The sequence below is a fragment of the Pleurodeles waltl genome, chromosome 3_1, assembly GCF_031143425.1.
Source record: "Pleurodeles waltl isolate 20211129_DDA chromosome 3_1, aPleWal1.hap1.20221129, whole genome shotgun sequence".
Classification (NCBI taxonomy): domain Eukaryota; kingdom Metazoa; phylum Chordata; class Amphibia; order Caudata; family Salamandridae; genus Pleurodeles; species Pleurodeles waltl.
The window spans coordinates 729,614,397-729,686,485 of NC_090440.1; positions in this window are offsets into that span (position 1 = coordinate 729,614,397).

Below are 72,089 nucleotides of genomic sequence, written 5' to 3' on the forward strand. Positions count from 1 at the left end.
TAGCAGATTAATTCAAACAGTCTATGAATGGCATCAGCATCTGGATGAAACATAACTGTCCAAAATGGAATGCTGTGAAAACGGAGATCCTGGTATTCGGGGCTGAAAAACTTAACTCTCTCAATTGTGACTCACAGGCCAGTCATACCACCAGTACTTGTTTTTTTTATCATCAGGATTTAAAGAACATTTTTACTTTAATCCCACCAGAAGTTTGAGTTGCAGTAGTGAAGTGATGAGTCCCACGAAGAAGTTTAGATAAAACAATCCTTTATTTAAAGGTTACACCTATAACATTTAGAGTAATAAAAAGGGGCACAGAGGGAAGACAAGACGTGCACCTTAGTCCGTTGATGCCATGTGGAATGACATGACTTCAACAAGCTATGTCAGAGAATTCCACATGACCCAACAACACTCCAAGCCACATCACAACATCTCCCCCCTTTCTTTAATTCAACATTGTTCTCAATAAACAAATGCACTAAAACAACACTATTAACATAAACAAAAGAAACCTACTAAAATTGAAACAAAATTATCTTAAGAACAACACCTAATAAACTGTGCATCCTCTAAGCACAACATAACAACCTACTGAATAAAGAATAGACATATATTACTTTCACGACAAACTGTAATCATGAAACTTAACAGGTCTGCGGCGTTCCCGCTTATTCTTTTCCTCAATAGTTTTGTGTACATTCTTTCTCACACTTTCAGAGGAATGGCAAGAATCAACTTCATCTTCATTGAATTGGTTAGACAACTTTTGATTACTACCAAATTTATTTCTAGAATGAACACCGGGATCTAAAGCCAAACGTGTGACACCCCACCAATTCCCATCAGCCAGCTTAGCAGCATTTTTACGTACTTCTAAAATTTGCTGGGAATCTCTAAATTTTGACAAGCCTTTTCTGACTAACAAGGGATCTCTAACCCTAACCCAATCTCCAACCTGGAGATCACGATTTGTTTTTTTTAACAGTATTGCCTCCAACCTTTTCTTTCCCATTACATCAGAATTGTCTTTTGCTACTTGCCACCCCTTCTTAAGATCACACCCCTCATGAAATAAATCAATTATCCAAGAAGGACACAATTCTGTAGTTGCAATTCTCCCTCTCATTAACTCAAAAGGAGTCTTACCGGTAGCAACATGAGGTGTAGTGCGATGCGACCAGATCAATTCTTTAATAGCTTGTCCTACAGGCATATTGTTCCTAAGAGTTGCTTGTATACACTCCACAAGTACCCGATTGAAGCTTTCGACAACACCATTACTCTGGGGACTATAGAGAGGGGTTCTGATGTGTTTAATGCCACATTTGTGCAGAAATTCACACATTTCTGCAGATACAAACTGTACCCCATTATCAGTCATTATTTGTTCGGGCAAACCTTCCCGGCTAGAAACTTCTTTCAGACATTTAATAACACTCTGAGTGGTGGGGACTCTGATAGGCAAAACCTCAACCCACCTGGAAAGATGATCCACTATAACCATGAAATACCTCATGTCTGGCGGCAATACATAATATGGTACAAGAAAATCTAAACCAATTTTCTGCCATGCACGAGCTGGCGATGGAACAAATAAATCAGACATTCCTTGGGTAACAAGGACCTTGTCACTAACACAACATCTAGGACAATTTTTAACCAACTCCTCAATTTCCTTGTCCATACTGGGCCACCAGAAATTTGATCTTAATTTCCTTTTGGTAATAGTGGCACCAAGATGTCCTACATGTGCTTTCAAAATCAAATCCTTCCTGAGACACTCTGGAGGAATAAGTTTGTCACATCTAATGAGCATATCACCTTCAACGGATAATTCTTCCGATACTTTCCAATAAGGTTGTAATTCAGGCGGAAGAGTTCTTTCTTTTGGACACCCAACCTTAACATATTGCATAACTTCGCACAACCACCTGTCATTTTGCAATGACTTGACCCAAACATTTTCATCCAAAGTTTCAGTGATACACGCTATTAAGCATTCCTCTACTTCAGTCTCCCAATCATGTTCTTCTTCATCTGATATGGGAAGACGGGATAAACAATCTGCTCTACTGTTTTTTCCTCCAGGAATATACTCGACAGAAAAGTTGAACTCTAATAATTTAGCAGACAAACGAGCAATTCGAGCAGTGGAGCGTTTAATTTTCTTACCAGATAAAATTTCCACCAGGGGACGGTGATCAGTTTTTAAAACAAAGTGTCTACCCCAAAGATACTGTTTAAATTTCTCAGCACTCCATGCACAAGCAAGAAGTTCTTTTTCAATAACAGAATACTTCTGTTCAACCTCCCGCAAAGTCCTAGAAGCAAACCCAACAGTGCTTTCCTTGCCTCCGTCAGAAACTTGTGTCAAGACAGCACCTAATCCATACTCACATGCATCCACTGTTATAATAGTTTTTCTTTCATCAGAAAAAGGTTGTAACACAGGAGAATTGACAATTTGTTGCTTGACCAGGTCAAAAGCATCATTACACTCTTTAGACCAATGAAACACTTGTTTCTTTTTAAGAATGGCTCGAAAACACTCAGGGGGTCATTCTGACCATGGCGGTAATTACCGCCATGGCGGAGGTCGGCGGTAGCACCGCCAACAGGCTGGCGGTGCACCGCTGGGCATTCTGACCGCGGCGGTTCAGCCGCGGCCAGAAACGGAAAGTCGGCGGTGTACCGCCGACTTTCCGCTGCCCGTCTGAATCCTCCATGGCGGCGGAGCGCGCTCCGCCGCCATGGGGATTCTGACACCCCCTACCGCCATCCTGTTCATGGCGGCTCTCCCGCCATGAACAGGATGGTGGTAGGGGGTGCCGCGGGGCCCCTGGGGGCCCCTGCCGTGCCCATGCCAATGGCATGGGCACGGCAGGGGCCCCCGTAAGAGGGCCCCAAAAAGTATTTCAGTGTCTGCCCAGCAGACACTGAAATACGCGACAGGTGCAACTGCACCCGTCGCACCTACCCACTCCGCCGGCTCAATTCTGAGCCGGCATCCTAGTGGGAAGGTTGATTTGCCCTGGGCTGGCGGGCGGTCTTTTGGCGGCCGCCCGCCAGCCCAGGGCAAATGTCAGAATCACCGCTGCGGTCTTTCGACCGCGGTGCGGTGTTCTGACGGCGGTACCTTGGCGTACGGCCTCCGCCATCCGCCAAGGTCAGAATGACCCCCTCAGTGGTCTTGGCAAAGTCTTTTAAAAACTTTGCATAAAATTCACATAAACCTAAAAAAGAAAGAAGCTGCTCCTTGGTTTTAGGCGCAGGGGCTTCTAGAATGCTTTTCACTAACTTGGGCCTTGGTTTAACCCCCTGTTCCGATAAAACATGACCCAAATACTCAATCTCCTGTGTCTTGAAAAGACATTTGTCTCCTCTCAAAGTGACTCCTCTGTCTTCCAAAGTTTTCAAGACTTTTTCCACAACCCTGTCATGTTCCAATTCTGTGTCCGCAAAAATCAAGATATCATCCTGAAATATAACAACATTGGAATTATTAGGAAACATGTCAGTCATTAATCTTTGAAAGACAGCCGCAGCTGACGCCAAACCAAAAGGTAATCTACAAAATTGGAAAGTACCATCAGGTGTCACAAAAGCAGTGAGATAGCGTGAGTCAACATCAAGTTCAACCTGATGGTACGCCGATTTAAGATCTAACTTCGTAAACCAACTGGCTGAACCCGCTTTAGCTATGAGATCGTCTATTCTGGGCAACGGGAAACTATCAACCCAAATTGCTTCATTAAGGCTTCTTAAGTCCACGCACATCCTAAGGTCTCCAGAGCTTTTCTTCGCTAAGACAATGGGAGACAACCATAGAGTTGCCTCAATCTCCTCTATAATTCCCTATTTGCATATGTCCCTTAATAGATTGGACAATTCTGCTCTCACACTAAAAGGAACATTCCTCAATTTATGCTTGACCGGGGTTACTCCTTGTTTCAACCTAATCGTGTGTGTATAGTTTGTAATTTTACCTAACTTGTCCTGGAACAAACGTTTGAATTTTTGTTGCCAAAAATGTTTTGAATCATGTAAAGTGTTAATACAATTGGTGTTGCTACGGTCAATCGAGACAGGTTTCTCCCTTCCTGGTTTAATAACTAATTTAAAGTCCGCTTGATGAATTAAACCCAAAACATTAATGCCTTTCCTTGCTACATACACCTTGCCATGGAGCGTCTTACCAAAAACAGACAAGGAGGTCCAAAAGTACCCAACTAAATCAATCTTGCTCCCCTCAAAGGCTAATGTGGTGACATCAGGAGGAATAAGGGTCTTATCACTCCAAAACTCATTGAACTTTTCTAATGAAACAATGGTAATGCGTGCACCAGTATCCACTAATAATTTGACAGCCACACCACCCACCAGTACTTCAATATCAGGATCTAATATCGTTTTACTAATATAGGAATTATTGTCTTTGACAACTAACACAAACTCATTATCATCCTTTTGTACACTTTCCTTATCTCCATCCAGTACACAACGAATATTACTTCTTTTTCCACCTCTGCATACACGTGAGAAATGACCCAGCTTATTGCAGTTCCTGCATTGTTGATTAGCTGCCGGACAATTCCTGAAAGATGAAACATGATTCAAAGAACCACATCTATAACACATAGTTTTATAGTTGGCTTTGAAAGGCAGAGTATTCCTAGAAGGTGGTGTACAATCTTGTTTTTTCTCAATCCGTAGCAGTTTTTTGTGATCAAAATTTTGCGTATTCATCACCGCACCTGAAATGGAAACATTTGACATAGACAACTCCAATTGTTTAGCATCTTCCAACAAACATTCAATACTTTTAGCTATATCAATAGCCTTGTCTAACGAAGGATCTTTACACGTGAAATTTTTTTCCTGAATCCTTTAGAAAAACACCTTGCTACCAGTTGGTCACGTATAAGTTGCGAGGTAAAATTTTCAAATTCACACTTGGCAGCCAGTACTTTTAACGCAGTAATGAAAGAATCCACACTCTCATTTGGATTTTGTGCCCTTGTAAAAAATTTGTACCTATGTACAACCACATTCTTAGTCTTAGTGAAATGTCTGTCAAGTTGCGCAAGCGCCAACTCGAACTCATCTAATTCCTCTTCCTCACGTAATTCATAAACTGGAAGATGATCAAAGATGTTCTGTCCTTCCACTCCTAAATAATAGTACATTAAACTTTTTTTTCTTTCTGGCCTGAACTTATGACCGTCTATAGCTCCTAAAAACGCCTTGAATGAACGTAACCATAATTTCCATTCTAAGGGAGGATCACCGGGATCTTGCAAAAAAGGTGATGGTGGTAACACATTCTGCATCCTCCCTAACCAGTTTTTCAAAACAACAAGAAAAAACAAAAAGGTAAAGAGAGAAAGAGAAAAATAAATAAATAAATAAATAAATAAACAAAAGTATGTTAATAACAATAATAAAAACTTGTGTATATAAATATATGAATGTTCAAGTCCATTGAAAGATGGCTGATTATTAGTGCTTCCAAAGAAACCATCTTCAATGTTGATAAAAAGAGACTACAAAAGTAGTCCATCTTCTATGTCAATAGTAGGCAAAAAAATAAATAATAGTCCTTCTTTTATATCCGGTGAACAGCAAACCCAGGAAGAGCTAGAGAAAGTCAGCGTAGATGCAGTGGCAGCGATCAGAAAGGCAGACCAAACAGCAGTCTCCAAGCTTGACGCACTGACGATACTATCAGGTGAGAACCGACACCGTAATGAACACGTTAAGATGCTCGCGTCTTCAACGCGAGGACGCAAGCTGACACTGGTGCCTCGCGCTGTATGAACACGCGTCTTGGCTCGCGCTGTGCCTCGCGCAGTGTACACGCGTCTTCGCTCGTGCTGGAAATGCCGTTGAACTAACAGTAATTTCCTTAATGCCCTCTGTGCCCCCAGATACCTTCAGGATAAAACGGAAAACGAAGAATGATCCCGGGAACTCCGTAAAGTCTGTTTTATTTTTTTTTCTTTCCGAAAACGGTCACCCGAAGAAAGTATCCCAGGAACACTGCAACGTCCGACACAATCGGAAACGGGCTCGTCAGAAACTCGTCGCCAATCTTGAAGTGATGAGTCCCACGAAGAAGTTTAGATAAAACAATCCTTTATTTAAAGGTTACGCCTATAACATTTAGAGTAATAAAAAGGGGCACAGAGGGAAGACAAGACATGCACCTTAGTCCGTTGATGCCATGTGGAATGCCATGACTTCAACAAGCTATGTCAGAGAATTCCACATGACCCAACAGCATTCCAAGCCACATCACAACAAGTAGTCATCTCCTTGATAACATCTCACTTAGCCTACTGCAGTGCTTTATACCTTAGTATCACTAAGTTCTCCCTGAATTAGCTCCAGGTTATTCAGAATGTGCCTAAACATCTTTCGATGAGGGATGGCATTAGCTCACTTCATTGGCTGCCAGTTAGAAAGCGAGTACTCCATAAAGCCTTTTGCATGGTCTTCCTTACTCTCCATCATCAAGGACCTGCGCATCTTAGAACATCCTTCCAGTGGTATACTCCTAATAGACTTCGCATGTCATCCTTTTACAGGAGGGTGACTGTCCCCAGGTTTTGTAAAACCAGATGAGGTGGCCGCTCCTTCTCTGTTGTGGCAGCTAAATTGTGGAATACTACGCCTGTGCACATCGCTTCCCTGGAGCCCTTCTCCATGTTTTGCAAGCATCTCAGAACCTGGCCCTTCTCTCTCCCATAAGTTTTGCTCTTGGTCTTTCAGTTGGTGTTCATTAGTATGAACCAGCACTTTGGCACCATTGGGTTTTGTGCACTCTATAAATTCATTTCATTCCAGTCCTTAGAGATCAACAAAAGAGATTAACTAATACAGTGAATAACAAATTATTTTAACAAATTATTTAAAGACATATTGGTAAAATCATACAAATTATTTACAAGGAAATCTCCAATTCCACCTTCATCTCCTTGAGTAACTAAACTAAACTTAGCTCCAAAGAAGAAGTATATCTTTGAATTTCATAGATGGCCACACCTGCATATCTCTTCTGAACAACTGAATCAATGTTCAGTAAAAAAGCAGCATCTGCTATTCACAGCTGCATTGGCAGACAGGGGTATGACCCCCGCCGTGTGAAGCTGCATGTGCCTCCTGGTAGCCTTCAGCAAAAGGAAGCTGATACTGTTCTGTTTGCAGTGGCATCATGAAACTTGAGGGAGTCCCTCTGCAAAGTACTTAGAGGGGGGGCCCTCTGGACTTAATTGGGAGCTCTCAGGCCTGGGTAAAGTGCTCAGGGGGCCCTCTATAGCTCGGGGCCCGCCGCACCCTGGGAGTTGCTGGGGCCTTTGTTACGCCACTGTCTGTATGGTCCCTGTATCAAGTCTCTGGGACAAAGTCATCCGTTTGTTTTCACACTCTTTTGTTTGTTTATATAATATGTTTTTTCACTGAGCCTTTAAAAATAAACAATTAGCAGAAAAGGCATTGTCACCCTTTTACTTATTTATGTTCCGTGTAGCCATGATTCATATGTTATCTTAAGTTTAAAGCAGACTTTTTTTTAGAATGTTGTAATGAATTATGAGATGAATAAATGTGCATTTATTATCAAAAAGGTGGATACCTAAAATGTCCTACTTCAAAGCAACCCAACCAGTAATCAAACAAATGTTTTACCACACCTACTGTCAAATTTCTTTGACCTATCTCCAAATGACACTGTTGATCTTGTCTGTAAATCCTGCCCTTCAGACTCAATTTATAATGTATTACCCTTACAGCGAGCAAAATCAATTATCTCAACATTGGCAGAAGACATTTGCTAAGGTATTATTCATGCCTTTTTTCAATGAGGAACATACCTGTGTAACTAAAAAGAGGTAATCATGACTCCACTCCAGAACAAAAGCTGGTGCAGACACAGTTTACTTGTGAATTACAGATCTATTTCTCTGATGCCATTTTTGGCCAAATTCACTGAATCCTTTGTCTCCTCCTGCCAACTGACACCTTTCTCATACACAGTCCACCTGCCATCATACTTCCAATCCGGCTTCAGGTCAAACTGCAGCACAGAATTGGCAGTCCTAAACTATAGGCAATTTTGCTTAATACTTGTGGGAATGGTCATGGTGCCACACTGAAGTATACAAAAATACAAAAAGTAATGCAAGGAATGCTTAAATTAATGTCAGCCTCTGGTGATTACTCCAAGTCGAATCCCAGTCCTCAGTTTGGACCCAGGAATTTGCAAATCAGTCTTGACACTGCAGCAGTAGGACAGTCCAGCCTGAACTCCCAGGCCAGGTCTTCCCTGAACCAGAACAAAGGCAACCCAAGACCTGTTGGTATACTTCAAAGGTCATGGCACATCATGAAATTTCTTTAGCACAACTTGGCACTGACCTTGACATTCATGGAAAAGCCCATGCTTGCATAAAAAATTAAACAGGAAACAGTGAGCCAGATTAGATCGATTCACTTCCAAAATATACTAAAGTCATGCATAGAGTTCCACAAGGCTTGCTAATATCACCAATACTTTTCATCATGTAAGTACTATCTCTAGCAGATGTGTTCTCAGATGACACTTAGATTCTAATTGAACTGCACCAATAATGTTTGATTCTTTAGCCATTGGCCATTTCTTGGTTGCCCCTAAACACAAAATGAAAAAACACTTCCGCTTGCTAAATACAGAGAGAATAGAAATCCTAACATTTGGTGTAACACAAATCCTTCAGAACTTCATTTCATTTGACAATAGAACTGGAGTCTCCTCATGCTCCTGCCAAATCGGAGAAGAAATGTGGGCCAAATATGTTCTGTTCAAGCTCAAAATACCACCAGTAAGGTACATTTTCTTTATGCAACTTATCTGAAGTCTGTTCCATGCTAGGCTTAGCACAAAAGATTCTCCTCATTCAAGGCATAATATTATCCAAATTATTCTACTGCTCATCAATCTTCATTAATGCTCCACATAAGATCCTGATTAAACTACAAATGGGCCAAACAGAGCAATACGAATCATCTTGTTCTGAAAAGAACATGAACACATCTCTTCCTATCGAACCAAACTAACATGGCTTACCAGTAGTGAACAAATAAAAATAAAAACTTAGTGCATCATTTGGAAAGCTGCACACAGCTACTCCAAATACCTCTCTGACCAATTTCAAAATGTCAAAGAGAAGTCTGCGAGTCATCAAAAGATTTTATCCCTCCACAGTAAAATAGAGAAGGAACATTTTGGAGGGAAACAACTCTCCTCAGCGGGCAGCAAAGTATGGAATTCTAACCCTCCCATCTACAAAAATGTCTAATCAATCAAGATCTTCAATGGCTGAATACTCACTTAATAAATTACATTGAATAACTTTAAATCTCCTGTCTTACTCCTTAGAATTGGAAATCTTGTTCTTCTGCATCCTTCCCACAGTGATATGTAAGCCTATATCATTTTACCCCTTTTCTTCTTTGAAGTACCTTCTTTATCTATAATAGACTCTCTCTCTCTCTTCCTATCCCTCAATCTTGGATTCAGTATTGAAATTAAAAAAAGTTGATCTGCAAATTGCAATTATATTTATTAAATGCATTATCAAATGAAAATGAAGTCTAGTTTCCGAGTTAGTAAAGGGACCCTTAAAAATGAAACTCAACTATCAAGTTTTAAATTATGAAATGAACATATTATCAATGGAAGCTGTTTACGCACCAGTCGAGGAAGGCTACCATGTCAGGACTAATGTCAGCAAGTGGAAATTAATACCCAAACTTCTCTAAATGGACAGAATTCGAATCTTAATACAGCATGTATTAAAGAGATTGTGGTCAGAATTAAATTGTTAACTCACAAGAATGCCTTTTTCATTGTCATACAAAGGTTAAATTGTGTTGAAACATGGTGTGTTCCTACTATTAGTGATGTTTAATACTGGGTGTTTTGCGCAAATAACCCATGTGTCTAAAATTCTTGGCACCTGCAACGTAGTGAGAAATCTTAGTCCCCACCCAATAATCTGTTAAAATGATTGAATGAATAATTTTGTATATTGTCCTCAATTAATGTACCACATTCATCATTTGTATATACATTTTGTTAATGACAATTAGTTTCAAATGGCAATGTCTCAAATGCATGTATACAACTTGCTCCCAAGTATGGACTCATTGTGTTATATATGACTATCTCATATGCATTATTGTCTCTCACCCCATCAATAGGTACATTAAAAGTGTATCATAGGATCCTTAATTGCTGATACAACATGTTATGTGTATTTGTAAAAGCACACTCTCACCCAGGAGGGTATCCTGGTGCTGGTGCAGAGATAATCTGGCCTAGGGTTGGTGAGTGGATCTACTTGAAGATACCGATCTTCAGCTTATTGTAGAACATAAGAACTGAAAAAGAAGTTCTGATGTGTAATGGTAGTTTATTCCTAGCTGTAGGGGCAAGGTAGTAATAGATCTGTCAGTCTTAGGGTGGTTTTCCTCCAAACATTTTGCCTTCCTCCTCCATTTTTTCTTATCTCATTTTTGCTGGCCTTAGGACTCTGTGCACTGTACCACTGCTAACCAGTGCTAATGTGCATTTGCTCACTCCTTAAAACATGGTAGCATTGGCTAATCCCCAATTGGTATATTTAATGTACTTGTAAGACCATACAAAAGTTGCACTACCTGTGCCCAGGGCCTGTCAATTAAATGCTGCTAGTGGGCTTGTAGCACTGATAATGTCACCCACTTAAGTAGCCCTTTAAACAGGTCACTAAAACTGCACACAAAGGCTGCAATGGTAGACCTAACTGCAATTATGACCGGGCAAAATAAACCTTTTTCCAGGCCCAAACATTCTTTTTTAATACATTTAAGTCACTCCTAAGGCAGGCCCTGGAAGGACTAGATGGCAGGGTGCTGTGCATTTAAAAAGTAAGAGATGTAATTCAAAGTTTTACATGTCCTAGTAGTGAAAATCTCTTACATCCATTTTTCACTACTGCAAAGCCTACCTCTTCAATAGATTAACAATTGAGTCACCTTATTATATTTCATAAGCTGTCATTTCCAAATGGAAACAGGAAACCAGTTCATGCTTGGTGTCTTTGGAATTATAATGAAACATTCTAACTTATGATGAAGTCGGATTTTGAAAAACAATTTTGAAAATGCCCCTGTGGGAAAGTCAACCTTTTGCCCTGATCACCCCCATTTCTTTTGACTGATACTGGTGATTACTGACCCTTCTGTGTCCTAGGTTCAGCTAACCAGCCCCAGGGCCAGTGCTCTGTTTAAAAGGCCTAATTATAATTGGCTCTGACAAGCTACCTATAAGTCCCTAGTATATGGTAGGGTATGTAGGTTTAGGGACCCCAGTGCAGTTAAGGCACTTCTGGCTGTACAACTGCGGTGTACGCTGCAAGCTGTTTTAAAAATCAAATTAAGCCCAAATTCGACTTTGAAATTAAAAGTATTTCCAAAGTCTCAAACGACCTTATTTTACATGTGTTACCTCTAATGTCTGCCCTTATTAAATATGTTTTATATACCCTGGTGAGAGGAAAACTGCCAATTTTGTTTTCCCCACTGTAGTGCACTAGCTATATAAACTAACATGGGAAGGCTTTCTTTAAAATTAACGAAGTCCATCTTTTGATAGGAGTGAGCTAAAAGTATAATTCAATGTGTCCAAATAATAGGATAAATCCAACAACTTGCAAATGTTGAATTTATCATACCTATTAGAGGGAAAGAGCACTCTTTTCTAAAGTTTCTAAAGTTACCCAACGGTAGCCCTATAGCAGCTTCTCCTGATTGGTCAGCCTTTGACAGGCTAGCCAGGCTGCTCTGATGAGGGGTGAAGTGGCCTGGGCTGACACAAATGAACCAGCTGGTGGGAGGTGAACTACAGCAGCAGATGCCACAGCAGAGCTCGATCCTGAAGGGGACTCTGTAGCCAAACTGGTCTTCAAAGAGAGAAGACAGTTCGGACAGAAACAAGGATTCCCCTATTTCCTGTACCTCCAACCAGATGGGAGAATCTCTAATGAGATAAGGAGGAGGGCTGGAAGGGGAGTGTAGGGAAAAGTTAGCTACATCTGTGGGTGGGCTTGGCCAGACCTGAACTTCAAGGAGAGATTTTCTCCATCTTGAATTTTTGAGAAACAGTGCTTTCTGAGACATAAATGTGCCACACTTCTAAGGAAGTGATTATCAGAGAGGGTGGCATTCTGTACTCCATTGGTCAGGGGTGCCCCCCCCGCTTGCTAGCCCAGAAACCTGGATAAAAGTGGGAGAGCTAACCAGCAACTTAAATCCCTAACTGGAAGAAATTAGAAGAAGGACTGCTCTGCTGAACCCCAGGTCTGCACCATGAGGGACTGCACTCTGAAGACTGCACCTGCTGCACCCTCTGGACTTCACCACAAAGAGGACTTTGCCTTGCTTCCAAGATCCAGGAATGGACTCCCTGTAAGCAACAGATACAAAGAAGAAGAGTCCCCTGCATGAAGTCCTGCAACAAGATCCCAGCTGACCAGGTGCATTGTTGAAATTGTAGTCCCAACTCTCCAAGGAGCAACTCAGAGCATCTGGAACTTTGGCTGGTGTTGTGAAAAAGTTCAAGACCCCAAACAGACCTTCTGGAAGAAGATCCATAGGTTTGGAGATATTTGGAGAATTTTTGGAAAAAGCTTTGTGAAGGTGACAGACACGTCGTTGAGAGTCAATCTGCCAACATCAAACCACGACCTGGCCTGCATTTCAGGTTTGTCACGCTGAAAGCTCCAGAGCTGCAGAACCACAAGGACTTCACTGAGGCCTTGTCCTGAAATAAGCTGGTGTCATCGACTTGAAAGCCTGGCTTCTGAGGAAACCAGCTTGACATTGAGGAAAAAGTACCAAAAAAGTGACTAAGTGCAAAGGCCTATTGCTCAGCATATCTGACTTGGGCTCCATTGCGGTCGACCTCAAACTTTGACCCGATCAGGTGCATTCAGACAGCTGCAGTTGGCACACAAGGTCATCATAAAGGCCCTGACTGAGGCTTCAAGTCAAGTGTGTAAGCTTGTGATGTTAACCCTTTGTGTAAGCAATGCCCTGACGGCGTCCAGGTGTTACTATTAACAATGTCAGAAGAATATTGTTTCTCTTCTGTTCTTGTTTTTCCTCATCTTATCGCATGCCTGTGAGGACACTGAATCCTTCCTGGCAATGCTAAAGGAGCAGCCAGGGAAGAAGTAACGTGATACATACGAGCACAGTGTGTTCTGTTGACAATTGAAATCACATGGTAGGCTATTGAGCAGCTAAGACTGTAAGTGCACTTCTTTTGGCTGGTATCAGTTCATGCAGTAAAACTGATTGCACTTAAACACATCCTGTTATATGAAATCACTGCACTAAAAAAAAAAAACAGCCTCGTCAGTGCCTTGTGGTTGTTTCCTATCAGTTTATTTCAATTATATGAAACACACCTTCTTGAGAGAAACAACCCAATTAAGGTGGATTTACAGAGTGTCTGCCCATTGTGTGAAGCATTGGTGGTGACGGTACCTTTCTGGAGGACGAACCTGATTCTATGAGATCCCATATTACATTGTGTAACTGAGACAATGTAAAGTATAGGGATTTCTGCTGTGGGACAGCATACATCTGGAAGCTAAGGCCCATATTTATACTTTTTGACGCTAAACTGCGCTAACGCAGTTTAGCGTCAAAAAGTTTTGCGCCGGCTAACGCCATTCTGAAGCGCCATGCGGGCGCCGTATTTATTGAATGGCGTTAGCCGGCGCAAGCAGACCGGCGCTGCCTGGTGTGCGCGAGAAAAACCACGTACACCAGGCAGCGCCGGCGTAGGGGGAAAATGGCGCATGGGCGTCTTAAAATGGGGCAAGTCAGGTTACGTCGAAAAAATCGTCGTAACCCGACTTGCGCCATTTATTTTCGACGCCCATCCCCCATCAACATGACTCCTATCATTGTAAAGATAGGAGTCATGCCCCCTTGCCCAATGGCCATGCCCAGGGGACTTCTGTCCCCTGGGCATGGTCATTGGGCATAGTGGCATGTAGGGGGGCACAAATCAGGCCCCCCTATGCCAAAAAAAATTATTAACAAAAAAATAAAAAAATACTTACCTGAATGTCCCTGGGGTGGGTCCCTCCAGCCTTGGGTGTCCTCCTGGGGTGGGCAAGGGTGGCAGGGGGGGTCCCTGGGGGCAGGGGAGGGCACTCTGGGCTCATTTTGAGCCCACTTGTCCCTTAACGCCATGCCTGACCCAGGCGTTAAAAAGCGGCGCAAATGCGCCGTTTTTAGCCACGCCCACTCCCGGGCGTCTCTTTTGCCCGGGAGTATAAATACCACGTAAAGGCCTGGGAGTCATTTTTTTAGACGGGAACGCCTCCCTTGCATCTCATTAACGCAAGGAAGGGGTTCACGCTAAAAAATGACGCACATTCCGGGAACTTTGGCGCTATTCGCCTCTAACGCCATAGTATAAATATGGCGTTAGTTGGCGTTAGTTTAGCGTCGAATTTGCGTCGAAAAAAACGACGCAAATTCGGCGCAAACGGAGTATAAATACGGCCCTAAAACTGCTTATTACTCCATGTGGTTTTGTGTGTCTTCACATTATTTCAGTTGTGAAGCCTGTACTGTTTTAGGAAAAATGGCCATCTAGTATTATTATTTCTTTTCTATTGGGCTACTTGTAAAATGTGAAGATAACTGTAAAGAGCAGCAGAGCATTGCACATATGTAACTAACCCGCATATGAGGGTACAGACTACAGAGACTTGCAGATGCATTTATGAATGAGAATAGTTATCACTCACCAGGTAAAATCTCAGCAAGCAATTTAGTCCACAAAAAGAATTGAAAAGCACAATCCAGAATGTTAAATGTCATGGTGAGGGGTGCCTACATCACTGCAGTTGCCACTGTACCATTGACAACCTGGTGCAGCAGCAACAACCAGATGGTAGCTATAAAACACTCAACGCAGTGTCCAGGGCGCAAATCAATCACAGCAAACACATATGGAGCCTGGCAAATAATAATTATCAAGTGGGTAGGGGCAGGGAAAGCCAGCCGACAGTCCACGAAGAAGGGGTAGTGAACGCCAAGCATCCATGAGAAAGAAGGCTCCTGGGCCATCATTGCTGCTGCTGGAATAGGAGGAGGAGTAAGAGAGCTGCCGCTGTAGGAGGGACTAGGCCTCCTCCACCGCGGCACAAGAGTGATAGAAGGTGCCCTGGGTGCATGATGGCAAGACAGCTCTGGCCTTCATCCTGAACAGTGAGATGTTTCCTACTGATGTTGGCAGGATCACTGCATGGGGAAAGGTAATGCGAGGGTCTGGGCAACATCTAGTCCCCCGGCAGCTAGAAAACAGGATGCACAGTGCTGACTGTGGTGGCATTGCTGCTGCTAGAGTAGTGTTGCGACTAGAGGCCAGGAACATAAAACAAGCCCCTTTCCTCTAAAAACAAAACCCACACAAAGAAATGAGACAGCAACACAATTGATTGGATTTGACAAAAAGTGTTCAAGGGACGTTATGTGAGCACCTGTTTACTCTGCCATGTGGCGGATGGTGGAGTGTTTGCTGCACTCTACACTCCAAACACAGATCAGAGTGGCAAAGCTCTGAACTTCAACCATGGAGTGGAGTTTACTGCCCACACCTACTAGAAAGTGCGTTTTTTGATTTATTCTTTAAAAATTCATATCTCTGGTTCCATACATTGGATTTTTGCCATTTTGGTGTCATTTTAAATATAAAAATATTTCCTATGTTCATAAACTGGTGTTGAATTCTTATTGCATGCTGTGTTTTACTTATTTACTGTTGTATTGATATTAAATGCCTTACACACCTGTATCTTTAGTTAAGCCTGACTGCTCATGAGTCAAGCTGTCAAGGGTTGAGCAAGGATTCATTTATTGAGACCTTGACAGGACCTTTTATATGATTATAGTGTTATTACTGTAGGTACTTACCTGCCCTTACTAATAAACCACTTTCCAGCAACCAAATTTAGAAAATTGGCATTTTCCTGTCTTAGCCAATTAGTGCCGGTAGCCTGTCTCTGGGTCACATGACTGGGCAGAGCTGACCGTTGGGCTTTTTTGTATCCTAGACAGCCATTAACAATATAGAGCTTAGGTGTATCTAGATGGGCCATCACTAGCAGGGTAGCAGAGAAGAGCTGAGCATAGATCCTACTTACACTTGCATATGCTGGTCCTGCCTCTACATAAAAGACTCCATAATCCCCGTACTTAGTATGGGGTGAGGACAGGAAAGTCAGGACTTCAAATGGAAACCTCTGGAATCTTCTCCCCTACTTGTAAGGCACAACTAGGTATAAATACTGAACCTCAGACACCAACTCTTCAGCACACTTCTGGACCTGTTGATACATTGCCAGGAAGAAGGAATGCTGTGCTGCTGAAGGACTGCCACTCTGCTGGACTACTGCCTAGTGCTGACCTGCTGCCCTCTTGCCTGGGTGAGAAGGACTGAACCTGCATATTTTGATTCTAGAAGCCCAAAGTGACTCCAAGGGCTAGTTGGCTAGCCTCCTGATCTGAAGGCTCAGGGACACAACAGACTTCCAACAACCTTGCACCTGCACTCGTTGAGTATACCCTGCCAAGTAGTGCCACTCCATTCCTGGAGCATTGGAAGTGTGATTAAGGGGCTCTGCCACTCTCTGGATCCAGCAGACCAGACGCATCTCATCTGCTGTATGGTACACCCGTAAGCAGAACTGATGCATTGCTGCTAGTGCATGGATCGGAACCACCACAAAGACCCACATTGCAACCTGGGGCTGCATCAGAACACAGCTATGTGATGCAGCCCCAGTGCAGGCTCTCACTTCCTCATCAATGGCAGCCTCACTACTGATGCCAGACTGCATCATAGCCTTGCAGCTCATTTGATCTGACATATCATCCCAAATGTGCAACACATCCTCAAAGGTGGATTTTGCTTTACAAACCCTCAGCAATGGGATACTCGACAATGCGCTGGTCCTCGCACTGCAGCCTTGATGCTTCTCAAAACTGATACATTGTTTCGGTTGCACGATGCATCTTTGACCCATGTCCTTGCAACACAAACCAGGATGTAAGGTCCTCTGTTTAGCAGGCCTAACTAGGTCCCTTAAGCCAACCCATGCTCCATCGAGGTTTGCCTAAACTTGTGACTTTGCTCTGGGTCGGTGCAACCAAACATCCACAGTGGGCACTTTACATTTTTTTGCGCTATTTTTACTAAAATCTTTAAAATCGAATATCTCCGGTTCCACTGATTGGAGAGTTGTCAGTTTGGTCTTGTATTTATTGAAAATTACTTCATTTTGCTAAATTAGTGTGAAATACTTTTATGGTGTATTTTCACTCTGGTACTATTAAAGTGTTGCACACATTCTTTACACATTGCCTTACAGTTAAGCCTGACTGCTTTATGCCAAGCTACCCAAGGTATGAGCAAAGGTTATTTTAGGGTTTGTTTGTGTCTTCACCTTGAGATGAATTGCGGTTGCTGCTTGAAAAGGGGTTCACCCCTCTCAACCAGTAATACAATTTCTTACTGGTAGGATTAGGCTCAACTGCTGTATCTGGTTCTCTGTATGCATAGGATGTGTGCAAGTGGGAGTACGGCCAAGTAGAGGTGCCTGGTTGGTATGTGAAAGGAGAATTGGCCATTGAGGTAGGCTAGGCCTGTATTGTGAAGATATGTGTGAGGAGTTTGAAATGGGTTTGTGTATAGGACACCAGTAAAGCTCTATCAGCAGTGATGTGCATGCAATGTGGTCGGTTGAGTGTGATTCTGGTTGCCTCGTTCCAAATAGTTAGAAGTTGTCAAATGAGCTGCTACAACATTATCTACTATCATAGTATCCATGTTGCAAAGTTATCATTTTAATATATCAACCATGGCGGACTAATTAAATAGTTTAATTGATCACAAATAAAGTCTCAAAATGTATCTGTTTTTTTCACTATGTGCCCAAATTTACTTACTCTGTTCTCTACTCGTGGATACTCATCACTTTGAGATCTATCATTAAAATGTAATTCTTCTGTCAAGAATTCACTTCTTTCCACCACATCTTTGTTGGGAAATTCACCATCCCTTTGAACATATTCACCACTCTCAGTCAATTCCTCTGCTGAATTATTTTCTCGCAGAGTACTGTATAGGTGTTTGTTGTGGAGTCACTGATTCTTCCTTATCCACTACATCCCTGCCCTGCAATCCATCATTCATATGTTCCAGTTCCTTTCCGTCACGCTCCGTCAATCAATCAAACCTATGTTTATCCTGTCTGAATGTATGCTGTGAAGATGATACTAGTTGCTTCTCGAGTCAGGAAGCTTGTGGAAGAATTATTTATTGAAAAAAATACCCTGACACACCTGCTGATATGGAAACAAACTCAACACACAGATGGGCGATGTCAATTGACTAACATCACCCTCGGAACTAAGGTTCCAACTTAAAACCCAAGCACATGGCATTACCAAGAGGGCTTTACTGTAAGCCTCCTGTGCTGCCTTCAGCAAGGCACCTTAAAAAGATTAATCATCACAACAGTTTCACTGTGAAATCTACTCTTAATTAGAACAGCCCTGCATATTGGATAGTTTCAGATCTCTCATTTTGGGGCAGATGTGCACGTCGCTAGTGGCTGGTTGCCAAATAGCAAAATAATGCAAGTTTAAACCCCTGCAAAAGGCCTCCTCACATGAGTGGTACAGCTTACAATAAGAATAAGAAATCCGTAAATTATGAAAGGCAATTTCAAACGTTATTCTGAAGTTGCAATCTGGCACATGTACTAAACATTTACAAATTGTGAATAATTACGGAACAAGCACTTGATCTTGCACAGAGACATCTTAAGGATTTTTGGGGCCCTTGGCCAAACGTACTTTAGGGATCCCTGTTCGGAACAACTATGATCCTGTGATCCAATTTCAGCTCTTCCATGCACGCTTTGGCCTTCACCTACAGTGCACAGACGTGCTTGTCGAAATTCTAAATGTTTTTTTACATCTGACACTCAAGGATAATATCGTGTTTTCAATATTGTAACACGCAGCTGCTCACTAATATTACTGCAAATAATCTGTGACAATCTCCCATTTCCCATATGTGAGGTCGTTTTGATTAAAAAGCAACTTTTTACGGATGTTGCATGACGTAAACACAACATTTCCCTACAAAATGTCTGCAGTAGATTCTCACACACTATCCACATTAAAAATAAATCCAAGAAAAACAGACGTTATTTAAAAACAACCTTTAATAGTTTAAACAGACCATCAAGGTACGAATCCGCAGAACAGATCTGGCTGTATCAGGGGGCACAATTTGCCCATGCCTTAAAACGTCTCTGATCATGCAATTCACCATAAAGTGGAGGCAGGTGCTAATCAGATGCTAAGTATAAGAGAACACCCAGTGGGACCGGCAGGTGCCCTTGTAATAGAGTTTGAGCAGTTAACTATTGCAAGCTACCTGCCTTTAATAGGAGAGGTTCGTGTCATGCATTTTTACCATTCTAAACCTGACAGGGCAGAGGACGTTTTCTCAAATGGACCTGCCCATTCCCGCACCACTGGCTCAAAGTAGAGGTTGGGAGCGTTACCCAAGCTGAGGATAACTACTCCAGATCAGCTCCTGCAGTGTGCATTCTGATCCCCAAGACAATTAGCCTGAACATTCATGAAAATCGATAAAATAATACCCAGATAGGATTTCTACAGATAGTCCACTGCTTTTCTCTTTCAACGATGGCACCATCACAGGAAGGCTACATACCATGCAGTTTAAATGATTATTATGATGGTGCAAGTTCATTATAAATGTCATGATGCATGGCAAAAGACTTAACTGAATTTTTCAGATAGTAAAATAAGCGTCAGAGAATGGAAAAATACCCTCCCTCCACCCCACTCCCCTCCCCCGCAACATATAACAAAATAGCATGAGAAATAAGGCTAGAAATAGCAGTATATGACACCACAAAGTTGATGTGGGCCACCTAGTCTTAGGCAACACATAATAAGCAGGACAGGCACCCTGGTGACTAGTGTGGTATGGAAGACCTCCACCTCTCCCCTCCCCACCACCAAATGCAACACCCGCGAGCAGTCAAACAGCAGTCTGTTGCCCAATAGGTACAGCATGAAGGGCCACCAAACTGCATCAGATCCATTGTCCAAAGTGGCGAGGATCCATGGTGATGAGTGACCAGTCTACCCAACAACTCCTTCATAGGGGGACTATTGTGGTCCTCCAGTGAAGAGCAAGGAGTTCTTTTGCCACCAGTAGCATATTAAATATTCTCCATTCTGCTATGGTAAAACCACAGTTTCCGCAGGTCGGATACTGACTACTACAACAGAGGGATCAAGTTTCAGAGAGAATCTCATTAACCCCCCCCATGTAGCTAAGTATCTTACCAAAAAAATGACAGGTTGAGACCGGACCATCACATATGCAGATAATCCCCTTTCATCCCACATCCCCTCCAGCATTGTGCATGAGCCGTATTGTAAATGTAGTGTAGCTTAACTGGTGTAATGTACCACATTGTGATAAACTTGTGCATCGTTACTCTATTTCTTGAGCTTTCTTTGACCACTGCCTGCCTGGTCCCCTGGCTGCATGGTCCCTTGCTTCACCTCCTGCCTGCCGTTAAGGTCCTTTGAGTGCAGACTCGTGGCAGATGTTGAGCTGTCATAAAACTCTGCTTCTGAGCCCTACACTTCCTTTCCTGCAGCATGCCTCCAGTCGTTCAGGGCAGAGTGTTGGCACATGAAAGATATTAATAAAATGCTTGCTTTCTGAAGTACTGCTCACTCTCCCTCCTGAACTTAAAATTTATATTGGTGCTTGCTGGTCTACTCCGGTGCTTGCTGGTCTACTCCGGTGCTTGCTGGGTTATTCCTCCGCTTGCTGGTCTCTTTTTTTGTGGAACTCAGCTGAAGCAGTGTCCTTGTTGAAGTGTTGGAAGCCAATCAGATAGCAGCACGGGTACAGTTGTATCAGCAGATTATCCATGTGCCTAGATATATGTATGTTAAACTGTAATTAATCCAAAACTACTGAACTTATTTTCACCAAATTACAAGAGTGTGCTTTCTGGACCAATAGCTAAATTTCTGTCAAATTTGGTGAAATTCTGTTCAACGGTTCGGGCTGTAGTTGCTTTCAGAAATTTGAAAAATGCCATTGTCATAGAATAGGGAAACCTTCAACACAGCAGCTGAACTTACTGAAGAATAAGTTTTGAAAATTTTGTTAAGATTCATCAAAAGGCACCAAAGTTACTGTCAAAACAAAAAACACTGACCATGGAAACATCTTCCTAACTATAACTACCTAGTGTTGACTGCTAGTAGGTAATATATGTAGTATATATTGTGTGTATATATATATACACACACACATAGGTGTGTGTATATATTATTCTGCACTTAACATGTTCATAGGTCATTGCATAGTTTCTATGGAAGTTGTTTGATTAGTTGCGTATAAGTGTTTTTATTTTATCTATCACAATAAGTAAATACTATCATAACTATTTATCTGCAAGCATTCCACTATTGAAATGTTGAGTAAAGATAAAATGCTATAAAAGTGCAGAAAATAATATAACTTTAAATACTGCAACTCCTGAAAGTCTGTGTTGATATGATACAACTTTAAAATTTCAATTATATTATATTCCCTTACTATGTAATCACACATGTTCCCTTACTATGTAATCATGTATCTATACATTACTTTAGGCCTACTGAACAAGTGAAAACAATACTCTCTCAAAAGCTTTACCCTGTCTGACCATCACCCTATACCTCTATCAATCTATCCTCTATCTCCACTCTGACTCATTCCAAACCAATTCTACTACTATGATCTCCAAAATAACTCTTCCTAGACTCCTCTACCCCATTGGCTCATCTCAACGCACAGTTTACTACTATGATCTCCCAAACAACGCAACTTAATTCTCCCTCCTGTTCTCTCCTTTGACTCATCCTAAACCCAATTTTACTACTAAGATCTCCTTAATCCCTTTTTACAGACTCTTCCCTCCTCCATCTCTCCTTTACTCATCCTAAACCTCACCTTACTACTATGATCTCTGAATTAACACTTCTGCATACTTCCCTTCTCTATCCCTCCATTATTCTATTCAATCCAACTAATAGACTCGCTTGTCCTCCGCTCAAATTAACTCATACCTCCCTAAACCAATTCTGTACTTATATTTCCCTATACTAATCCACCACTAATCTTTTTGGGTTCCGTAGTAGCATGCTACTCTTGGAAAAGCTCTTCGACGCCTCATCAGGGGTAGCAAGCACTATATAAATACAATTACAATTACAATTGTCATCAGGGCCTCAAATTTGGAGGACCTTTGTGTTGATGCCCAAGGGCTCAGAGAAGTCTTTTGTAATTTTGATTTTTTATTTCATTTTTGTTTGGTCATTTACATTGTGCCATCAGCCTAGTCCCCATAGGGTGAGCTGAGCCCTGGTTTATTCTTCCTCGTCATACAAATGGTCCTATTTAGTGTGGGGAAACTCTAAAAGGTGGTTTTACAGTGTTGCCTCCAGGTGTAGTCTCTCAGGGGAGGCTTGCCTATGTTGATGCTGAAGATAGGTGTGCATCTTGGAGACACATTTTTGTTCAGTGACATACTTGTTTTGAGTGGCTAAATTGGTGTTTCTTTTGAGAATGACCATTTAAATCAGCATCCATTCAAGATTGTCAGGGGAATGATTCTTCTCATTGAAGCATGTCACCTGTTTTGTACTTCTAGTTTTCTAAGATGCATAGTTCCAGCTTCCACATTGTCATTCCTGTATATATTCAACAGCAAGGTTAGTTATTAAATCAATTACATATTCTGTTTTGCAATTCTGTGTTCCAATGGCATTCATGGACCAAAGTCTATTGTTTTGGTAGAATTGGAATGCTTGCAGACTTCATGCGATTCACATGGCGTAATGACTTTGTACTTTGGGGAGACCACACAGTTTGCTGAGAGATGTCTGGTTTTTATTATGGCTTTCTAATATTGTCGTCATGTTATGTCATGCTATGTAGATTTGCATGGTGCAGCTTATCACCTGTGAGGGTGTCCAGGCGCCAGACTAGGAGTGTAGGATTAGAGGTTCTCCTGGCTGAACATCTTAATATGTAGGGGGAGTTCTTTCCAGTTTTTGGCTGCGATGAAGGAGAAAGAGCGATCTCCAGACTTGCTTCTGCTGATGCAGGGGACTCATGTGAGGCAGGGAAAAATGGATTATAGAAATAGGGAGGGTTGGAGGCGGTAATTGATGTTGGATGGTCCTGCGTTGTGGAGGGGTTTGTAGGCAAGGATGAGGAGCTTGAATTTGCAGCATTTCTGGATGAGTAGGCAATGCAGTTCTGTGAGGTAAGGCATGATGTGTGAACTTCTGGGGCTCCCCTTAAGATGAGTCTAGTGACGGTGTTCTGGATGGTTTGGAGTCTCTGAGTGAGTTGACTGGAGATGCTGATGTATAGTGTGTTGCCATAGTCAAGCAACTGGTGATTAGGTCCTGGTTGACCATGCATCTAGTGTGCATGGGGAGCCACTTGAAAATTTTGTGAAGCATTCTGAAGATGTGGCAGCAGGATGAGATCACGGTGTTGACTTGTTTGTTCACTGAGAGCTTGCCATCACGGATTATGCAGAGGTTTCTGGCGTGATCAGTGGGGGTAGGAGTAGAACCCAGGTCAGGTGGCCACCAGGAGAACAAATTGGTTTCTTAAATTTCAGGGCATATATATATTTATACATATATATTTTTTTACAGTTTTAGGTAATGAATTGCTTGCTAACGGATGTTTTCAGTAGAATGGTCATATGAGAATATGTTGGGACACTTATCCTGTCTTGTTTTTCCCTGCTAATCTCTGTTGCATAGTTCCTCTCTTTTATTTCTTCACTCGCACTTCTTGGTGCTTCTAGTTATTTCCTATGTACAGCCTCCTAAATGTAATTTCTCAGACGAGAAATTAGCCTGTGACCAAAACCATTCAAGATTATTACAATTGGGCCTATTCATTAATTATCTGCTGAAAGCTAAATTCTCCTACTGAGCCTTTGAGTGAGAGTTGTTTAACCTCAGGTGTGAGCTTTGGCCTGTTGTCTTAATGTGTATTATGGGGGTCAACAAAACAGTTTTGGGTGTAATTCAAAGGTCCCAGCAGGCCTGTTCTGTTTTACTTGTAGTGGCATGTGTCTCCTAGTCGCAAAGCAAAGAAAGTAATTCAGTTTTAGAGCCTTAATTACCAACAATATCATAAACATATCACTTATATTACAATGGCAGATCTTGTTTTTATCCTGAAATGGTTTCTATATGTTAAAAAATCTCTGATATTCGAAAGAACAGAAAAACATATGAATCAAAGGAAGCCTCAATTGCAAGGCTGCCAACATATTGGCATATTTAAGCTTCAAATGCAGAAAATGTCCATTTGAGGGAGAATTCTCTACGTTCAGTGACAAAGGAGATGAAAATATTTTAAGGTCAGTCTGCACTCCTCAGATTTACCACTTCATTTAATGTGGCATTTTGTGGAATGGTGATATCAATGGCATATACTGCAAGGCTCATCAAGGTTTGGCTATTGAGGTGAAAGAGAAGGTCCAAAAGATTGTCCCGAAATGTCTGCTGACTTTAAGATAGGAGGTCTGTTACAAACATCCAGGCGTAGAAAGCGTTGCAAAATTGTGATCATCATTCTAAGACCAAACTTATACCTAACACAATAAAACATTTTAGAGTTGTTGTCCTTTGGTTATAGATCTTCACCAGCATAATGGATAAAAGTATTGAATTTGGGATTTTTTTGGCCAACCAACAAATCTGCCTTCAGGTTAGTAAGGCACACTGCAGCGAGGTCTTTCATGATCAAGCTGGTGATAGATGGTTGTAGTCACTTGGTAGGGTCATTGTCCAGTTTCAAGTAATTGCTTTCCTTGAGATGCAGTCAAAGGCATTCTTGCATGCAGAATTCTCTCTGCGGAATGCTGTTTTAAACCCTTTGTTAGAAGGTCTTATGAGTATTTGTTGGCATTATTGGAGGGCATGGGTTGCTTCTCTTTCAAATCTATGCACGTTTTGAAATGGCTTATGGCCTTTTATCAGTCTCCTCAAGATTTTTCAACACCGTCATTTCGATTGTCATTGATTCTAGTACAATTGTGTGAGATGGATACGGAGAGACCTCTTCCTGTGTCTGGAACCCATGCCCTTGCTACCAGTAGTATGGCTAAAATTGAAGCATTATTGTTCATGTTACAGAGCAGTGGTTTGATGCCACTCTTTTTCTGCAGCCAGACACCAATGATCCAGCTATACTTTTTACTTCTGAGGGATGCTACAGTTCAGATACATAAATAATCCTTTTTGACTCACCCAGATCATAAAGATAATTATGACCAAGGAGTCATTCGACCTGCCTGAAATGTTGTCTTGACACAAGTGGTAAAATGTAGACAAGACTTTCAATTGTATTCAGTCCTTTACAAAACATCTCACAACTTGTTTTCTCCAATGTACATCAGTACCACAACCACTCTTTCTTTCTTCACTTACCACAAAGGAGAATTGCTCTTTTGATGTCATTTTGATCCGAGTCATTGGCTAGTCGCTCATTTATTAATCTTAAATGTGATATTGATGTATTTCATTCATTATAAAATAAATTTGATTTGCTTGATATGTTATCTAGTGAAACCGCTGTATCTTCATACTGTATCAAATATCCAGGTTCCGAATCGGAATAGGGTTGCCGTTTTGTACACTAAAATCATGCAGCTGAGAGAAAATCTTAAATCCAACTGGGGCTCTGTAAGTATAATGGAAATTACCAATCATGAGTGGTAGAGCCAGTGAATGGTTTCCCCAACACTTGAAGGAAAGTTACACTGAAATATATTTAATCAATCTGTGCATTTATTTGTTTTTAAGTGTATTATGTTAACAGCGTGAAAACATATTATTCACAAAAAGGAAACTAACATTCACTATGAAACATTAAACATTTACTTGGCAAATTGCAGGTCTTACCAAGTACAAGAAAATGTTCTCTGCCAATATGCACTTTCGGTCAGCTAACTGTAGACGATTTTCTGACATGCAAACATATTTTCTGACATGCAAACATATTTTCTGACATACATATTGTGTGCTAAATATTGTTTACAAAACTACCCTCCAATTGGGTGTAGATATTTCATCATTAAGTCAAATAGGTGATATTTTTGTACGCAATGTTTAACTAACAATATTTATGTCAGGCTATATTCTGACATGCTTTTCTGGATACTAAACCAGGTAATTTAGAATCTCCAGTTTCATCAACAAAACATAAATGTTTTCCTTTCTTTGAGCAACTCCCTCCACTATAACTGCCTCACATCTGTTCCAGTTGCTTTTCAAAAGCTATGTACAAACCTAAATAACTAACTCATGGGCAAGGTCCTGAACTTACAAAGAAAAAGGGATGCCGACCTGACCACCAGCTTCAAAATCCGAGTTTTCATTCTCTCATCCCCTGCAAACCACATGCCACCACCTTTTTTGATTTTGCCAACCCCGGAGGAGGGGTCCAAATCTCAATCCCAGATCCAAGGGAATTTGTGTCTGCTTGACTGATAACAGCGTACCGACACTGTTAACACTGATTTTAATAAAGAATATTCATGTATTTTGAGTGTTGAAATTGCATAGGAAGTGTAATAACGTAGGGAAAAATAATGCATGCATTTAAAGGTGCGCCCACTAGAATGGCCAACAGTGTTCACGAAGTGTACTTATTAATATGAAATTATGAATTTATGTTTGATTAATGTAGTAATACGTCATATTGAGGGTTATGCATTATATATTAGCTTTATTAATCGTAAGGCCTTAAATTAGCAAGGTCTTGGCCTAGTTGCACGGCCTCATGTCAAGCTGCATTGCTTAGGCGTTTTATAAAATGAATGCTTAGACAATTAAATTGTGATTTTCCACTGTGCTGACCAAATGCTCATAGCTGAAAGTCTTTCTCATGAGAACCGCTTGCTAGAAGATGATGTACTAGCTAATGAAACATTGTTTAACATAATGTGTGTAAGACTGACTTTATCAGGAGAGAACAATGACCATATTGACTGGAGTATAAGTTATAACAATGCTGATACCTGACGAGCTGAATGACGAGCCGAATGACGAGACCGGGACAAGAGGAGCCAATCATCGCCATGTGAACCATGTACTAGATGAATTGTAGATTTGAGGGTTTAGTTTCATTGGATTAACATGGGATCCCTTGACCAATAGAGATTTAGGAAGTCGTTTTAGGAAAGTTAACTTAGCCCAGCTGCACCAGGAGGAGAGAGCCCATTCCCCACATTCTTCTTGAGAGTTTAGACCCCATTTTGGCCATATTTCCGTCTTAAGACGAGATATGCTTAACTTTAGTGCTTAAGGAGACTTTGCCTTTTCTGAACTTTAATGCCGAAACCTGATGCCTAGCTGACCAAACTGATGTCCTGAGGACGAAGAACGTCACCACTTGCTGAGGATAGGTATATTGACTATGATACTGTTCGCTATGTTTATTTGCTTTTGTTTATGGGTACCAACCGCTGTTTTGATAGAGCCCTGGTTAGATGTTTTCCAAATTTGTGTTGACTAAATTGTTTGAAGCCCAAACATGCTATTCTAATCTGATGTTAGTAAGAGTCCTCACTAATGATGTTCAATACATAGAATAACATTTGATGTATTTTCTTTGCTGAATCTAAATGTATGTTATCACATTTGCATAGTTATTCTTGCTATTAATTTGTACCATCACTTTGGAATGTGTAGTAGCTCAAGCCTTGATTAGATTGCGATTCTTTCACCGCTTCGGTCAGCCAGTGTTGTTCTTGTATGTTTATCACTTGATTTTGAGATTAACCTACGTGAAATAAGCATTGTTAATATAGGGAAATAAACATTTTAACTTTTACATAAAGGTGTGGTCATTCATAACTGCAAGGTCATGGTGTGTGATGATTACTGACTCCGAATGATTACTACTGTTATTGATTGTTATTGATCTGCTCGTACATTATATATGGTGGGAACATCTTAAGCATAGTGAAAAGGTTCATCAACCTATTTGCGTCCCCTTGTAAGTTTACTTATTAAGGTCAGATGCGCTAACAGAGATGGTAGAAGACTGGTGGTTTGTCTCCTTCGGAGCCCATCATAGAGGTCTGGTACATGGTACTGAGAAATAGCAGATGTCCACAGAGATAGTAACAGCCTGAAGGTATGTCCCCTTGGAAGCTCATCGTAGAGGCCTGGAAGTAGCAGGTGTTCACAGAGATAATAACAACTTGGAGGTTTGTCTCCTTAAGAGCCCATCATACAGTCCAGGAAGAGAGGTAGCAGAATATTTTGTCTCAGAGATTGTAAGTGAGAAATAATAGGTGTCCCCAGAGATGGTAGTAGTTTGATAGTCGTGTCTCTTGAGAGCTCCTTATCACCCAGATTTGGATTTATTTTTTCAATGATACAATTTGGAGAGAAAATGTGCTGAAGTCCTGAAATGACTTTCCCAGAATCTTGGAGCTTGTCAACGATGGTTTGAGGATGTTCTTGGCGTTCTAGTGACAGTGTGAATGACGTAGGTTTTGCGCTTGCACAGCTTATGCAAATCGCAGGTGAATTGTGATGTTTGTTGGGGTTTAGGGAGTTTGCGTACTCCAAATTAAGTTGTAGAAGGTGTGCTCGTACTCCACAGTGTGAGAGTGGGGAAGTTGTTGAACTTCACATGTGTGGCGCTTTGTGCTCACAAATTGTCCACGTGGTTGTTGATGTACGGACCCTGCGTGATCTAAGACTCCGGAGTATATTGACAAGTGTAGGAGACACTTGGTTTTTGTTGTAATTTGTCTGCTTTAATAGGTCGATTGGGCGTGGTCGACAAGTCAGAGTGTGAGCGAAAGTGAGTGAAATAATTTTTCGACTGATATCTGGCGAGTACCTTGTGCACCAGGACAGACCCACTGATCAGTTGAGAGTGAAATTTGAGGGTCGAATCTTGCTTGCGAATCAGGGAAGCTGAGAAAGAAGGAGTAGCTGCTAGAGCAAACAACGTCAGTGAAAAATCCATAAAGCTTCTGAAACGATTGTCGTACCCTACTTGTAGTAAACCAACAAATTGGGTTTTGATTTTGTTTAGTGCTCGCAATAAAATTGCATTAATTTTATGTGGATCTGAGTTTGGGAGGACAAGTAGCAAGACTGTCAGCCGCAGTACGTGTGAGTGTGATGTCATTGGAGCTGGGCTGCGCTGAGATAGGTTGGTTAGTGAGAATGGTCGCGCAAGGATTGACAGTTGTCCGTGAAGTGCAATTGATTGAGAAGGTGAGTGAAGAGTATTCTGGGATTAAAAGTCACTTCCAGATTTGACTTAGAGAAACACAAAGGTCGAAAAGATTCAATTTTCAAAGCTTTAAAGAGTGCTTTAAGGGGAGATATGTACATTACAATGAGTATACAGTATATTGCACCACCAGAAGGTACAACAGCTTACATTGTAATCGGAGAAAACGATGTAGTGCCATGTCTTTGGTTGAAGCAATGGTGCAAAGTGACTGAGGAAGATGGGAGCCTAGCATTTACTGCCAATGGAACATTAAATTTGAGGAGTTTAGAGCATTTTAGGAGGGTGCTGTATGACTTGAAACCCCCTCTAGAGACTGTGCCTCTTCACGAGGATAGCCAATTTTTAGACCGAGTTTACTGTTGGTGTCAAATTCCTCAAGGGTTTTCGGAGTCACCTTCCATATTCCATCAGATCTTGAAAAGGAATTTGGAGTTGTTGGAATTGCCTCTCCAATCGACCTTGGTGCAGTACATTGATGACCTGCTGATTGAGTCCAGAACAAGGGACGAGTGCAAGTATGATGCAGTTGCATTACTGAACCATTTGGGAAAGAATGGTCATAAAGTGTCACCACTTAAATTGCAATACTGTCAGAAAGAGGTGAAATATTTGGGTCACCATATTGAGAAAGGATTAAGTAAAATATCCAGAGAGGGGGTCATGACCATGTTTCAGATGAATCTCCCAACTACACAGAGAGATGTCAGGATGTTTCTAGGGATGGTAGGTTACTGCTGCAAATTGATTCCCAATTTTTCAGTCATTTCCAAGCCCTTGCAGAAGCTGACCCATAAGGAGGTCACCAATCCCATAGTGTTAATCCAGGCTTGCATGAAAGCTTTTTCTGAGTTGAGAGATTATGGGCAAAGCTTTGGGTATTTCTGATTACACAAAACCTTTCGAATTGTTTTGTCATAAGCGTGATGCATGTTCTTTGTCTGTCTTGATGCAAGTCCATGGAGGTGTAAACCGCCCAGCATCATATTTTTCAGCTACTTTGGGCCCAGTCGCAGCAGCCTTACCAGGTTGTTTGCATGCAGTTGCAGCGGTTGGACAGAGCCTCACACAGGGTGAGGGCATTGTGATGGGACATCCCTTAACGATTATGGTCCTACTTACAAAGACGAAAACACAATATCTGAGAGGTGCAAGTTTGCCCCGTTATGAGACTAGTATTCTAGGGTCACCAAATGTGTCATTGAAGAGATGTACAGTGCTGAACCCGGCAACTTTACTTCCAAATGAAAACGTTGACATTGAAAAATTGGAAGATATCGAGCATGATTGTCTTGAAGTAACTGATTTGTGCACAAAACCGAGACCTGATATTAGAGACACTCGATTGGAAGAGAATGACCAAATTATCTTTGTTGATGGTTCTTGACTAAGGGACAATACAGGGGCACTGAGAGCAGGATATGCCGTATGCACAATTACTGGTATCCTGGAAGTGTCTTGGCTTCGGGGAGCGTATTCTGCACAAGTAGCAGAACTGGTAGCCCTTACTAGAGCATGCCATGTTTCTGCTCAACTAAAAGTTGCCATTTATACAGATAGCCAGTATGGATTTGGAATAGTCCATGATTTGGGCCAGTTGTGGTCACAGAGAGGTTTAATGACCTCTTCTGGTTCACCGTTGAGAAATGGTGAGAGAATTAAAGAATTGTTGCATGCCATTCAAATGCCTGAAAAGATTGCCATGGTGAAATGCAGTGAACATCTAAAGTCGCAAGATTTTGTGTCAATGGGGAATGGATATGTAGATCAAGCCGCAAGGTTTTGTGCATTGAACTGTACATCGTTCAAAGATAAGAGGGAACTGAACAAGATGAAACATGTCCAAGTTATGCATTAAATGTCATAGATACATTGGAAGAATTGAAAACATTGCACAATAATGTTGACAGGTAGCAAAAATGTTCATGGAGAAGGAGGAAATGTGTGCAGATGTAGGATGAATCGTGGATTTAAAAAATGGGTCAATTGGTTTTGCCAAATAGTCTGTTGTGGCAAATGGCTAGATATTATCATGGTCAAGCACATGTTGTGAGGGATGCCATGATTCGTTTGTTCAAGCATAATTGGTTCAACCCAAGGTTTAGACAAGTTGCTGAAGCAGTTTGCCATTGTTGCGTCATTTGCCAGCAAATGAAAGCGGGGAAATCGACAGTGGTTAATTTGAGCCACATTGGAACAGCAGGAAATCCATCCAGCAGAATGCAAATGGATTTTATTGAGATGCCTGTGTGTCGAGGTTTGAGATACGTGTTCGTGATTGTCTGCGTCTTTTGTCACTGGAATGAAGCGTACCCTACATGAAGAAATTACACCATCACGGTACAGAAGATACTGCTTAGGGAACTGGTACCATGTTTTGGATTTCCAATCTCTTTAGAATCAGATAGGGAAGGTCACTTCAATAATGAAGTAATTAAATTACTGTGTACAGCATTGAACATTGAACAGAAGTGTCATTGTAGTTACTGCCCTTAAGCAGTGGAACAGATGAATGGACTAGTGGAACAGATGAATGGTTCCTTGAAGTCAAGAGTTGCAAAGATGTGTGCATTCACGAATCTGAAATGGTCTGACGCACTGCCTTCTGATGACAATGAGAAACACACCTGACAGGAAGACAGGATTGCCAGCAAATGCACTTGTGAGCATTGCAGATGATATGGTGTTGGACTACTGCAAAGGTCTGGCCGATGTGGTTCATTCTTTCTCTCAGCAGGTGGAAGCCACAACACTGCCACCGATCCATGACCCAGGGCACAACCTGAGAGCCGGTGACTGGGTTGTGGTCCGGAAACACGTGAGGAAAGGAGGAAGGAGAAGAAGGGGAAGAAAGAGGAACTGAGAATGGATCTGAGCCCATTGAGGACAGTTCAGTCACTCCTGTGAGAGGAGAAGACCTCCAGGAGGTTGACAGTGAGCCTATCTCAATTGAGGCAGCAGGAGAGCCTAGTCAGAGGAGGGCTTTCCCAGAAGCAGACGGTTTTGAAAGAAAAACAGAGCAATTGCCAGACCCCGAGAGAGAAGGAGTTGAGGTGGATCAAAGCCAATGTGGTCCAACTCCTCCTTAACCAGTTGCAGGTCCATCAAGAGAAAACACCGTAGAGCAGGAAGAAGTATCACTTTCGACACTGAAAAGAGCATTGACCAAGCAGGGCTCGAAAAATCCGCTCAACCACTCGCATTGGCAGCCTTATTTGAGGTTGAGCTATTTTTAATACTTACTCCTCCTTTCTGGCGAGTTAACACTGAACTAGTGTTCTGTTCAGTTGAAAAGTGGAGGGGCAATAAAAGATGCCTTTAAATCTTTTTCGTATGTCACATTTGCCCTGTGTTCACAGAGGTCAAAAGTAGGTTTTTTTTACAATTAATTTTCCTTCTGACTACAGAGTTCCAGGACTTTGTAAGGTGAACTGTGTGACCTGCTGCATAGAATGTAAACTAAAAGGATATAGGGTGCCACGTTTTTCCTAACCCACAACATTTAAATGACTCAGTCAACTGTGCAAACATTTCAAAATATATTTCAGTAGTTGTGAAACCCTGTTTTTATATTTCTGTGTGATGAAAAACTATTTAAACAGGATGAAAACAAATCAGAATACTTTACATGTTGATGTGCAAAGGATATGTTTTCTGAAACCCAATTTTCACAGATAGTTAGTACACTATATAGTTTTATCAGTAAAGCTGCAAGTTATTGGAGAGGTTTTTGGACATTTCTTGGAAAGTTACTGTGTGTAGATGACAATATGTTACATCATCATGGTTTAGTAATATATTTATTAAAATTGAGTGTTTACTAACTCCATTGCCATCAGGGCACGAGTGTTTTTCAGTTTGCTTAAACTAAAAGAAGTCCTAGGTTATGAGGACTAGACCTCATGGGTATGTGTGCTAGATTCTAGTAATGCATGCAGCAAACTTTAGTCTACTAAATCAAACAAAACAGTTTTTTTGTGTTGCAAAAAATGCTGAGCTCACATATTTGAAGGTGCAATCACATGTGATAATTAAGAAAAAGGCAGCTCTGTAAACTATTTGCCTAGGATCACACAATTTGAGACCCGTTTACTGGTCAAGTACATTACAGTTATGTCGAGTAAATTGTTTAAGTTACTCAACCTGCAGGTCTAGCAACATTTTTATGATTTTTCGAGCCCTGCCAAGTGTCCACTGAAAGGAGATAAATAGCCAGAATCACAAGCAAAGGGAAAGGAAGTAGTTCTTTAAACAACTGATTAAGAAGTAGACACGACTAGGAGAGAAGATCTAAGTGAAGGAGAACTGAATAGTGATCGAAAGTTGAAAAGAAAGAGAATAGCAGGTCGAAGATACGCTGGTCCTGAATGAGTGTATGCAACTACAAGTGAATGGCAGAAAGAATATTTGTCTTTTTGTTTTGATCGGGACATTCCAGGTCAATATTTTGGCACTCGAAGGAAGCTGATGAACTGAACTGTTGGGACCAATTTGAGAAAAATATAAAGAGAAAGAGACTGTTGAAAAGTAACCAGAAAATACTTTTGATAACCTGATTTGACTTTTGATGACCTGATTAGACTTTTGAAAACCTGATATTTGACAAGCTGCTAAACTGATTTTTGACAAGCTTACAGATTTTTGACAAAGGATCCTCAAGCTTACTGATTTGTGAGGAAGGATCCTGGAAGTGAGACAGTGAGCTGTAAATAACTGCTGAAAGAAGATTTTTGTTTTTGATTTTGCTGCATTTTTCTAAATGTTCTCTTCTACTTTCTGATTCTTTACAGATCATGAGTAACATTAGCCAGCAGGGTAGGAAGAATAGGTGCTGTAAGTACATGAGTGCTGGTTTGGCAATTGGGTGTGGGATATTGTTTGTGATATTGATTGTGGGGGATGACTGTTCTTGATAAAAGGAAAGCCAAGCATACTTCAGCTTTAGAGACAACCACTGCATTAACAGCAATAGAGAAGTTTAGGTAGATGAGAAGTATCTGCATGTAGATAATGCCCAAAGGGAACTTTCTTCTAATGTCTTCTATAGCTTATTGACTATGTTGAGACAATGGAGGCGAAGAATTTTTTATGTGTACGCATATTCCTTTATCAGTTGAGGAAGGAGTTACCTTTCATAGTTTGCCTCTTACGTATGGTATAAGTTGTAGTCTCTTCCTAACAATATTCTATAAACAGGAGTATTTTCAGTACTTCTATTCCAACCATGATGTGGTGTTTTTGTTTGTCCCCATAATTAGGTTCCTGAGTAGAGTAGCTAAGGATAATGACATAGGATTAGTTAGCGGTTTCTTTGAACCTACATTAACTTTTGACACAGCTTATGCTCACAGGGATAACCTGACATGCTTGCTTGCACCTTTAGAAAAGAGCTTCTTAGATCACACCGATAAAAGGAGAAAGACATTGAAGGAGAAATTAGAAAAAGGCTTAGAGAAAAGGACTTTTAGAAATTATTATGCTTATAGTGCAATAAAATCACAAGGGAAATTAGCTTTAGATGCACAACACGTAGGGAAGCTTTGTGTATATAGACCTAAATCTCGCACTTACACTTTGTGGGAACGAGTGAGTGTAGACGTGTGTTTTTGTTTCAGAGTAAATGGACATTTATGTTGAATGGACAGGATCCAGTGATTTCTGGTATACAGTACATCTGTGGTCCTAAGGCTTATTACCGTCTTCCAAGAGGATGGTATGGGACATGTTACTTGGGGATAGTTTTCACAAAGATTTTCCAACTTGACGACTTAAAGAAATTTCTGAAAGTGACTGAATTACATCTCATTAGAGAGAGGAGAGAGTCTCCTTATGCTATAGTGGGAGATATATTTGGAGCAATAATTCCTTCAAGAGGAGTTGTTCTGAATTCAATAAAGATTAGAAAGTTGTCTACTATTGTGGATAACATGCTGACACATTTTTCAGGAGCCATACTCCTGATAGATACTGAATTAGCTTCTGAAAGAGCTTTGACTCTTCAGAACCATCTTGCATTAGACATTCTTTTAGTGAAGGATGGCTGAGTTTGCAAAATGCTTAATTCTAAGCATTGCTGTTAGTTCATTCCTGACAATAGTAAATAAATTAGAAGCTTAATTAATAAATTTGGCAAAGGTTTTGCTTCAGTGGGAAATTGGCTCAGCAACATTGGGAAAGGGATATTATTGAAAATAATACAAGGGATATTGATTATTGTGGTTTGCTTAATTGAAATATGGGGAATACGTAAATTGTGTAAAAGAATAATGAAGAAGACAAAGAATAATCAGAGAAGGGAAGAAAGGAAAAGGGAAAAATTGTTTAGGGAAAATTCGAAAAGGGAACAAAGATTTGAAGGGGTTGAAATGATAGAATTTTAGCTGATGCTAAAATTTGTGAGAGAAGGTCTAGTGTGATGACACATTTAGTCAATAGATGAGGGATTGCTAGTGCAAGAGTTTTTAATGAAATTACTAATGAATATTAATGTATTTTGAGTGGTGAATTTGCATAGAAAATGTTATATTCTAGAGAAAAATAATGCATGCATTTGAAAGTATGACCACGTGAGTGGCTGTCAATGTTCACGAAGTGCACTTATTAATGGCTTATTAATATGAAATAGTGAGCTTTTGTTTGATTAATTTAGTAATATGACATATTAAGGGTTATGGATTATGTATTAGCTTTATTGATTGAAAGCCTTAACTTAGCTGAGGTCCTGGCCTAGTTGCATGGCCTCATGTCAAGCTATATTTCTTAAAGCGTTTAATAAAATGTCTGCTTAGAGAATTAAATTGTGACTTTCCACTGTGCTGACTTGATGTGTTCATAGCTAAAAGTCTTTTCTCATGAGAACTGCTGCTAGAAGATGCTGTTCTTACAAATGCAACATTGTAAATGTAAACTGTGTAAGACTGACTTTCTCAGGAGAGAACAATGACCATAATGACTGGAGTGTAAGCTGCAACAATATTGTTACCTGCCGAGCCGGATGATGAGAACAGTACGAAACGAGCTAACCATCGACACGTGAACCGTGTACTAGTAGAAATGTAGATTTGATGTTTTAGTTTAATTGGACAAAGTGTGAACATGTGGTCCCTTGACCAATAGGGACTTGAGAAGTAGTTATAGAAAATCTAACTTAGCGGGACTGCACTGAGAAGACAACACCATTAGTCCATTTTCCATTTGCCATTGTGCATTTGCCCATTCTCTGTCTTGCAATAAGGCCATTACTTTCCTGAGCGTCTTGAGAAGAGACATGCTTAACTTTACTGCTTAAAGACTTTGCCTTTTCTGAACTTTAATGCTGAATCCTGATGCCTAGGTGACCGAACGGATGCCCTGAGGACGAAGACCGTCACAGCTTGCTAATCCATATAAAGGATAGGTATATTGACTATAATATTGTCTGCTATGTCTATTTGCTTTTGTTTCTCGGTACCAACCGCGCTATTTTTAAAAGAGCCATTGTTAGATGTTTTTCCAAATTTTTGTTCACTAGATTGTTTTGCATGAAGCCCAAACAAGCTAATTCTAATCTGGTGGTAGTTACGATCCCCACTAATAAAATTCAATACATGGAGTGACTTGAAATGTCCTTTCTTTGCTGAATCTAAATGTATGTGATATCGTTTGTGTAGTTATTCTTGCTATTAATTTGCCCTGTAACATTAGAATGTGTAGTAGCTCAAGCCTTGATTAGATGGCATTTCTTTCATCGCTTTGGACAGCCACTGTTGTTTCTGTATGTTTATCAATTGATGTGTAGATTAACCCAGATCACATTAGCATTGTTAATATAGGGAAATAAATATTCAAACTTTTGCATAAAGGTGTGGTTATTCATAACTGCAAGGTCATGGTGTGTGATGATTACTGACTCTGATTGATTACAACTGTTATTGTTATTGATTATTGATCTGCAGGTACGGGATATATGGTGGGAACATCGTAAGCGCAGTCAAAAGGTTCATCAACCTATTCGCATCCCCTTGTAAGTTTACATATTAAGGTCAGATGCGCTAACAGGTGTCACCATCATCTTTTTGGACCTTAAATTGGAAGATAGTGGAGGTAATGCAAGAGAGTTCAGGTAGATAGCGCTGGATATCGATATCTCTTGAAGCACAACAATTTAATTTTGTCAACTATTATGGTCCTATTGCGGACCAGACTGCTTCATTTCAGCATTTCTATAATTTAACAATGATCTCTATTTGCCCAATATTTATGGATGGAGATTTTAATTGTATTTAAATTATGGAGCTTCATACCTAATGTAGTGGGTAACAACAGTTGAATTGAGTGCTGCTGTTTTAGTTTTCAAGTTTCTAGTGAGATTATGGCTTAGTCCAACCATGGTGTCTTGATAACCCCTCTACCAGACAGTACACGCTTCTCCAAGCAATTAAACTCAGCTTCAAGGCTATTTTTTAATGTCATGCCCCACCTGTAAAAATAAAAAAAGGCTCTTTGTTTATGTCAAAAGAAATTTCATACCATTCTATTGTCATCGTCGAAATGCAGGTGGCTATTTGGCCCACCTTCTCCACTAGGTGGAATAAAAAAAAAAAAGTATTCTAGATTAGATGTGAAAACAACAAGCAGACAGCTATATAAGAATTTAAAGCAGCACTGACCTGTATGTGTCCTACCCAGCAGGAGCGACGTTCCAAAGTGCAATCCTCCAATGCCGAACTGCGCTAACCCTGATGAGCATCAAAACGACCCATCAGAAGAAACCACCAAGAGGTGAACAGGGCGCCGGAAAACAAGGTGAGTGGGGGAAAGAGATACTGTTCAGTTTCTTGCCCTTGCCAATGTCGGTCCTCTGAAATGCTGGCTCACGTAACGCTTGTCACGTACCAATGGAAGGGTAATTACCCCCTGGGATTCGTGTGATATTGAAAAGAGAGAAATGTGAGAACATGAACAATGCTCTATAATGACCAATTGACATGTATATCCTGCACATGGAACAGTGTAAATTAGGCGGTGTTCTGGAATTTAGTGTAACTGCTGATTTGTGACCCCTCGCCGAAGTATCCTAGACAAGGCACAGCTTCATAAAAGTTGTAGACAGGTTTGGTAGAGCTCAGGGCACATCAGAAAGCTACTACAATCAAAGCGCAAAAGTAAGCTCTTGTAATCAGAGTTGGAAGGAAGCTCTTGAAATCAGAGCATAGAAAAATGGGCTGGTAATATTAAAGGCAGAGCCCAGCACAAGTTAAGTAGGCGCCTGGATTATGCTTGGGAACACTCACTCATACTATAGCTTTTTCTACTCACACTACTTAATACATTCCAAAGAAAAAAAAACGCAATGCCATAAGGCATACTGATTCACTGCTCAGTAATGTATGGCCTTAAAGAATCTTGTGGACCGGCATACACAAGAATAATGGGGCGCATTCATAAAAGGCTCTTCGTAATAAGGCTCTCTCTCTCACAGCAACATTAGTGCTGGTATACAATCCCCATTTTGATGCTGCGGAGAGTATGAAGGATTTTCCAAGACCTAGCTTTGCAGATGAACGTCTCGTAAATGCACATTACATTGAAGACTTTGCCATTTACCATTGATTATGTGCCCCCAACCGACACAAACGCTTGTTAAAACATTTTATTTAGCTTTTTCTGCCTTCGCTTTGCAGGGTAAGATTCAGAACCTCAGAGAGGCCACTGCTAAAGTAACGAGGCCAATGCTGCCATGATGCGAGACTTAAAGGAGTCCAGTAAATAACAAGATGCTGCTGGTTCAGGTGCCGGAGCTGGATTACTAAAGCAAGGCTCAGCTCCCTGCGCAGTCCTAAAATGGCCGTCAAGACTTTTGAGCCTTGCATGACTGGAGAACCACCAATCGAGGGGAAGGGGTTGGAACCCAAGTCTGGCATGTGACATATGCCACAGCATATCACGTTTTCGGGACATGGTGCTTCCTGCATAATAGTGTTATAACACCCCAGAAGTGCTGGTGGGTTATTATAAAGACTACTCTTTCACTGGGATTAAATTAAGAAAACAATTAAAAAAATATATAAATAAACAATCTGGTGGTGGGGCTTGAACCCTATCCAAAACATTTACTTACACCATGTAGTTACCACAACACCACTTAGTAGAATGCATTGGATCTTTGGCTAAAAGTCTTATTAACTTCTGCAGAATGCAGAAGTCCTTCTATTTCCATGGTGATTGTTTTTTCCATGCCACAAATTCACAGTTGCTTTTCATGGTTTACAAACAAATAACCCTTCCTCTCTTTATACAAGGTTCCTCTCATTTAAGCAATTAAGGGATTTCTTTCAATGCAAACCTTGCCCCCTTTCCACAGGCCAAAGCATGTCACAAACTTCTGACAAGCACTGCCATGATTAAATAGGCCACAAATCTCCCAGACAGCGTGAGGGGGTGATTTACAAAGGGACCTATTTCAGTTGGGTAAAATAAAAAATAAAACATGAAAAACAACATAAAAAACAAATTTCTCCAGGTAGTGTTTGGACCCTGGTCAGAAGCAATGCAAACCCATGCTATGGACACCCTAACTCAGCTAAATGCCTTGTGATCATAGAGATGGTGTCAAAGTCCTTTTATTTCCATGGTGATTTTATGTTACATGCCACAAATTCACAGTTGCTTTTCATGCTTTATAAACAATTAATCCTTCCTCTCTTTCACCCTGGCACTGGCCCCTTGCATTTTATTTTGTTATGCAAGCTTTCATTTTCTTTTACAAGCTTCCTCTATCTCTCATTCCGCAAATTAAGAGAATTCACGCCTCAAATATTTGACATCTCAAGACGGTTAGCCACAAAAAGCTATTCATTTTTCTCTATGTGTGCTATAGAATTTGAAAATATTGTAAAAAAAGCTAATTAGAAACATTTCACGGGTCAGTCTAGACCCAGAACAGCCAAGCAGCTTAGTAGTTCTTGTATTTAGTCTAAAGGGTCTTGCATCCAGTTACGCAGCAGCAGTCCCTTTTCTATTTCAAGTATCATCGTAATCAAATTATAGCCCTTCCTCTAATGGACACCCATGTTTAGCTCCTGTTATTCTGTGAGGTTGACACTAGATTGTCATAAGTTGGAATCATCTACCTCATCAACTATCCGATTCTATCTATTCCACCACAGAAAATTGCCAGTTGTCATATGCAGGTTTTATCATTCTTCCTGGCAGAACTGCTGACAGAAACAGGATTCTGAGACTGACACTACACACTTTGCTGTTAAGACAAGGTAAGCAGAAGTATGGGTCTCGATCAAGGTCTGTGGGGTCCTAAGGATTTCTATACAATACCTTCCAAATGACCATGTGGTTTCTGTGTAACATGTTAAGGTCCTAAATGTGATCCTATCAAAGACGCTTTGTAAATAAAATAAAAATGTGCTGATCAATGCTTACTTTAGGTTTGTGGCATGAGGTGGGGCATGCAGCTACTCTCTTTTTGGGGAAAGGGATATAAAATAAAATTGAACTTTGACCCAGAGAGAAAGGTGAAAAATAAGAAAAGAAGAGAATATGAGTGCTTACCCCCACCAGCAACCACTGGCTCAAATTAAGCACTGACTGTTAGAAGGGGAAGCTATCTTAGGTTATTAAACAACTATCATGAGGCAATGAATGACTGAAGAAAAACAGCTCTCAAAAAGCAAGTGTTCTGTAGGATAGTGTCCTGACACAGAACGTCATGGTAATGTGAAGAATGACACACAGCAGTGTTAGGCAAGTTTAGTACCTTATGATGACACACTTTATAGTTTACGGGCACGGATTTGCTAATTGTTCACATCGTTGATAAATTGTGCGACTAACATACAATGTAGGAATGATTTCACATAGTGATATTTCTCCAGCAATTGGATTCCACTTCCTACTAGACTTGTGAAATTCAACTTGGCTGATAAATCCATTCTCTGAGTTATTAATGTTGTCTTAAGATTTGTGTAATTGTTGACATAGTACATTCATGTTGGGAGCTTGTAAACCTAAATCAGCTCAAAGATTCATACAAATCCTCTCTTGTTTAGAAATACAACTGTTTTGTAATACATGGAATGTTGTCAACATAAATATGTTTTATATCTTTTTATTTTCTCTGGCTACAAAGTTGAAATGCTAATACTCTCAAGAAGGGGTCAAGCTTGAGCCCAAAATGCACAGGAGACTGGGTTGTTAAGAAACACGGTGACTATGGGCATTGAATTAATTTACAAAGATGCATTTATTTATTCATATTGATGAAACATCAACAAATCATTAAGAGGTACAAAGGATTTGTTAATACACTTCAAGTTATTGAAAAAGAGTGTGTATATATATATATATATATATATATATATATATATATATATATATATATATACACACACACTTGACATTTATACATATACATCAAAACTAATTGGTTGAATAATGAAATGGTTGGTTTTCATAAATGTAACAAATGCAAAGTCTGTCGAATAGCCAAAAATGTGAGGACTTTTAAGGATTGCAATGGGAAAGAGGTCCGGATTACACAAAGAATCACTTGCAACAGTCAATATGTTGTGTATTTGATTGAATGTAAATGTGGGGTATGGTACATTGGTAGTACCATTTGTCAACTTAGGAAAAGAATATTGGAACATGTAAGAGCTTCATAACATAGAGATTTAAACTATGCAGTTGCAAAACATCTGGTTACAGAACATATTGATGACTGTAAGAGCATTAGATTCTTTGGTTTAGTGATGGTGAAACAAGATGAACGAGGTGGAGACAGAACTTTGAGATTAGGACAGCTGGAGAGTAAACGTATTATTCAGTTGTGGACTAACACCCCAGGAGGTCTGAATTCTGATTCATAATGACAAATAATTGAACATGACAGTAATTGGGATGAGTTAATGATCTTTTTGATTTTGATTGATAACCGAAGATAATTAATTTTTGTTTCATTTTGTTGATTTATAATGCAAATGGATAAAAACTGGTATGAGTTATAATTTTCATGATAATGATTTGCAATAATGACAAATATACATCAGTATAAGAAAAGAATAAAAATACATACGAGGAAAATAATTAAATACATCTATATATTAAATGTTATGTGAAATAATTGTATAGATTGGTTAAAAATGATATAAATTAGGATCATAATTAATTCATCCATTGAAAACTTCATCAACAGCTTTATATTACTGAATCTCTGAAATACAGACAGTTTTAGGATGCACTTAATTGCTGTCTTTGCATTGAAATCCATAGTAAGGCTTTCTATCTCATATTATCATGGTAATTCAGCTTAGAAGATATATTTTAGCACCTCCTATTGTATATATTCATGTCTTTATTTTTTAACTTTAGAGATCATTATAATGTTTATTTGAAACTACGTTATCCAGAATACATCTTTACTAGCTTCCTGGATTGTTTGCTTATGAGTAAAAATGGTAAGGGGACTCACTACTGTGATCAAGACTCCAGGCTAGTTGAAACACGTTGGTTGCTATGCAAGTGAAATAAAGGAGAAATAATTGGACTTGTGGAGAGCTGTGAAAATTCTTTGTTATATATATATATATATATATATATTCAAACAAGAAGAGAGAATTCTGGGTAGTTCACAAGTTTAGGTGGAGAGCAGCTCGAGTAAGGAGCACCCTTCAACACCAGTGACACTCTAGATTTGCTCACCTCAAATGTCTGATTATCTAGCAAGGTTTTTAAGCACAGAATCAGCACAGTGCTTTCCACGTTGAGCTAGATAAGGACAAAGTATTTTGCCATTTGTACAGCAAAGTCTTCAAGCATAGGATTAGCACATTGCTATGCTTGCTGAACAGTAAATGACAAAGGCCTTTCCTCCATCTATATATATATGTATATTGCAGTCCCTTTTGCAGACCAGCACAGCAGTCCTTCTGAGCCTTCCACAGATCCAGAGATGTACTGAAAAGTTGGGGCTGAGGGTTCAATATTTTTATCTGGAGCCCAATTTGCAGTATGAGAAGATTCTAGAGAATTCCCTTTGAAGTCCCTGAAGTTCCTTTCCTTCCCTGTCCTTGCTTCAGGCTGACTGCCTGAACAATGCAGTGGTGACAAGTCCCTTATTTTAAAGACACGGCACAGTCTATTCAATTGCAAGTGAGGCTGTGCCTAGGTTGGTTCCCCCATCGTTCCAGTTATCCAGAAACACCTAATTCCTCTATTGTGTGGTTGTCTGGGAGGAATAAATGAAGTGAAGTACACCCAGTAATGTGACCCAGAAACAGGCTACAGGCACCAAATAGGGCAGTGGCTAACTTTGTTTCATTAGAGAAATTAATTACTTCTTCAAAGGTAGAGCCAGCTGAAGCAGTCTAAATGATATTTGTTAATGGGAACTATTACGTCAATGTCGCCCCTACAAGTCTAAAAACAGAGTTCTATTTAATTTTAATCCATGACATTTCCTGAGGCTTCCTACTACTATAAGCATCCATACTTCAAAAATCAAGATGATTCAATAGATAATTGTAAGAGGGATGGGCGGCAATATGGCTTTGAAGGCTTGGTCGATTTCTGAATCTTGAAGTTTTATTAGACTTATAACAACAAAAATGAAATTTTGATCATTTTCTCTTGGGTGGAGTGAATCCTTATGGGTATATGTCTACTGTCTCTGTTTTTATTCTGTTATTCAGAATTAGAACAGTGAGGTCATTTCTCTTTTGTCTATTTTGGAGAAGCTTCTCCCGCTGGGTGTCGCTGACAATCCTCTCGGAGGAAGGAGAACACAAAATGTGGTAAGTACACAGGCCAAAAGTATTACCTTCACCATAACCGGGGTGCTTCGTGAGGGTTGGTTCTCAATGAGATGATAGAACGGTGTTGAGGATCTTAGGGAAGAGGTGTGGATTTATAGTGGGGTCGCCCCAGGTGCTTAAGGTTGTGCAAAGAAAGACTAAACTTAAGGATATGCCTCTTTGTATACAGTCCGTGACCCATTCAATTAAAAGACTAAAAGGTCCTTGAGAAGGTCTCCGCCCCTTTATATCAATGAAGAAGAAGGTATATATATAACGGCAGTGAGAAAACACAAAAAAATAACAGGAGAGATCCAAAGGAAGAGAGAAACAAAACAAAACTCTCAGGTGCCCACCCTCCCCCCACTCACTGCACTAGTACAACTCTCCTGAGCTGTGGCAGGCTCTGGGGCTTCAATTGGCGGTGTCCACGTCTCTTCTTCCTCCTGCTTGCGGTCTACTTCTGTCTGGGCTTCTGCACATCTCTCTCATCGGCTTCCTGCGGTTTCCCTCCTATCTTCCTACTGTGTCTGTTTCCCTGTACTGCGTCTCCGATGCTACTCCCCTCTGTGTGGTCCCCCTTTTCAGCTGATCAGTTCCTCTTTGTAGGCCCTGGACTCTGACTGCATGTCCTGCATGGGCAAGCCCTTTGTTAGCTTCCAAGACCTGTCCCGTAGTGGTTTCCTGTCCTCTATCGTTTTGATCTTTTTCCCCTTTCAATCGTTTCTTGCTGCACTTTGTGAGGAAAGGGAGAGGGGAATTTAGGGCAGGATTATCAGGTGAAAAGGGGGCACAGAAGGGGGCTCTTCACAATGATATAAACCGATTTTCATCCACTCTTATGTCTGTAGAAATGTGAAACAAAAAGAAAGAGTATTCAATACATGTTACCATTAATCACCAGGATGGCATCATAAATAGGTTTTAATTGATTTCTGGCTACAGTAGCCTTGATGATGTTATTCATGTGAAGTAATTTAATTAATGTGTTTCATTTATTGTAGTTATATTCCTGTCACATGATATTTTGTTTTTTATCCAACATATAATTTTTGTGTTAAAGTATGTTATGTGAAATACATTTTATTTTAAAATAATACTATATTCCAGATTTGTTTATTAAATATTTGATATAAAATAAGTAAGGAACATAATTTTGAGTCTGAGAGATTAATTCCTTACTTAGTATTGTGAGAAGTATTTTGAGTTGTTTAAAAATATATACATTCTTAGGTTACTACTCTATATAATTAAACATCACATTCATTTGTCCATAATATACTATGTATTTGCATCAGATGTAAATGTATTTGATGTATATATTTTCATCTTCAGTATTGTGACATGCAACCCTTTCTCCTAAGGCACTAATAAACAATGGCTCTTAATGGACTTTCCTCTGTTGACTAATAACACAAACACGTCTCCAGAAAGTAGATGTTGTTTATTTAAGTATGTTATTATATGTTTTGGCATTATTGAATCTCAAACTATTTGAAATACAGAGCAATATCAAAGCTTCCAGTAATTTATGTGAAATTGAATAATCATAACTAATATTGACAAAACAAAGGTATTAGTATTTGTAGAAAAGAATTACACATTCTCTGTGGCTATAGGCATTGCAGAGAGAAGACAATTTCCAGTATTTATCTAAGGGATAACCATATAGTGTCCATATGTACCAACGTCAAATAAAAACAGTTGGCTCTGTTACTAAATTGATGCAGTTATTTAATGTGCTGTTTCTCCAATGCATTCCAGGTACATATTATCACGTTAATACTATATGGATGTAAAATACCAGTTCTTGCTATGGGAGCTTGGTAAGCTACAGCAACATTGAAGTAAAAATTGTAAAAGCATTCCTTTAATGTTAGAAAATTGATGAAGGTACAGACTTTGAGTTGAACTTTGATAGTGTTGTTGAGATTTCATGGACTGCCTATACCTTTGTACTTTGTGAAACTGACTCAACAAATCAAATATTGTTGTCTGCGTGTCTCAACCAAAGATAATACTGTGCATCAAAAATAGTTACTTCTCTTTTCATTATGTCAGGGTCTATTTGGTCATTTTCCTGCAATGGTAGGATGGAATGCCTTGAAAATAACTAGAAAACTAATAATATGTAGAGTGATGCTATATAATGATTAAAATACAGATCATGAATATCCGGAGATCAAAACCTCTATGAATGGAGAAGAAGGGCATAAAGCAGAAAAAGGAGAGAATACCACTGCTGCAGACCCTCGTCAGTGGAACTTCAGCAGGTGAATGCTATTGGAGGGATGGAATGTGCTTTCCAGCAGCCGGGTAAAACCTTCAAAGAATGGTATATATTTCAGTAGTGGTTAAATAGCAATGCCAACCTTCAGCTCCCCTGACACATTAGATTTACTGTAAGCTCTAAGTGGTGACTGTGAGTACCAATGACCCTACAAAGACACTCTCTCCAAATCAGGAGGACAGGAGGCAGTAGGGTGACACACTACAGATAAATGCCACATGGAACATCAGTAAGATGAAAAATGATCTAAATGAATATATACAAAAGGAGGGGCAAACAATAGAACGCTAATAAAATGCTAATGTGAAGTAACAGAGAGAACCAGGAAATTTACCTTAGGAACCATGTTGCTTGTCACTGAGTAATTCCAGCTGCCTGTAGTTAAAGCCTCATGGAAGCACCCACCATGTCCTGTAGCCTGGGGCAGGAACTCTGATTGCTCCTTATGCTTTGCCAGTTTCTATTCCTCAGTCCCAGCACCAAAGGCTTATTCTCTACTTTCTTCACACTGGTCCTGTTCTTTGTCTATTTCTACTTTCCTCTATATAACTCCCTGATTCCTAATGAAGTGCCATGGCAAATCTGCAAGGCTCTCACCTCCCCAAAAGTCGAGGTTTCCTTGGTGGCCCATCAACCAAGGAGCCAATTGGTTAGATTGATGGTCATCCCGCACTATTGAATGCAGGGTGACTATCACTCATTTTGTACACCTGTGTCTGCTGTATGATGCACAGTGGACACATGTAAGGAAAGTTAATAATGGCCTAGATGACTAGGGAGCAAATTCCCTGTTATTGTGGCCATTCTTTTTTTTTTTTCAAGAAACAAACTCCTGCTTTGGCAGTCTGTTTCTTGAAAACAACAAAAAGATTGCAGAGTAGGTGCTTTATATATTGCACCCACTGTGAAAACCTCAGTGCTGTCAACAATGGTATCATCACTGTGGTTGCCCCCTTCAAAGCAGCAATATCCCCTTCAGGCAAGTGAGGATCTCTCAGTATGATTAATATTTCTTTAGCTCTGACAAACCAGTGGATAATTTGGAGGTGTCTAAATGATCCTCTAAGGATTAATCAGGATGGTTTCATGGACTCTTTTAAACTACCTGAGGTTTTATATGTTCGAGTGGTATGTTTGTGACTTGTGAAATATTGTTTGCTGCCCATTAAAGCAGTGAAGTGTGTATTGTCAGTGGTGCCTTTCACTAGATGTAGGTAATAGGCTGGTAATGTGTGTATGAGTCCAGAAGTATTGTCATGTTCTTCTGGCAGCATAAGGATAAGGATAATTTAAATATCAATTGTGTTAATTTTGTCTTAAATTTTGTGTTTTGTACATTTATTGATAACCAGCGCTATGACTTTCCAGTTCTGATATTTCATCATTATGGTTATTCTGATGCATATTTGTAAAAAGCACCATAGAGAGAAAATAGCAATTTACTATTTTATTATCAGTTTTTACAGAATACCTGAACAGACATGAAGTTTGAATTTTCTCCTAGTCCAGAGTGAAAGTGATTTTTGTCCTTATTGCCCAAAGAAAAGAAAATGCACAGAGCACCATCTTCTCACTAAGCACTGGAAATGGGCAAGTCTTCTTGCTAATGGACCTGAAGGTATTGTAATTTGTAATACATATTTAAAGAGCTGCGTAATTATAATGTAGAAAGCATACATGACACAGCACATTCATTAGTAGCAATATATTTATTCATTTGTGTCCTGAACATATTTTTGTGAAATTTGCAAATTACGATAAAAATAATGTGCCATATGAGTAAAATTCAGAATCATGTAGTAAATGAAGTAGCTACAGAATCACATAAAACCACACTTTCATGTTATACAACAATTTATGAAAGGTGAACAAAACCTAAGCATTCAAATTCTAATCATTGCCTATTGTTAGCTGCAGTTTGAATACAACATTTTTCAAGCTAACTTGTGCTAAGTAAAATGTTATATAAAAATGTATAAATCATAAAATGTTCAAAATGGTCGTATACTGCAGTTTTTGAGGTTCTGGTAATATTAAAAATACTCTCAGCTATCTCGCTCATGGTTTAAGATGTCAGCAGAACCCCCTATTCGTATCATATGTAATGTACAATTGATAAATGTGGAAAGGTGGCATGACTCGTAACCTATTATATTGTTTATTGAAGCCCATCACCAAATCACCTTCAACAATGGTAACAGGTGGCATATAACAACTTTATACACCTGCATAAATAGTTTATGCCATGGCACTTTATGTGCGCGTGTGTTTACGAAAAGGTATCAAAAACACAGAATGCATGTGTTATATTTGTACAGCAAGGTAAAATCATTTTGAGGAGGCCTCCTGGCTCTTCGGAGGGTTGTTTCCTACATTGAGGCCCTCATTATGACATTGTTGGTCTTTTGGCAAGACCGCCGTCAGCCAGTGTTGGCGGTCCGAAGATTGCTGCATAATGACTCACCAACGGATTTCCACCCACTGACAGGCGGAAATCCAACAACATCGGCCTGACTGATGGCAGGTGAGAGGCGGTTCAACTGCCAGCACCGCCACACTGCAAGGACTTCGCACACCGTATTACGACATGTAATACGGCATGACGGTCCCTGCATGGTGGTGCTGCGCTGGAGGTGGAACCACCGATACACATCCCCTCCCAGATGACCGCAGGTAGGTGGACCGGCCGAAAGGGGTGTGTGGTGTTTGCATAAGTGTGGTGTGTGCGTGTATGTGTCTATCAGAATGGATGTGTGTGAGTGTGTGGGTGTATGTATATATGTGTGCATGGATTGGGTGTGTGAATGTATGCATGCATGGAGGGTGTGTGTGAATGCATGCATGCGTGGTGTGTGTGAATGTATGCATGCGTGGAGGGTGTGTATGTATGTATGCATGCTTGCGTGGAGGGTGTGTATGTATGTATGCGTACGTGGAGGGTGTGTGTGTATGCATGCATGCATGGAGGGTATGTGTATGTGTGTGGAGGTGTGTAAATATGCAGGGGTGTGGGGTGTAAGCATGCGGGGTGGGGGTGGAAGTATGCGGGGGTGGAAGGTGTAAGTATGCAGAGGGGGTGTGAATGTATGTGGATGGGTGGAGGTGCGTGTCTGTGTGCTTGCGAGTCAGGGTGTTTGTGTGGGTACGTGCTGTCTAGTGGGGGAGTGAGTCAGGAGGTGCTTGGGTGAGTGAGGGTGCGTGTCTGCAGGGGTGTGGACATGTGGGGTGTATGTGCCGGCAACAGGAATAGGGATTCCTGCTCCAGGTGCTTTTTCACCAGGGTTTTCATTGAGGTGCGACTGCCGCAAAAAACGACTGGCAGTTTGCCGAGTCGTATTGCCGCCGGCCGGTCTTGTGGCTGCCGCCGGGCCAGAGGTGCTCACCTCGAGCCCAGCAGGCCGATCGCCCTGGTGGTACTGGCGGTGTTGTGGCGCTTTGGCTTCGGCCAAACCACTGATGTCATAATATGGCAGTCTTTACCGCCGGGCCTGCAGCGTTAAGACTGCCATGGTGAGTGTGGCGGTCTTCAGACCACCAAACTCATAATGAGGATCTAAATGTGTTGTGAATAAAATCTGTGAGGCAGTAAATATTTTTCTTTTATATCACTTTGTTGGAAAATGGGTTATTGGTAAGGGCAGGTAGGTACCTACACCTAGCAACAAGCCACTAACCTCCACCTAGGTACAGTTAGGTCTCAGTAAATTAATCCCAGCTCAACCCTTGGTAGCTTGGCAACGAGCGTCAAGGCTTAACTTAGGAGACAGTGTGTAAAGCATTCAAATATCACAAAACAGTAATTAAATAAAACACAGGAAACAGTTTAAAAATCCAAAACCAATTTATAAAAATAGTTTATATTTTTATCTTTAAAATGACACAAAAACGAATAAAATCGGATAAAGGGAAGCGGAGATATGAATTTTTAAAGAATTATTATTTTTCTAGCGCTTAGAAACAAAAAGCGCCAATCGGGTCATCTGGTTGCACCAGGACCGGGGCAAAGTCAAAGTTTCATGCCGACGGTGGAGCACTGCTCGGCTACAGGTCGCGGGAGGACTCGGTTAAAAAGTTACCTTCTGACTTAGGGCCTGATTACAACTTTGGAGGAGGTGTTAATCCGTCCCAAATGTGACGGATAAACCACCAGCTGTATTACGAGTTCCATAGGATATAATGGACTCGTAATACGGCTGGTGGTATTTCCGTCACATTTGGGACGGATTAACACCTTCCTCCAAAGTTGTAATCAGGCCCTTAGTCTTTATTTTGAAGATTTTCTTCAGCGGGACGAACCTGCCAGTTGAATCCGACCTCCTGGAGCCCTTGTCCGGATACGCGATATGGGTTTCCTCGGTGGAGACTTTTACCTTCGGACTTAGTCGTTTTTTCGAGATGAAAATCTTTCGACCGGGGTAAACCTGGATCTTGATCCGACGTCCATGGAGCCCTTCTCGGATACGATGGCTGGGAGGTCCCGGTCAACTTTTTACCTTCGGACTTAGTCTCTTTTTCAGAGGTTTTTCTTTACCGGGACGAACCACCAAGTCAGGCCGGGTCGCGGTTGAGGCAAGCCGGCTAGAATTTCCGCGGCGGGTCGGTCCCTCTCTGGAGCTTTTTTACAAAAATTCTCCAATTTTCTCCAAACTTCTGGGGCTTCACCCAGATGTTCTTTTAAGGTTCTTTTGGGGTGCCCAGCTCACCCCAAGGGTCCAGAAGTTCTGTGATGGTCCTTGGGGGGTGCGGACTTCAACTCCCAGAATGCACCTGGCGCAAACTCCTTTTTGGCCACTGGACAGTGGTCAGCTGGTCACTTTTCAGGAGTTGGTGCAGGGGGACTCTGGTTAGCAATTTTCCACCTGTAGCAAACAGGGAGTCCCTCCTTGAACCAGTTGAAGCCAGGAAAAGTCCTTCTTGTAGTGAAGCCCAAGTGTGCAGCTGGTGCAGTCCTTCTGAGTGCAGGTTCCAGGTGCAGGCCAGGGGTCCAGCAGGGCAGTCCTTCTTCTCCTTTAGTTCTTTTCTTCTTGAAATCTGGCAGGGATCTGAGGTGTGGGGGCAGGTCTGCCAGTTTTATCCTTGCTCCTGGGTGAAAAGCAGGGGGGTCCTGGTTCTCCAATCAGGTACAGGGTCGTCCCCCTGTGATGACTACTTCCTGGGAAGTGTGGCAAACATCCATCCCAAAAGGCAACATTCTCTAAAAATCCAACATGGCTGAATCTGATTTTTGGAGGTTACATCTGGCTGAGCACACCCACTGGTGTGGCTAAAAATCATAAACACACCCCTCTCCTAATCTAATCAAGGGGGCACCTAGTTGTCTGGGGTTGCAGGATGTGGGGGTGTTGCTGGGTGCTCCAGATGTCCTTCTCTGCCTTTGAAGACCAGTTTGGCAGCCCTCCCCCTTCCTGCCTCACCATCTGCTGAGGGGAGATTCTCTCCCACAAGCACATTCCTTTGTGTGAAGCCAGGCCACTTCACACCTCATCAAGGCAGCTTTGACTAAGCTGCTGCAGGCTGGCCAATCAGAGCACAGCAGCAAAAACAATGCAGGGCTGAAATTGGCAACTTTTTAGGTAAAGTCTAAAACTCTTTACCTGAACAAGTTATATTAAATCCAACAACTGGAAGTTGTGGGATTTATTACAACAATTAATTTGATACCAAATTCTTGGTATTCAACATTTAAGGAGACTTTAAAATTTAAAATAAAGTCTCCCCATTCTAGCCTATGAAGGCCATTTACTTCAATGAGGGAAAACGAATTTGGCTGTTTTTACCTCACCAGGGTTTATAAATCTATTTTTATAAAGTCCCTGCTTATAGTTACATGGCACCCAGCCCTAGGGGCACATAGGGCACACCTTAGGGGTGACTTATATGTAAAAATAAGGTAGTTTAAGACTTTGGAACTACTTTTAATTCCAAAGTCGAATTTGCATATAACTTTAATTTAAAAGCAGCCAGCAAGGCAGGCCTGCCTTTAAAATGACACTGGGCACCTCAGCAGTGCACCTAGGTGTGCACTACCTATGCTGTGGTCCCTAAACCTACATGCCCTACCATATACTAGGGACTTATAGGTAGGTTAACTTAGCCAATTATAATTAGCCTAATTTGCATATTGATTTTACACAGAGCACAGGCCCTGGGACTGGTTAGCAGTACCCAGGGCACCATCAGAGTCAGGAAAACACCAGCATAAAGTAGAAAATGGGGGAAAAAAGTTAGGGGGCCTCTGCAATCATCCCTGTTTTCTCACACACTTTAACTCTAGTATCGTATTAATATGGAACTTGACATGCTTTCTGCTGTACTAGACACGCAACTGTGAATTTCTTTGTACTCTTGTATTAAATAATGTGTTATTGAGACACATGTTTTTGCAGACCCAGCCATCTCCCTCAAACATGGCCCAGCTTACAATATTAGTATAAAAGTCCAGTGCTAGCTTTAGGGTCGTGCTACAGGTGCCAATGTACCGGGCGCCATGATCAAGGGAGCGCCCACTGCATAACATACTGAACCAAGTTAAGAGCAGCCTGCAGAGATGTTTGTGTGCATAGCATTTTTCAAGGAATTATTACAAAGGCATGATAAGTCTGGTGGTTAATGCACTTGATGGAGAAATCTGTGATTGATCAAGGCACAGTTTTGACTCATGAAAGAGTGCATAGAGGTATTAATGTTCCTGATGGAAAGCACAACATGTGACATGCAGATCAGACATTTGTATTTTATGTAGATAACTCAGTGGGTAATTGCTTTTGTCACAGAAATTATTTTGTTACAAATTTACAAACCTGCTACGAACTATGAACTATGAACTGCAATCAAAGCGCTGCATGCAAATTGAAGGGCATACTTAGAACCTTATTGTATTTCTTCCTCAATTGTTACTCTAAGGTTGCTAAAAAGGGTTCCTCTGGGTATTAATATAATTTTATTAGTATGACACCCAATAGTGTTTTGTTTCCAATCCTGAGTTTATAGTGTGGAGTTACTAGCAATTTGTTTCTGGCTTCCATCACAAAAGGCATGCAAACCTAATGCAAAGTGTTATCATGGGGCTTGTTCTACAATGCAAACCCTGCACTGAACTGGGCAGTAAGCCCTAAAGTAACACAGCGTAGTGCTATTCACTACTTTATGTATAGTAGCTATAGCATGGATGGTATATGGATATGCTCATGCACTCAACAATGGAACGTGACACTAATCCTTACCTATTAATTTTGACAGAAAGGTATTTGGAACAAAATATTACACTTCCTTGAGCTTTAAAGTTGGATAAACGAATTATTTTCTCCAAACGTTTCCAACTTTGCATGTTTGCTGCACAGTGCAGCACACATACAAAGTCGTAAGATGTGAAAGTTTGTTAAACTATAGAATTTTGTGCTGGACGGATACCTTTCCATTATGAAACCTATGCTTGACATCACACACACCCTTGCAATATAGTGTAAGAGTGTGTGCATTGGTGCAAGGCAGCCAAACGTATGCCATGACTATAGGGAAAAGCAACCTCACCACAATGTAGGAGATATGGTGCTGTTGTGCTCTCTCCTTTTTAGGTGATCTAGAACAACAATGATGATTATTATTATTATGCAGCTTAAAACTTAGTAAATCTGTCCCTTCAGTTCGCCAGACAAAGCGTTCTTAGCATACAATGCCTGTCATTATGGATGACATGACTCAAACACCTTTTAGTCCCACTGTCTTAAGTCACTTTTTCTATACATTGATTTACATACTTGTATTACTCATTGTCTCCTTATGTTTGTGATGCAAAGTAATCTAACTATCTAAGTTGGGATAAGGAGTGCTATAAAATAAATGTGAGAAAGGGGAAAAGGAGAAATGAGGGGCACCACTAGTGGGAGGTAGTGAGGGAATCCGTGCAGAAGTAGGTCTATGGGGGAGCACTAACATACGTTGTTGCACTGAGTTCCACCAATGATAAGACTGTCCCTGTGAGGCCCAGAAGCTGTCTTCTCTCCCTTCCATGGTTATTGAGAGTAGGAACTGGTTGCACCACACCAACTGCTTCCTCAGACAAAAACACAGTGCTACATTATGATAGATTGATGTTTTATTTACTATGTGGTTTTTCAGTTTTTCTCTATAGATACTTATATAATTCAATGTAATTGTCTACAATTACAATCAAGCTCGTCTAGAAGTCATTGGCATTGTTCTGTCTGTCAGGCACTTATAACCCGTTCATTAAACTTCAAAGACCATATGGATAAACAACATGGTATGTTATTTGTTAAATCATGTCAATCTCAAAGGTATAAAGACTCACAATAAATTAACAACATTTTTTTATAGAGTTTTGACATTTCAAATGTATTGTAAATCTCAGTTCAGTTTTATAACTTTATTCAGCATATATGCTTATAGCCACCAAAGTACAAATAAAACTAAAATATCACAAAACATACACCACACAAAAATTAAAACATAGAAATAAATAATGAGACCAACCCAAAACCATCAATTACCAGACAACGCCCATTACTTACTAAACTATTAGATTATAATTCTTTATCTCACATAGATACACTTCTTAATATAAACTGCTACATGAAGGCACAAATGTGGGTCATTTAATGCAAGAAAAAATTTCATAGCACCTTGATAGGATCCTATATTTTGCGCAATAAAGGTTTAGGATAATAACTACTATACATATAAAATCTACATAAAGTGCAAAGTGGATTGTTTACTGATTCCATCACATACACAGGCCTTTGTTACTGAGAGGACCCAATTTTATCTTAGGGAATGCTACTAGATGATGCACAGTACCTAGTCTTAATCTTGTTAATAGAAAACATTGTTGCAGATTGGTAACTGTAGATAAATAACTTTTACAACCTTCTTCTGATTCCAGGGACATATGGAAGGCAACTGACACTTTAGACATTTCAACCTCTCTCCTTTCTAGCCTCTGTTGTAAAAAAATAAATAATATTTTATTACTTTTTTTTAGTAAGAGAAAGTACTTGTTGGGGGTTCTCCAAAACTGACTTTTCGAATGTTCCCTTAAAAACTAAATCAATATATGCGAGCCAACGAATCCTAAAAGCATGGTCTAGTTTTAAACAATCCTGAATAATCATTTTAGTAAAACTGGTTTCCTCAAGATACTATACCACAGTAGCAGAGGTCTTACCAGGAAGACAGCCTCTAAAAACTGTAGCCCTACTTCCTGATGAATAAACCATGTTGATGCAGAGGTAAGTAAACACAGAAGCCTCTTCAAAAATTATTTTCCTCTACTTGTAAGGGGATGCCCGACCTATACCCCCAGAGACCGGCCCCATAAGAGGCCACTGCCACCACTCTAGCCTTATATATTTCAACCATCAACATCCAAGTTTGCTAGAAAACCTAAAAATCCCATTTAAATATCGACTCATTTTAGTGCTGGTCGTTAAAATCTGCTTCTCCCAAGACTCCTTACTAGAGAACTCCCAGATAACTAAAAGATTTTACTTTACTGAATGGATTATTATTGGTGTAAAAGTTTTTTTTTTTTACTTCTTCACTTTGTGCCCACAGACCATAGTGTATGTTTTAGTTTTATTTACTACAATTCCCCTCGATGTCATAAAATCAGCAAAAGTGCTCATTAGAGTCTGTAATACCAATGGTGAATGGAAAGCAGGACAGCGTCATTGGCATCTAACAATACAGGTATTGGCCGACCCGCCGCCCTTGGTACATCATCCTGTAAGAGTTTCAAAAAATTGTCAACTCCATTTATAAACAGTGAGAACAAAAATGGGGCTAAAACACAACCTTGGCGAATCCCCCCTTCCTACTTGAATGGGGTGTGTACATTTCCCTGTGGCTCCATAACGAGCCCTGCATAATAAATTACCATAAAGCCGGACCAAAAAACTATCTCCCTTGGAGCACTAAGGTCCACTAGAGTTGACCAAAGAATAGCATGATCCAGAAGGTCAAAGGCACTACTAAGATCCACAAAACACAAATACAAGGTACCTGATTTGGCCCTAGTATACGTTCCTATTAATAAATCCAAGTTTACACATGGCTCAATAGTGCCCAGACCCTCCCTAAAACCAAATTGTGCCAGAGATGGAGCATTACACTCCTGAACACACTCCTCCAACCTTCTCAGTAAAATCCTGCTAAGCAGCTTAACTGAGGAATCCAGGAGTGATTCTGGACGATAATTTTTAGCATCTGACTTATCTCCCTTTTCATAAATTGGAAATATTATTGAAGAGGCCCAAGAAGAAGGTGTCTCCCCTGCAAGTGCAGCATTAAAACACCTGGTTAGAACTGGGCCCAACAATTTGGGGACAGACTTAAAAATGGCAACTGGCACACCATTGGGGCTCGGGGCCTTCTCCCCGCACTATCCCATAGGGCCGGAGAAATTTCCTCAATAGAGATGTTCAGATGAGGGAGATCCTTCCTGATAACATCATCCTCTTGATCACTAACCCTAGAAGCTTGCTTAGAAATCTGAGAGTAATGATCCCCCCAACCAGCACTTGCAATAGTCATACAAGGCTCCTGGGTCACTTCACTAGCCAGAAAATGGGGCATTAACTATTTCCCAAAATAACTTGCCATAATGGACTTCCGAAGCCAGGGCCAACTTGTTCCATGCTTCTGCCTGCAGCACTTTTTCCCTGGATTTTACTGCTTCCTTATATTTCTCACAATAACTTGATAACTGCCGGGTCCTGAGCAAACTTGCGGAGGGCTTCCTTTAATTTCCCATATGCATCATCACAAACCCTATCAAACCAACCTCTCTTCCTCCTACGTTGCATGCCCTTCATTTGCTGTGTCAAAAGTACCTTACTAGAACCAACATGGTTAAAAGAACTTCATAATACTATGGGGGAGACTTCTTCCTGAAGGCAAAGACCCAGTTCTACCCAATACTCCATCACTATTTGTTTCAAAATACCTTCAGGATCAATATCAACCCACTTAATCCGTACCCCATTCGGATTATAGGGTTCTATATCATTTATTTGGGCAGGAACTGCCTGCCTCGAACCCCAAAATGTAAAAGGGAGTATAATAGGGTCATGGTTACTCACTATTGAATGCAAGATATAAAGTGAGCCACACTGCCCCCTTGCTGATAATGACACCAGCAAATGGTCAATACTCGAAGTCGAGGCCCTCCATGTAACTGTTGAAATAGGCTCCCCATTCTCATGGTTTAAGATTATTGTATTCAAAGCCTCTCCATAATCGTTGTGGAGAAAATGTACCATACCCCCAACTTCTGGTAAATCCACACACCCGTGCAGCTGGTAAAGGGCAGCTTTCTATTTTGAATTCACCTACCCATCGGAGTATATAGTGAGTGTGTATAGCTTTTACAAACTTTCTTAAACCCAGATCAAGGGTGTGAGCAACTCTGCAATGAGTGGTGTCAAAAATGTTATTGTAGAAGTTAACACCATGTCCAGACTCCCCCCCCCCACTCTCCCATAGGATAACCACAGTAATTGGCCAAATTGGTCCACCGAATCAGATTTCTTCAATTTAACAGGAAGGTTGTTGGAAATAAGGATTTGCAACCCCTTTTTGCTCTACTGGCTTGTGACTGCATAGCACCAAGGAAATGGGATGAGAAACCATGTACATGAAGGGGAGATACACACCATATTTCTTGGATGCAAATAATGTCTAGATCCTTAGTTACATTATCCCAATCCTTGGACCCTATCTTATTTAATAACACTCTCACATTCCATGTAGCAAGTATCAAATGCCCATCTTGGTGAAGGTCATTAACCTTGGCCTCATCTCTAGATTCAGGAAAATTACTTAAGGTAACTAATACCTTATTACCATCTTCTATAGATAGGGCATATGATATGACCTTCCTGCTAGAGCCTATGGAAACAACTGAGGACCCTTTGGTAGTACCATCAATTGTGGCCCCCAAAGAAATTGCCACCTACAACCCTCTTCCCTTTTTGCCGAGGTGCATGTTGTCAATCATTATTTGACAAGGAGGATGGGGCCTGATAGCGATTGGTCAATGTTAAAGAAGGATGAATGAAAAACCTATCCACAAACGAAGTTTGTGAGCTTGGAATTACTTTAGAAAATGAGGCACGGGTTGTAGGTGGCGGTAGAAAAAACCTAACGGGCAAATAGTCATCACATTTTCATCAAAATGACATTGCGCTACTCTAGCTACGATTTCCCCCGCATACGTAGGATGTTGAAAATGAACAATAACACAGTCACCAGCGAAATTTTTCTTAAGTGGCCCTACCCACCCTACTCTTCTTGAAAGTAAAATTTGGTGTGCTATCTCCATGGGGAAAAGATGGTTAGAGGCAAGCCAGTGCACAACTTTGTTTTTTAAGCTCCCTTGCATCTCCACCTGCCCTACTTTTAGCAGTGGAACATTAAACAGAACTACTACATATGGGCAGCAGGCCGTGGTAAATTGATTGCAGTCGAATCACCTGTAGTTGACTGGACATTAATATCAGCCATTTTCCTTATACTAGCCTTTGGCAATAGACTATTAGTTGAGGAAGAGTTAACACAACCAGATGGCACATTTATTGTGTTGGTTTTATGACCCGCGGCCAACTCTGGCACCTGACCTGGCCTAGGGTCCTCATGTAATGTTGGTTGGTTTCGATTTCGTAGGGCCCTAGACAACATTTCAGAACCCAAATCAGAAACAGAATTACTATTAACAGACCCCTCAGACCGATTGCCGCCCCACTTATTACTAATACAACCCTCATTCCGATCAGGTATTCTCTGGTAAAGTGTCTGGTGTAATGCAATTTATTTTCTAATTTCCCCTTTCAATCTATCTAATTTGTATTTGAGCGGTGTCAAAATATCTTTAAATGCAGCTAGAATGCTGGCCAGGTTAAACCCTCCTATTGAACCAGAAGGGGAGGGGGATGGATACCAACTGCCGTATAGAGTGAGGTATTCTGATTTTCCGTATTAGTCCACCTAAACCTCCTCTCTTTCGTTTGACTGCCAGAGATGGCACTGCTGAAGTAGGTGTGGCGACTGTACTGCATGGAGATTGTTGACTTTCATGTAGCCCATGAATTTCTGCCACCACAATGTCATGCCTCCCTGGCCTAACACACTCCCCTTCACCTTCCATAATGTTAATTGAGTCTTCACAATCTGGAAACAATGTAGCTGTAACAGTGGGGCCACCCAAACCCAAAAGGAAGACGATGATCCGCCAAGCGTAGCTAAAAATGAATCAATACTAGTGCAGTTTGCCTCACGGGCTGGCTTAGCATTCCCAATCTTCCGCTTCTCCAGGCCCTGGGTAAGAAACACACTCTAGGCCTTCCGGTACTTACAACAAAAGACTCTCAGGAGGCACCTCCCAAGGGTAAGGTCGAGGGTCTCCTTGTCCTTATCCTTCAATTTGAAACTGAGCCTGAAGCTTATTCTAGAGACTTGGGGCTAGAGGCTCTAAGGCTCTAAGGCTCCAAGGACAAGACATACAGGATGAGACAAGACTCCCAGTTTGCTGTTTGCAGCTTGATACTAGGGCTAACAAGAACTGGCAAGAATATGGCGGAGAGTGGCAATGAAACAAGTGAGGGGGTATGAGACTTGCCAGTCTTTCCAGGAACCCACACGCTGCACCCAGTCTATAGCTGGACCGCTTCCATAGATCCCAGGGGTAAACTCTCTGCAATAGCTGTCTAGAGCCACTGTGCTCACCCTCCAAAGCCTGAAAGAGCAAGAAGTCCAAAAACTGCAGCCAAACTCAATGGCTCAGTAGTCGGTAGCTTAAACTTGCTTGCTAAAATTTGGTAGACTGCTCAAATCTGCATAGTTGCACCCCTTTCACCTCCAGTGAGTGTGGCTGCCTGGTTACTTGATTATTGGCCTGTTCAGTCTGGTGTTGCAAGTCTAATAATGTATGACTCCAATGGGAGTCCAGTAGAACAGTAGAGGTAGTGACTTTGCAAAATCTTAACAATGTCTTTAATCACTGCCGGTACTGCCGGCAACTCTTGCGTCTCTCCCCTGCCTGATGCGGGCTATTATTCTAAGATAATAGGCATGGGGGGTGGGTGGTTCCAAAATAACTAGAGTTTATTAACTAAATGAATATATCAATAATTCTCGACATGTTTAAATAAAATCTCACTGCTGTGCTGAAAATGTGAAATTAAAAATGATTAACAAAATATTAATCCTGTGTAATGTTACTCATGTTCAGTACTTTATTCTTTTGGGTTACATAGTAAAAGGAAATCAGAATACATTTTCATACTAATAGTAAAGAAGAGTTATTGACTACAGTACGGAACTACAAGAAAAAATATTCATTTAATTGTTTTCTAACAATGTTTTATTCATGTTCTAATATGGAAAGTCACTAGATGGTCTAGTGGTACATCAGTTAATAATGCATATTTTCAGGTGCACATTAACATTTTTGGCAATGTAAATAAATGTTTAGCTTTCAAAGAACATTATTATTCTATTTATTTTAGTGAAGGATATAAAGAATCAGATCAACCACTTCAATTGATACCTATTTTTAGTGAGGGAAATGAGAATATTTCAAAAACAATAAAGTGTAGTATTTGCAGTTTAACGTTTGTAAGTCATTCAACACTTCAGCAAAACATTCAAGCATTTTTTTGATTCCAGTGTACTGTGTGGATTGCAAAAATGGAATACATTTCATGCACCATTGCAAAAGTGGACAAAGAGCACCAGTTCATGTTCAAAACAACAATTACTAAACAACAATGCAATTGTGAAATTGCTCTGTGTAGAGATTTTATGGCAATGTCTAGCTGCAGCGGGCATCTTGCACTCGAATGCAAACACCATAAAATGGCCAAAAAAGCTAAACCATTCCAATTCCTAAATGAACTTCAAGATTCATCACCAAGACAAATGCTACAGAAACAATTCATTTATAAAACATGAAAAAAATTAATGCAAATAAATAATAGTGTCTACTACAAAAGCAGATGTTTGTGCAGTATATCCATTATTTCTTTCCGAGAATGGTATTTATGGAAGATTTGTTTATTTTTCTGTATACACTGGCAAATTGGACTACCGGTGTCTTTTACTGAGGACACGTTACTGTCCATATTAAATCAGGACAATGGCAGTGCCGATATAAGAGCAGTCAAAAAGCATCAATATGCACTCACAGATATCTTTCAATTTGGTGGCTATTCCAAGAACATCCTGAATTGTTAGGCGAGAACGGTTTAGAACAGGAAGAAGACAATATATCAAATGATGACAGTTTTGATACCTCAAATGACTCATAGTTTGAAATATCTCCTGCAGCACTCTTGGAAGTGAGTGAGTGCCCTCCAAACAAAAAGCATGTGAGGAAAATGGTGGCATATATACACTCTAATAAGCGGATTCAAGAATATATTCCTGAGACATTGACTGTGGAAGACCCCGAAATTCCACCAAAATTCCTTCCAATAGGAACACATTGTCCTTACTGTTCTAGCCTCACGGCACCATCACTGCTTGAACCTAAATTAATCACAAAAAATGCAACAGTGTACTGCATGTACAAGATTCATAAAGGTGAGTTTAAAGTAACTGTGCTTAAATTATAGTCACCTTACCTACCACTGCATGCTGTTTCACTAATTCCTAATATGTCTTGATTACATAGCAATTAGTAGATTAATTTTAAGAGTACGTGAATTTGTCAGCTCTATATGTATTGCATATGTTAATGTGCATTGTACATTCATCAGTACATGCACATATATATTTGTTGGTTTCTTACTTTTTCCTCAAGACCAATATACGATTCCGAATTGGTAAACTTCTTAGTGTATTCTAGCCATGTTCTCTCTCTGTTTTCGTATTTCAATGTGCAAATGCTATAATTTTTTAATTGTATGCAGCAGTGTGTGAATTGCTTCATAATTGATATCAATACCACAACTTCGCGAAGTGCAAATCTGTATTTTGCTAACAAATATGATTATACTCATAAATGCATACAGGTGCATGCCTATGATCAACTTTTGTTCCCATCTCCCTTGTGAATTACACCTTGTGCAGCCTATAGAAGTCTTTGATTTTTTGGTTTATAATTTTGGGCATTTTGGCATGCTGAATATAGTATAATGACCTTGTTGTTGCAAACCTTCTGGTGTTTGTACATGTATATCATGGGTATATTTTATATATTTTATAATGCTTTCTTTTTTTTCAAGGTTCTAATGAGATGCACGGTACTGGGGCATATTTATCACAAAGTAAATGTGCCTCCAAATTTACTGTTACTGTGCAGTAAATCCAGTGGTGGTGGAGGACAGTTTTCAAAGAGATGGTGCTGCTCAGTGGCATACGCTCCCTAAACTCATAGGCTGTTTGGGAAAAAAAAACATTCTGGTGAACAAATATGTCTCACAAATTATCAAAACCCTGCCATAGGAGAGTGTGGTAAGGCCTTCACATCCAAACCTAGGTTTCCGTCTGGCAGCCTAGCAGGAAACTTTTAATGGGTCCGGTGGGGAGGTAGCCAGCGTGGCAGAAACCTCCCCATCGGATGTTTGGCGGATGATGAAAGCCATCCGCCAAACTCCTAATCAGGCCCACAATATGTAAGTGTTTCAATAATTGATGTTGTAAAGACTAATGCACTTAAATGATGTCATAAAGTTGAACCCTCAGTGAATATGACGTATTGGTTGTTTCATCTGAAAAAAAAATGAAAGGCCAGTGTCATTTAGCCTTGTGCCCATACCACATGGTACTATAATTAATGCAAGTTTTTCTAGTATTAAGTAATGCCATTTTCTGTAACATTTGAACATTTGTAGAATATGGGCCTTCTTTGCACTTGCATCACTTCTTAAATGATTTAAAATCTGTGTAAGTGTTTAACAGTAACAGTTTAACAGTAACATGTCTTGTTTTTATCACATCTTTGTGTGTTTGGAAACCTTCAACATACCCTTTCATCTTCTATTAATTCGCTACTGGCTACCCCTAACAGGGTCACTAAGGTCAGGTTACAAAAGCCCACTTTGTTGCAAACAGGCAATCAAAAACATGTTAGGGTAATTATCAGCAGTTCTGAAAATGTGTTCCATGTAATCTAGAATTGTGCAGCACCTGTAGCACCCCTACTTCCAGCTCCACTGACTAATTTTGACAGAGTGCCTTGCAATTACAAAGTTAACCCCACGCACTGTGGAATTACGGCGAAAAAGTAGTTTTATTGGTCAGTAATCGCACCCAGAATTCCATCTTCCATGGGGTTTAACACATGCTTAAACTCCCTGCTAGGAGCAGGAGTTAATCTTATACAGAGGCAAATGGGTAGGGATGGATGATAAGGAAGAGGGAGGGAGAGCAGGGGAGGCTTGTCTTGTATTGTTTGCATCATTTGTACAAACCTTTTTACTCCTATGTGGGGTGCTGAAGTGCTTGCCTACATGGGTAGCATACACACCATGTAGGGTATGTAGTTGGAAGTATGTTGTTTCTGTTTTGATCCAGTGTGGCAAGTCTTTCTGTCTCCAACATGATGACTACCGAGGTGCAGTTATAGTGTTATGGAAGGGGTATTTAGCAGTGTGATGGGTGAAGAAATGTGAAACAGAGTCAGTCGGTTTACAGCAAGGTGACAAGTTTGAGCAGCTCTGCAGATCTCTTTCTGGTATTTATTCTGTTCTTAGTCCACTTAGCTGTTTACGGCACTGGATTATCCATTTTGAAATATTTTGTGTAAAGTATATGATCCTGAGTAGGCATAGGTTACAGGAGGAAATTGTTGAGATCTGCTGGGAGGAATTTTGTTCATATCATGCCATATCTGTTTACCATTGTGAGATGCCAAGAAGCGGTTGTAGTATGTAGCTAGTTGAATCCGCATTGGTGTCCTGTATTCAAGTCCTATGTAGGCCTGTGCCATGTGGCAAATCTATAGTTATTCCACTCCTATTCAGTAGGTAATCAGCAGTTAATATATGTGGACTGGTACACTAATGGTTGATGGACATGACCCTTAGCAGTTTTATCTTATGTGAGAGTAAAAATGTCAAGCAGTAATAGAGAATTTTTATACAGTCTGTATGACATACAATTGACTGCCCAGACTGCTGAGTATCATAGTTTTAGTATTATTGCGGGTTGTGTTTTGTTTTGTATTGTAATTTAACATATACAGCACTTATTACCACTACTAATGACGCTGTGTGGCACTTTACACTTGGCAGGCCGCTGCTCTGAAACCTAGACTAGTGCAGTTTATTCTTGCCCCTCTCAGAAAATGACAAGAATAAGATTTTTATACTGCTACAGCCAAAACATCATGCAATTCTGCTATGTGGACTCATTGCACTGTAAAAATGATTCTTGAGCTTCCACACCAGATAAAAAACAGATTTGGAGACGAATACCCAATTTGAATGAGGCGGAGCAGAATTCCATAATATAATTCTGTTTATGAGTCAAAATATGGGCAGAAGTATGTTTACTAGCTCTTGGCTATGTTACAAATGAGGATTCATTGAGCCCATAAGTGAGCATGTTGTAAAATCTTTTAGAACCTATAACTTTTATAGCCCATCAGTGTGTCTATGCTTGTAGCTTTCAATAGAAACACATGTTTCTGAGACAAGGGCGTATATAATAATTTATGTTATTTAGTTTTTTCCTTTGAATCAGGTATATATGTTTATGTGAAGATGTGTCAAATTTGTACTACTCTGTTCCGGTATCAAGAATATCCTTCAATATTTCACAATTTTAATGACAGGATAATTTTGACTATTCCTCTGTGCATTCCCATTACTTATTTTGGGTACTGTCTGTTATTGTGTGTGTGTGTGTGGTTGTCTGTGTGTGGGAGCTTTTAGAGGAGTTAATAAATAATTGAAGTCTTCCAAAAATACATACCAATTCAGTTCATTTTAATTTGTGATTCATGTTATTTTAAAAGTGCTGAATAATTTCACTTTGTAGGAACTATAGTGATTGCCATATGCTTACATGCGTACTGATTTCATTGTGTGCATGATGCCCTTTCTCTGCCTCAGCATTGGTACTCAATTGAGTTTTCCACTTTGCAGATCCAGAAATATGTTTTATACATCTGCATATATGTTTTATCATAATCTTGATCGTAGTAATTTTTTCCTATGTAATATCTGGCATTCAAATATATAAAATGATCAAACACTATTTAACTAATCAACATTTTCTTCAGTGCAATCTTTTAAAAAGCCATTTCTCTTTCACTGCCTAAACCTTTCTCTTGTTATAAACCTTAATAGAGATATTTTTACAAGCTAAACATATTTAGAGCACACATTTATGGAAACAAATGAGATTGATGGTGATTCTCAATTTACAATTCACTTTAGTATAGTATGAGTATTTAGTAAGAGGCATTTTGCAAATACTTCAAGACATAGATATATATTTATTGATTGTCATGTATCATCAACGGTCTAAAGATCAAAATTACATATCAGGAAGGAATAGTTTTATCTTGAATGGAAAGGCATATACCTTTGTTTCTTCCTTCAATCTGTATTTGTACATGTGCTTTATAATTACCAAATGTTATTCATTTAGTTTCATTTATTATTGGAATGTGATAGTATTTTTTATATATTATTTAAATGCAACAACAGACTATCAGATTATGTCAACATATTACCAATTATTTATACTCAATGGAATCACACAGCAATTGGACAATTTTCAACTAAAATGGAAGACTTCATGGGGATAAAATTTCATCATGACGTTGAGAAAGGCATTCTTTCCTTTCCCAGCAATGAGGGAATATTCCTACAACTTCTATTTCATTCGATATAGACTCCATCCTGCAGTTTTAGTTGGTGATGCAAACTGGAAGCTATCATTTGATATTCCTAGAAATCAAAAAAATATATTTTTCTAAAAGTCATTGTTAATAGTGTAAACCCTCAGTTTCTTCTTATTTCTGGTGTTTTGCATTTTTCTGTCAACTAAGCGCTGTCAATTACCTCACTTGTGGCCACTGATCATTGTGACTGCCTGGATCAATTTGTCTTTTTGTATATCACTTTCAAAAAGAAAGCAACAAGATTGTTTTCACACATCAACGCAATTTTCATTGAAGTTAATTGTTTAATGAGTTTTTTGGTCATTCAGAAGCATTGCAGTTAATTGTTTAATGAGTATTTTGGCCGTTCAATGTCATGCTATGTCGTTATTGTGATCATTTTGCATAGTGTTCTCTCTGGATGTTGTGCCATCAAGCCACCTATACTGAAGTTAGTTTTTACTTTGCCACCAGTTTCGCACTAGTGAAGCTCCTATATACACGCATAGCAATGTGCACTGCAAACTGGGGGTACAAATGTCCCCTGCATGAAATCAGAATACATATTCCAGTGCTCAATAAAAGCAAAACCAGTGAATTACTCAATAACACAGTATCCCTGATACCTCAAATGTATATTTCAGAATTACAATAATGTTACTGTCTTCAAGGTCAATACAAGGATGTGAAATAACCAGACTGGGCAGCAGGCTGCGGCACTAGCTGCCACCCCTATCTATGTGTTCAATACAATGAATTTTAGATTATCAAATATATGGTAGCTGTTTTCTTATTTATTAAAGGCCAGCATGTAATTTATATTGCAGCTCATAAACATTTCACCCCGGCTATAACGCATTATATATGGTCAGGTTATGTGTGACTAGTGTTCCTCAAAATATGTTATGTGTTTGTTGTTAATATTCATACAATGATTAGCAAGGCAAATAGAAAATAGAATTGGTGTTACAATCATACTTGTCACTTGTCTAGAACTTTTCTTGTTTATGCAGAAATTAAAATTTGTGAGGAACATTTTATTCCTTACAAACACCAGACCCATTGTTTGTGAATAGACTTCATATACATATAATAAATTCTACATTATGAGTATATCCTAATCACTAAAACTACTAATCAATTAAACATTCATTATAATCTTCTATTTTTATATCCCAATTCATCTTTTTAAAAGACTCATACTGCACAATGAAAAAGAGAAGGAATTAGAAGTAGACATTGAAAATTCTTGGCAAAATACAGAGTACTTAATTGTTGCTACCGGAATTTGTGATGGTAAGGTTTTGTTTGTTTTTACTCAGATAAGATGTGTATCTCAAATTACTGTGTAGATTTACACTAATTTAGAGATTAAGGCATGAGCTCTGTTGTTATTTTCAATAAATTGTTAAGTGTTAGTGTACATTGTCATAGCACAGGAACATTTAAAGGAAAATTTAAAGTCAACATTTGGAATAGTCGCACGTTTTCATAGTGTCTAATACACAAAATCTTTGCTATGGGTATGTGTAGACCAGCCTTGCATCACCCCTGTCTTACTCTTGAGTTACATGTATAAGTTGTCTTACTCCTAACGTACTCCTGGAATGTGTGGAAAAGTCAAGAGTACAAGAGCACTTTTTAGCACGATATTTGTGTATTGTGGTCATAGTAAATAAAGTTGACTCTTTAAAAGCCCTTTTAGTAAGTGAAATGACGTAGAGCAGACTGTATTTGAACTATGTAGGGTTGGTTAATTGATGATAGCAGAAAATAAACATTTAGAACATTATCAGCTACTTGTCATGTGATAATGCAGTCAAAGTAGAGAAACTTTTCTTTTCAAATCGTCAAATTGTTTTTTATCATGAATAGGAATATGCCAACAATGTTATCAAAGGTAAAAAGAAATCAAACCGAATGTTACTTTTCTCAAACCCTACATTTATGTCAAAATTAAAATAAGAATTAAAGATGATGATGACAATGTTCAATGAAAATGATGTGAGTAAAATATTATAGTCATCAACCACAATTTGTGACTTGTTTAGTAAATTAAACCATATCCATACAACTAAAACCATTACTGTATGAATATTTTGTATTGTAGGCAAGACGTCTACTTGAACAAATTAAGAAAGTTCTATTTTTTTCACTATGCAGCCGAAAAACACCACTCATAATTGATGTATTGTTACCAGAGGTGAGATATTAAATTAATTAAATGATCAGTGGTTTTCTAGAAAGTGTTATCAAATTAAAGAAATATGCAGGGGTGTGCTTTGCATAGGTCAGGGGCCAGGACTACAAGCCCCACTGTTGCACGCAGCAGAAGGGCTGCCATGGCCTATATGTGCCTGGAGGGGCTATAAAGGCATTTCCTGGGTCCTGCAGTGTGGTACATGCTTTCCACAGGTCAGCTTTACTCCCCGCAGGAGGGCCACCACGCCATCTTCGTACCTAGAGGAGGTATAAAGGCTTTCCCTGGATCCCGCAGCACGGGACATGCTTTGCACAGGTCGGGGGCCAGGACTACAAGCTGCAGTGTTACATGTGGCAGGAGGGCAACCACACCACCTTTCTACCTGGAGGTACTATAAATGCATTTCCTGGGTCTGGCAGTGCAGGACAAACCCAGACGCGCACCTGGGAATAGACTGGGCCAAGAGCAGGCCCATCTGCACCTGTCCGCAGACCGGACGAGGCTGGGCTGGGCCACTGTTCTGATGTTGAAAGTTCTAGATATACTCTTGTTGGTGGAGGTATTGGTGAGAAACTGTCTTCTTATCTCATTATGGGAAAGTGCAAAGTGGTTGGAGGCCCGGCTGTACCTCATAAGCCTACCAGCATTGACAATATGTTCGAGTGGGTATTTGGGGTAGTGTCAAATGAAATAGACCTGGCAGAAAGGATGTTGTCCTTGGGACAGGTGGACAGGATGGGAGGAAGGGGAGGTTGCATTAGTCTAAGTGGCCCTGGCACTGTGTAGGCTACTATGTGGGGGGCAGGGACTTCATTGACTGGTGGTGGCATAGCATCATTGTTTGGTGCTACCCCCATTAAAGTTGGTAAGAGCCCTCCATGCCCAATCTCTGATGAAACCAGCTCCCAAAAGGAAGAAACACAGGCCTTGTTGCAGAGGGAAGAAGTGGTAGCATCACGGTGCACAAGAAAGGCAGTCTACCTCAACCACCGCCTCACCTTCTACATGCTGAAAAGACAACTCTGAAGATCCTTCTCCTACCTCACTGACCAGACATGGAATATGCTACCTCTCAAACTCAGACAGGCCGCATCGCTGAAGCAGTTCAAGAAGGACCTCAATACCTGGCTATTTGATTAAGTGGCACTCCTGCATACAGCGCCTAGAGACTCCAAGGGTGGCTAGCCGCGCTTTAGAAATACCAATTGATAGATTGATTGACTGATTGGGGCCATTAACCTGGAGAACATTTTCAAATGACTAGAGTTAATCAATGAAACCCATATAGACCCAAATATGGAGTCTCTCTGTCAATCACCTAGAAGGAAGGCAATACACTGTGATACTCCAAACCCATTTAGGTCTGTGGTTGGGGAGACTAGACTGTTGGGGAAGGGGGCATTCGGGGAGACCCTCTATTAGAAAGGCAGCAACCCGCGCAAGGAGGTGGAGTCAAGCCTCCCACTTATATTAAAGGGAATGAAGCAGGCACCAGACAAGAGACAGTACGCCCTGATTTGGGTGAGAGCCATTGCAAGATTACTCCACAAGAGAAGCAATTTCCTGTGGCACCATCCATGGTTAGGGGTGGCAGCTGCTGTGGACATGGGAATGGGGCCTCTATGAACGCAGCCTATAGCACATGTTGGGCCCCATCATTTAGGTTATATCTTCCTCCGGCCTCCACCCCCTTTGTGGCCATTCTGACAAATGTTCCACCCATGGGTCCAGGGATGGATGAACCCACGTGTGAACTTATTCGGAAAGCCAGACAGTGGTGTTCATGAAATGGGGATATGCTCGTCTGTGACTGTATAAACATCATTATGGCCAGACGAGTAGGTTGGTTAGGCACCAGGGGGAAATTGTTTGAGGGAGATGGTATTGTGTTGAATTTTAGCCAGTTGGATAAAGTTGGGCAGTTGATCTCCCACTTTTCAGCTGGGGGGTTGGATATTAAAGTCCTACCATCAGGATTCTTTTACCCTCTAGGTAGGGGACAATTGACAAGGGCTTACAACAATTTCCACCATCCCTGGGGGGGAGGAGGAGTCTAGCTCTCCATAATAGGGGGCTTTTAGCACCGCTGGAACTTAGGAATAGGATTTAGGCTTTGGGGGACCTTGAATGTAATCAGTGACAGAGTTTGGTTTTTAGTGACCCTTCTCAGAGTGGGGTTAATCCTCTGGTCGAGGCTCAGAATAAGCAAATACCCCCTTTGAAAAAATTGTAGCTGGAATATAGCTGAGTTGGGTAATAAGAAGCAGGATCTAGTCTGGATTGGGAAAATTAATGATTTTAACATTGTGGGCTTGCAAGAGACATGGGAAGCAGAGTCTCATTTCTATTTAGATGGGTATGCCACTTTTTTGGTATTAGCAGAGCCGACCCGGATTGGTAGATGTAGGAAAGTACCATCTTGCCTGGCATGTTACCCCCATATTTCACTGTATATATGTTGTTTTAGTGTATGTGTCACTGGGACCCTGCCAGGCAGGGCCCCAGTGCTCATAAGTGTGCCCTGTATGTGTTCCCTGTGTGATGAGTAACTGTCTCACTGAGGCTCTGCTAATCAGAACCTCAGTGGTTATGCTCTCTCTGCTTTCTAAATTGTCACTAACAGGCTAGTGACCAATTTCACCAATTCACATTGGCATACTGGAACACCCTTATAATTCCCTAGTATATGGTACTGAGGTACCCATGGTATTGGGGTTCCAGGAGATCCCTATGGGCTGCAGCATTTCTTTTGCCACCCATAGGGAGATCTGACAATTCTTACACAGGCCTGCCAGTGCAGCCTGAGTGAAATAACGTCCACGTTATTTCACAGCCATTTACTACTGCACTTAAGTAACTTATAAGTCACCTATATGTCTAACCTTCGCCTGGAGAAGGTTGGGTGCAAAGTTACTTAGTGTGAGGGCACCCTGGCACTAGCCAAGGTGCTCCCACATCGTTCAGGGCAAATTCCCCAGACTTTGTGAGTGCAGGGACACCATTACACGCGTGCACTGTACATAGGTCACTACTTATGTACAGCGTCACAATGGTAACTCCGAACATGGCCATGTAAAATGTCTATGATCATGGAATTGTCACCCCAATGCCATTCTGGCATTGGGGTGACAATTCCATGATCGCCCGGGTCTCTAGCACAGAACCCGGGTACTGCCAAACTGCCTTTCCGGGGTTTTCACTGCAGCTGCTGCCAACCCCTCAGACAGGTTTCTGCCCTCCTGGGGTCCAGCCAGGCCTGGCCCAGGAAGGCAGAACAAAGGACTTTCTCTTAGAGAGGGTGTTACACCCTCTCCCTTTGGAAATAGGTGTCAGGGCTGGGGAGGAGTAGCCTCTCCCAGCCTCTGGAAATGCTTTGATGGGCACAGATGGTGCCCATCTCTGCATAAGCCAGTCTAAACCAGTTCAGGGATCCCCCAGCC